Source organism: Glycine max, chromosome 17, assembly GCF_000004515.6.
Source record: "Glycine max cultivar Williams 82 chromosome 17, Glycine_max_v4.0, whole genome shotgun sequence".
NCBI lineage: Eukaryota > Viridiplantae > Streptophyta > Magnoliopsida > Fabales > Fabaceae > Glycine > Glycine max.
In genome coordinates, this window is record NC_038253.2 from 14,717,059 (window position 1) to 14,789,147 (window position 72,089).

General features: G+C 33.0%; 2 protein-coding genes across 2 annotated transcripts; one reads left to right on the plus strand and one right to left on the minus strand.

The window, feature by feature from the left end:
* The first annotated feature begins 18,976 nt into the window (after positions 1-18,976).
* Positions 18,977-32,328, plus strand: LOC100815327 (suppressor of RPS4-RLD 1). The gene is made up of 23 exons (XM_041011248.1): positions 18,977-19,395; positions 19,506-19,615; positions 20,442-21,094; positions 21,199-21,243; positions 21,375-21,476; positions 21,564-21,644; positions 22,136-22,202; positions 23,789-23,889; positions 23,992-24,099; positions 24,735-24,805; positions 24,928-24,984; positions 25,732-25,840; positions 25,921-26,001; positions 26,483-26,569; positions 26,937-27,143; positions 28,077-28,405; positions 29,911-29,997; positions 30,168-30,267; positions 30,989-31,080; positions 31,166-31,204; positions 31,329-31,419; positions 31,736-31,833; positions 31,920-32,328. The coding sequence occupies exons 1-23, from the start codon at positions 19,274-19,276 to the stop codon at positions 32,209-32,211; spliced, it is 3,129 nt and encodes a 1,042-aa protein (XP_040867182.1). The 5' UTR covers positions 18,977-19,273; the 3' UTR covers positions 32,212-32,328.
* Positions 32,329-41,444: 9,116 nt separating this feature from the next.
* Positions 41,445-43,927, minus strand: LOC100816400 (uncharacterized). The gene is made up of 2 exons (XM_026126572.2): positions 42,097-43,927; positions 41,445-41,880 (listed from the first exon to the last, which is right to left on the minus strand). The coding sequence occupies exon 1, from the start codon at positions 42,980-42,982 to the stop codon at positions 42,233-42,235; it is 750 nt and encodes a 249-aa protein (XP_025982357.1). The 5' UTR covers positions 42,983-43,927; the 3' UTR covers positions 41,445-41,880; positions 42,097-42,232.
* Between the last annotated feature and the right edge of the window lie 28,162 nt (positions 43,928-72,089).

The window sequence follows — 72,089 nt, forward strand, 5'->3', positions numbered from 1 at the left end:
ATAAACTAGCATACATCATATTGGATCACGAATTTCAAAGTAAGCTTTCAATGCACAAATTCTAAATAATTATATGAACATTTTGGTCAATTTCAATTATGATATTAATTTTAACCTATATAAAAAAACCTAAAAAGCATGAAAAAGAGAAAATACAAAATCAATATCTCACTCAAAATTTCTCCTTACTTTATTTCATCAATTCATACTAATTAGAAAAATGTTTGATTTATAGGGTTCATACTCAACACAATAGCATATCAATTTTCACAACAATTGGTTTTTCAAACATATATAATTCACGATTATAATTATAAGGATATAATAAAAAAAAATGACGGAAACACCCCAAAACCATTCCAATTGATACTCTAAGGATCTCTACACATGTTCTCACTAATCCCCAATTGTGAATAACTCATCCCTTACCTCTAAGCGGGCTCACGTGTCTTCAAATAGCGATAGCAGCATCTCTAGCTGTTTCCTGAGATTTCTCCCATTTTTTCCTCTGACTGTTTCGATAGAGTTCCTAAACGTCAAAGAGACAGAAAAGGGATTGAAGCCTCCACTTGTACTGTCTTTGTGCGATACATTTTTCTCTCTCCTTGAATATTATCTCACAAATCCCAACGGTGAAAGTGTGCGGAACTGAATCGTGAACAACAAATCAAAATTTCGTGAAAATCCAACGGTTAACAAAACCGGGATCATAGTTTTACTGAGACCGTTCTGGGTTTCTACGGGAAAGGAAAATGCTACGATGCGAAAGGTATTTCTCTCAGTTCAAATATGATATTGAAATTCCCAACGGTGAGAGTTCTCGGAATTGGGTTGCAAACTTGGTGCTTAAATTTTACGACGATCCAATGATGAATGAATCCGATATCATCATTTTTCTGAGACAGGTTTGGTGGTCTGCGAGAAAAAGAAAGAGTTTTAAGAGGAGAAAAGAGAAAAACGAAAATGAGGCGAAGAGGAGACACCTGACTTAACATAGCTATTTATACCTAGGGTACTCAGCCTATTATTTGCTCTATATTTATTTATTTATTTATTTTTACTAAAAATATTTTTAAATTTATTTACGAAAAGAATGGGATATTACACTTATTAGTTGCATAGTTTATGTTATTTATTATTTGTTAGATAGAAATATAAATTGAATTTAAATTTTTTATCAATTATAGTTATATTTACTAATGAAATGCCATGTCACCATTTGATAGATGAACAAGGAAATACCAAAAAGGTTTCGCTAACAAAACCAAGTGTATTTGTGATGCCTCGTGGTGAACGTCTAGTCGTGCCATTTGATAGTCAACTAAGAGTCTATGGAGAAGCAGCTACACTTCTTTCATCAGCTTGTGGACGTATTGCCATGGATTCAAAAAACATCCCAAATAACTTTGATAGTTGGTCAAATGTTCCAAAATCATACAAGGATGGTTGCTTTAATATTGTAAAGGTATATGCATACACCAAAATTGTTTAGCCTTGTTCTCTTTAATTATGATTTGCTAACATTTTTTTTCCTTTTCAAGAATTTGTTTCATTTCCAAGCACCAAAATCAGCTGTTGAGCGTTATTGCTTTCTTTGCATGGCAAGACAAATTTGTGGAATAGTGTTTATGATACTTCATTATCCAGATAACAATTAATTGCTAATGTTTGTAATGGAATTCAAAAGATCAGTGGTCTTCATTCGTTGATTATCATCTAAGACCAGAATATAAGGTAATTTTAACATATAATTGTTACTATTAATTTTTTTAGCTTCTATTTTAATTAATAAATTGTTTATTTCATAGGAATTATGCAGGAAAAATACTGGAGTTAGAAAAAAGCAAAAATTCCTCATACTAGTGGGTCAAAACTTTTGTCTACAAAACAACATGAGATGGTAAATACTTTGTGATTTTCTCTTGAGTCTTAATAAATATTTTTTTTTGTTCTTTTGGACTTACATGTGTCGTGTATTAGGAAGTAAATCTTGGACGTGCTGTGGGTCGAGGAGAACTGTACATTGCGACTCACAAGAAGAAAAATGGATCATATGTCAATGAGGAGGCAAGGTCTATTGGGGTAATTTATGAGATTCCTTTCTATTTCTTAATTCCATATGTTTCTAATTTTTTGTGATTGATTTGGCGTTTAATTTTATCCTCTTATGTTTGTGTGTTAGTGTGTAGTAGTTTTTTCTAATTTATAGGACAAGATGACACAAGAAATGAGTAAAAGTGACAACTTTACAAAAATTTTAGCTAATGATAGTGTGGGTAAAGTGCTAGGAAAGGACCATGATGGGCGTGTGCGTTGCTTAGGACTAGGAGGTCTTCACAGTGTTGCATTTCGGTCCACTACAAGCTTTAGTGGTTCATGGTCTAGTTTTTCAAATTTTGATTCAGTCGAGAGCTCTAGATTGAAAGAGGAGGTTACTTGTTTAAGGGACAAATTGACAACTTCTGAAGAGAATGTCAAGACATTAAAAATGTCATGCTTGCATACATCCAAATGAAGGAAGGGCATATTCATTTTGAGTTGGGTGCTATGTTTGGTCATAACACTAGTAATGTAGTTGTAAGTACTTATCTTATTCTTTTGTTAAATTTAATATATTATTAACACTTGACATGATATGATTTTTATTTTATAGGATGAAGGAAGTGGACAAGATGGGCCAACACCAAGAAGAGGATCATCATTAGATAGTAATTTCCATGCAACTTCACATATGTTGCTTAATTCCTTTTGATATATACTTTTTTGGGTGTAGTACATGTTTCAAACTTTCAATGGTTTGACTAATTAGATTTCCTTACTTGAACACATTATTCATGCACAATGTTTCAACTTGGAGCTTGTTATTACACTGAAGTTTTATGCATGTTAAAATTATGTTTGATATTTTTAATTGCAATTCAAATTCTACCAAATATGTAATTGACTTATTGGTGCAAAGTATAATTATAGGATAGAATGAATCATTTTGAAGATTGTGATGTGAATAAGAATAAACAAGATAATATTAATAATTACAATAATTATGATAGAATTGAAATTTGAGAGAATAGAAATTTAATACATTATCTCAATTTTTATGCTTAATCAAATAGGAACGAAAATAATTATAGAACTAATGGAAATGATTAAAACTAGAGAAAGATTAATATAAATTTGTTTATTAAAAAAATACAGTTTCTAGCGAAAATGCAAAAGCTCACTTTGTGGCGGTGTTTTAACCAGCAGAAAAAGAAAAAAATTAAAAAAAAAACAAAAAATGAACTTTGTGGCAATTTTTAACCACCACAACTTTTTGGCGGATTTACCAGCGTTCATCTAAAAACTGCCACAAATTTTTTTTGACATCATTAATCTTAATAGTTGATCCTAATCGTCAAAAATGCATTTTGTGGCGATTTTTAGCTGCCATAAATGACTTTTTTAACCGCCACAAATTATTGATTTTTTTGTAGTGATTTGGTATGAGCAGGGATGACAGTAGAAGTATATTTTTTCCCTAAATTTAGTATGAATTTCTTTTTTAGTTTCTAAATAAAATTTAGTGTTTTTATTTCTTATACCTTCTTTTTGTTAATCGTTTTAATCTTATCATAACCACATTTTTTTACTACGTAACAATCACTATCACCAAAAACTCTGACAATGATTGTCATGTATAATTTTTTTTTATAAACTGTATTTTTAGTCCATCATTTACTCATATTTATTGATGGATTTAAATTAGTTAATGAAAAATTTAAAATATAATTTACCAAAAATAAATTATATGTGATTATCTTGTTAAACTATTTGATGATATTGCAAGTTAATAGACGGTTAATGTGATCGTTATGTCATAAAAACATTATTAGTGACCACATGAACTAAAACTATTAAAAAATATCAAGTATAGGAAACAAAATTGCTTAAAAAAATCCACCCCTGCATTTATTTGAGAAATAGTGTAAATTCTTATAATACTAAAATGCTAAAACACACGTTGCATATGTATTTGTCCTTGATGCTAGGATTAGCATAGGGTGCCCACAATTAGACATGAAGAATACTTCAACAGAAAAGGTAAGCTAAGTTGTCATCAACGGTATGCCTCATGATAATACATTAAGGAGGATAAGGTCTCTACATTAGTGAACTTTTTCTTCACTTCCATGGAAAATAAAAACATTGTCTGAACTAATAGAACATTACTTTCGATTTTCATGATGTGGGGACGCCCGTCTATATATATAAAAAAGGGAGTGAGGTGAGGTTGTATTCTTCGATGTCACCCCATGAAAGAGTTGAGATTCTCTCTCGCTCCAACACATAATAGACAACAAACAAACATTCATAATAACTACGATATAAGCAAAAAGGTTTTAATTTTCATTGCATACAATTTTCACCAACACCATCTCCACATCCTCATTACTAAAGGGATCCATACTCTCAGTTGATCAACTATTGATCACGATTCAACTTTTAAGAAATAAGAAGGAGTAAGTATACCTCAACCTGTTATAGTCTCAAACATGTGCTTGCAATAAACTTGCCACAGTCTCATACATGTGCATTAATAAACATCTAACTTGGTATGCTGACACCAATATTGACCATCAGATTAATAGTCTCATTGTGCATAACTTTCCAAAATACTTTCAAATGAGGTATATCTTATGTGTCATCATAAGTTGTCTTTGAGCGTATTGAAAAGTACAAGTTGACACTATTAGTCTCGAAATGTAGGGTGCGACCTACCCATTATGACGTGACACACCTGATGTCTTCCATCCTTTAGACCTCTTGCTCGAACCACACATCTCAACTTGCAATGTTTCAAACCATAGCTTCTCGCACCACATCCAAAATGTTCCATCTAACTTAGCTAACCCAAGTCCTATAGGCTCTAAGGATCGTACTCATAGATTAAATATCGAGATCAACACATGAGGATCATTATCACCCTTTAACATAGCAATATATATATATATATATATATATATATATATATATATATATATATATATATATATATATATATATATATATATATATATATGAGAAGAAAAAGTAACTCTTTTAGGGTTATTCCTCATCTTTACCACTCATTTTCTTGAAATCTAATTAATAGTTGTAATAAGTCACTAATTTTATTTGTTAGATTTCAATTAAGCAAATGAATGATGAGGATGAAAAGTTACTCTTGATATAAGTTGATCTTTCATCTCTCTCTCTCTCTCTCTCTCTCTCTCTCTCTCTCTCTCTCTCTCTCTCTCTCTCTATATATATATATATATATATATATATATATAAAATAAAATGGTTCGACAAATATTAGCATTATCAAATAATTAATTTGGTATATCGTCAATTATTTCAGGGCATTACAATCTCATAATGAATATATTTATACATACTCATGACACACTTCAAAATATAGTTACAGACTTTTATTTTTTAAAAGATCTGACACATTATCATTATCAAATTATATAACAATGATCTTAGTAAAGTTGTTATAATTTTAAGGTGCATGAAGTAAAATAATTTCCTTCCATAAAATGGTATTTACAACAAGGTTATTGCTTCTTGATAAAAATTTATTCTTAAATATAATTCACATAAAATATTAGCCTTCTTTATGAATATTGAACATATATAACAATTTATTTTTCAAAATTAGATAATATCAAATCATGGAACTTCTTTTCTAAATAGTTATTTAAATGAGACAATTTATATTATAATAATGATAATTGAGAATCACATAACACTTTTTCACATAAAAAAATATCAGAAATTATATAAGTTATATGATTGAGTTGTTAGATTAAAATTTTTAACCTGTGATGTTACAAACTACAAAACGAAACACATGTCATTAACAAAATGCGAAAAAAAAAAGTGTTACCTTGTTTTGGTTCTTCCAAGCTCTCACTCTCTTTGTAGTTGGTGTATCAAATAAAATACATGTGTTATATGTAGGCATTCTATTATCAAGAACGCATTTAGTAGCCATTACTACTCATTAGTGGTCATTACCACCCATTAGTAGTCATTCAATATTTGGATTCTCAATTCCAAAATGTACAGACCAAATTATTACATTCTCCTACTTGGTTCAAACATTTTGACTCAATGATTAAAATATGTCAATGCTCAATCTTCTTAAGAAATGAATATCACAGTGATAGTTCCTCTTGTAACGAGTAATATCATCCATGTATTACAATATGCTCAATTTCCCAAGTAGTATACTCAAAGTGGTAATAAAACTTAATGAATAAACCCAATGTTTATTCTTGGTCCAAAACATAATTTTTCACAAATAAATCAATGTGCACCTGAATATGAGAAAATATCACAATATAAAAGTTTTTAACTCTAACCTATATGTATACAATCATAGAGTGGAACCAAGTCCCATTTTTTCTACATGATCCTTGAATTTAAATGGTGGCATGCCCTTAGTTAAAGGATCAACGATCATCAACTCAATGCTTATATGCTCAATGACCACTTTCTTGTCTTTTACTCTTTTCTGATGGCTAAGTACTTAATGTCGATGTGCTTACTTTAACTTTCATTTTTTTGTTATTCTTAGCCATAAAGACAACAACTGAGTTATCGTAGAAAATTCTCAAAGGCCTTGAAATAGTATCAACTATCTTCAGCCTAGAAATGAAACTCTTAAGTTATACACCATGTGATGTAGCCTAAAAACAAGAGACAAACTTAACTTCTATGGTAGAAGTAGCAGTCAAAGTTTGCTCTTAACACTCATCCATGAAATAGCTCCACTAGCCATCATGAAAATGTACCCAGATGTTGATTTGCGAGAGTCAACACATCCAGCAAAGTCTAAGTCTGAATAACCAATCACATCTAAATTGTCTGTCTATCTATACATAAGCATGTAATCTTTGGTCCCCTGAAGGTACCTCATCACTTTCTTAGCATCTCTCCAGTGGTCAATACCTGGATTACTCTAATATCTTCCTAACATTCCAATTACAAAAGCAATGCCAAGCCTTATGCACACTTATACATGAGGCTTCCAACAACTGAAGCATAAGGAATGTTTTTCATCTGTTCCCTCTAAAAGTCATTCTTTAGGCATTGGTTCAAATTAAACCTACACCCTTTACAATGGGAGCAACACTTGGTGAACAATCTTTCATCCAAAATCTCTCAAAAATTTTGTTAATATAGGTTTCCTATGATAGATTTAAAATACCTTGAGGTCTATCTCTATGAATCTTAATGCCGATGACGTAAGATGCATCATCCATATCCTTCATGTCAAAATTCTTAGAGAGAAATTGTTTCACCTCATGTAGCAAACCCTGATCATTGGCTGCAAGTAAAATATCACCTACATATAAAACAAGAAAACATATTTCACTCCCACTAACCTTGAGGTATATGCATTGATCCATGGGGTTTTCATCAAAAGCAAATGAAGAAATTATCCCATGAAACTTAAGGTACCACTGACAGGAGGCTTGTTTCAAACCATATATAGATTTATTAAGCTTGCAAACCAAATGCTCACCACTACTAGAGGAGAAGCCTTCAGGTTATTTCATATAAACCTTCTCCTCTAAATCACCATTAAGAAAGGTTGTTTTCACATCCATTTGTTGCAACTCAAGGTCAAAATAAGCAACTAATGCCAAGATAATACAAATAAATTTTTTCTTAGATACAGGAGAAAAAGTCTCTGTGTAGTCGATTCCTTCTTTTTGAGTAAATCCCTTAGCAACGAGTCTTCCCTTGTATCTCTCAATGTTGCCTAATGAATCTCTTTTGGTCTTAAAGACCCTTTTACAGCCAATGGCCTTGCCCCATTAGACAACTCTACAAGATTCCAAACTCCGTTACTTTGCATGGAATTCATCTCATCCTTCATGGCATCATACCATAAATTTGAATCTTTACAACTCATGGCTTGATCAAAAGTTTCGGGATCATTTTCAGCTCCAATATTATAGTCAAATTCTTGCAAATATACAATATAATCACTAAGAATAGTTGATTTTCTTACTCTAGTAGACTTCCTTAATGTTGTATCAACATTTTCTTTGGGATCATGTTGTTCAGCTGGTTGTTCATCATTTTTAGGAATTTCATGATCAACTTGATCTATTGGATTATCAGCAACAGGTTGTGAAATGTCAATCATGTGTTGTTCATCATCCCTTTGAACTTGAGGGGTATGAATTACAACCAATCTTTCACTTGATGTGGAAGGTTGAGAATCTATATAATCAATTTCCAGAACCTAAGTCCCTGCATTGATCACTCCCACTGATCAAGTCATTTTCAAGAAACTTGGCATTTCTTGATTTCACAATCCTAGTAATATGACATGGACAATAAAACCTATAACCTTTAGACCTTTTAGAATATCCAATGAAATACTCACTAATAGTCCTCAGGTCAAGTTTCTTCTCTTGTGGGTTATATATTCTCACCTCAGACAGACAACCCCAAACGCTCATATGTTTCAAACTTGGTTTCCAACCTTTAAACAACTCAAAAGGTGTCTTTGGGACAACCTTGGTTGGAACACGGTTTAATATATATATTGTCACCTTTAGTTCTTTAGCACACAAGGATTTAGGAAGATTGGAGTTGCTAAGCATACTCCGTACCATGTCCAATAATATTTAGTTCCTTTTTTCTGCCACACCATTCTAATTTGGACAACTAGGTATAATGTATTGGGGAACAATCTCATGTTCTTGAAGAAACTTTGCAAAAGGACTAGGTGCTTGTTCATTCTCAGTATATCTGCCATAATATTCTCCTCCTTTATCTGATCTCATTATTTTTATTTGCTTGCCACATTGGTTCTCAACTTTAGCCTTAAAGAATTTGAAGGCATCCAATGCTTCATTTTTGTTATGAAGCAAATAAACATTCATATATCGTGAATAATCATCTATAAAGGTGATAAAAATATTTCTGACCATGTGCATCCATATCTGGACAACAAATATCAGTAAATTATTTCTAATATGCTTGAACTTCTGTTAGCACCTTTCTTAGATATGTTGGTCTGCTTACCCTTAATGCAGTTCACACAAGTCTTAAAGTTAGCAAAATCTAGAGTATTGAGTATGCCATCTTTCACTAACCTTTTAATACTCTCAATGGAGATATGTCTTAATCTCTGGTGCCATAACATAGAGGAATTCTCATTAATATTACACCTTTTAATACTAGTTTGAACATGCATTGAACTATAAGTGGCATAATTTTGTAAACCAAGAAGATAAAGACCATCAGACAAGATACCTTTCCCAACACATTCATAATTATTAAATAACTCAAACGATTGTCTTTAAAATTAAAGGAATATCCAAAAGGTACAAGTCTAGAAACAGAAATCAAGTTTCAAGAAAAACTTGGTACATAAAAGGTCCTTTATAATTTCAAAATAAAGCTATTACTTAAAGTTAAAATCCAAGTTCCAATAGCCTCCACAGGTGAGCCTAGCTTATTGCCTGATAAAATGCTTTGCTCACTTTCCATTGGTTTCCTTAGGTTTTGCATACCCTGTAAAGAATTTGCAATATAGATAGTAGATCCAGAATCAATCCACCAAGTGTTAATATTAACACTAGCCATATTAGATCCATAACATACTAATGAGATTGATTTATCTTTCTTTTCAAACCATTTTTAGAATTTGGGATAATTATTCTTCATGTGTCCCTTCTTCTTGCAAAAGAAACACTTTGTCACCTTCTTAATATCAGCTTAAGGTGGTATTTTACCATTCCCCTTATGATTAGCTTGAGACTTAGTTGCTTTGTTCTTCCCACAAGTAGTTGTCAGCAATGCACTCTCACCCATCTCCATTACAAGCCTTTCTTCTTCCTGAACACACATGGTCATCAATTCATTGATAGACCATTTGTCCTTATGTGTGTTATAGGAAATCTTAAACGATCCATATTCCCGCGGAAGGTTGTTCAAAATGAAGTGCACCAGGAAGGACTCAGACATATCAACCTCCATTTTCTTAAGTTGAGCTGAAATATCTCGCATTTGCATTATGTACTCACGCACACCTTTCACGCTGGTGAGCCGAAGAGTGGAGAACTTCATGATCAGGGTGCTTGCTAAAGCCTTATCTGAAGTGATAAATTGGTCATCAATGACCTTAAGCAAGTCTCGGACCTTTTCATGATGTTTGACAGAACCACGTATCACAATCGAGATTTTGGTCTTAATGAACATCACGTTGAGCCGGTTGGATCGCTCCCACCACTCATATAGTACAACATCAGCTGGGCTACTTTCATTAGTGATTGTAGGTGGTTCATCTTTCCTTATAGCATAGCCTATGTCCATCCATCCAAATTGAAAAAGAATTCTCTCCTTCCATATCTTATAGTTATCTCCTTTGAGTTCGGGAACATCACATTGAATATCAAAAAAACTAATAGTTTGAAAAGCTGCAAAATCCAAAGGCTTATGTCAAAATTTAAGGCATATTAATCTTAATCATATCTTTTACCAATGTAAACATACCAGAAAATTGAATCTTGTGACATAAAAATCGTCTGTGGGCTAAATTTTTAATTCAATAAGAAACAATTAAACCTTATGATAGAATAATCAAATCACATACTCAAATTCATGCTTTACGGGTACAACATGAAAATAATTTAATTTTCTATTGCAAATATTTACTTTATGATAAAATTGATAAATTATACATACCTCATGATCCCTATGGATAAACCATGAAAAATAATGTCATTTTATCCCAATTAATTATACAAATATAATAAAATTCAATATATAAAGTACAATTAATCACAATATTATGTCTAATTCCTTATATGATCTTTAAACAACTTAATATATAATTTTAATCAAATTATAGATATTGTGGCTAATTCATAATTAATCAAAATTATAAAAATCACTCAGACATAAAACTTAATCATATGAGAATAAATCATATAATGCATTTCAAGATTAAGATATAATACAATGATGAATAAAATTCTCATATGTAATTTCATAATTGAAACATAATATTATGCATTTGATTTCATATATATATGCATAAAATAAATTTTTTCTAGAATATATTCATGCATAAAATAAATCAAAACTCCATAAATTGTAAAGGTAAACCGAATAAAGATATAAGATATGAAAAATAAATATATATAAAAAAAACTTTCACCGATCTAGTGGCTTGTGCATATTACAATATATTGTGAGTCATGGGTTCGAAACCTAGCTAGTGCAACTGAAAATCGAAAATGAATAAGGTAAAGGCACAAGTCATTAACAAAATGCGGGAAAAAAAATTAAAATGTACCTCTTTAGATGGTGTATATATAGCCATTATTACTCATTAGTTTTCATATATTAATTATAAAATATTTTATATGCCTAAAAAATAGTTTATATAATAATAACGTGTCGCATAAAATAATAAACCTTCTTAATCATATTTTTAAGGAAATAACTTAGTAATAATAAATACAATTTCTCTCCTATTTTTCCTTAACCAAAACGTGTGATTCTTATAATTCTAAAATATTCCTTACTAAATCTAGAAATATAATTTAGTATAAAAAAGTGCACTCTTTTTAATTATAAAAACATTGTTACATATTATAATTCTTAATTAAAAATTCAACAAGACACTAACACTTGGGTTGTTACTCACGCCCCTATCTAGGATCAAAAGGGTAATTCTCTAACTTCTCTCTAAGAATAATTTAAGTTTGAAGAACTAAGGAATTAGGGATAATATTTATAGGCTAAGTTAGGACACGGGTGATAAATAAGACTAATAATATGGGTGAGAACTGTTCATAAGTCCTGAGGTTACTGAGCCTTTAATTTAATTGTCCATTCTTCTCTCTACTCGCCTCTTCATTTTCTAATTTATTTTGTTTTTATTTTAATAATTTTGTTTAGATTTTAATTAAGGCTTTTGATCTCTACAATTCAGTATTTTTTTTTATTTTCATCCCTATATTTTTTTTATTTTAGTACTTACAATTTTTTTTCATACTTAAAGTATTTTAAATAAAAATTATTTCACTGTTCAAAGTATTTTTTCTGTTTAAAGTATTTTTATCTAAAATAGATATAAAATAAACACATTTTGTAAGGTTTAAAATAATTTTTTGAAAGACAAAAATGAAAAGAACATTAAATTACACATATCAAAATGTGTTTAAGTCTTCAATTAATTAATATAGTAATTCTGCTACTAATTATAGCCCTAAAATACTTTCTGCATCCTTCTTTCGAAACTGGATCATCCTTTTAATCTTAGCCATATACAATCAAATGGCACGCAATTAATTAAATAAGAACAAAGCATAACAATAATTATAATTATAATTTAAGAAATCTGCATAAAATAAAGACAACTATAATTAAAGAGATACAAGCACATAAATAAAATTTTAAGGAGTTAAGCAAAACAAGACATAAGAGAATTATAATCAATATACAAGAGAACTTTAATTCTTTCAAACAACAAAAGAATTACTCACAATTCCTCACGATAATAATTCTTTAAAATCAATCAAGTAATATTTTAAGAAATATTAAATTTCCTAAAACAAATATTCGATTGGAATGTTACAGTATTCATATTTAATAATCTTTTTTTTTGTAGAGACCTAATTTCCTCTAAGTATTTTTCTTTTTTGTTCTCTTTTTGATTTTTCTTCTTCTTTAGATTTAATAATGCTTCCTTTGTTTTCTTGTATAGAGAAAATACAAGTTATTGATTCTGTAGGAAATTTGTATAGAGAAATTACAAACTACTACCTCTGTTACTTTATATTAGAAACATATGATCACTTTTAATTCTATTAATTGTTAATTTTCTTTTATACCTCCAATTGTAAATTCTATTAATGAGTTATTAATAATATAATTCATATTCATTGGTTGAGGAAATTATTCCTAATAGTGTTTGTAAAAATATACATATACTGATCTAAACATGCAAATCAATTTAATGGCATATTCAGATCAAACAGCGGAAATTAAATATTACGAGCGTACCTCCAGCCATTGCAAATTGAACGGGAAGCGGTACACACACGAACCTGAAAGACAGATTTGTTTTGTTCTTCCAGATCCTTACTCACTCTGAATGGTGTAATTTTTTTTCTGGGTGATACAAAACTGAGAGCACCCCATCCTATTTATAGAGTCTGTCCATCACAAAGCTCTCAACTTGTGATCAGAACGTGATATAAGAAAGAAATTATCCGTAAGTGAGATAAGGAGTTATCAGTACGTGAGATAAAGGATAGGTACCTGATTTGTTGAAGGTGGTTGCAAATATATTTGCAAAGATATGGGTTGAATGTGGATGGAAAATGGACCAGATTCAAAATAACTAAATGTTCCAAAAATAATAAAATAAGATATAATAAAGGATTTGGAAGGTGAACGTGGGCGTTTCCAAGAGTGTCATCATATCTAACAACTATTTAGTCATATTATTGGAATAAAATTTAAATTTATGATAATATTAATTAAAATAAACTAATTTGACTATTTTTATTAGTCTTGTTGATTATATTTGTTTCTTATATAGAGAAACGAAAGTAGTATTAATTTTGTTTGCAAAACATTTATATTTTGTTATTCTAGGCTTGACTCTACTCCCTTTGGACCTTGATACAAGGCATTGATAACACATTTACACAAACCAATAAATATAGTTATATTAGTTAATTTTATTATTTTTTCAAAAAATATTACAATGTATCAATTTTATCATGGTTAATCATCACTAATTTGTTGCGGGTGAAGTGAAGATATTAAAGTCTAAGAGCATTTATGCACCACAAAAGGCACATATACGCAACGTCTAAGAGCATTTATGCAATAATGGTATATCAGATATGGAGGGCAGTAAAACATCAAGAGATATTTTATTGTTTTAGTTCTAGGCTATGTAGCAGTGTTTGGAGTTGTTTAAGTTTTTTGTTATTAAATGTAGATTTGTATTCATGCAGTGTGACTTTGTACATTTGTGCACAAATTATCTATTTTTAAGTGTGGGTCTGTACTCATATAGAGAGAGCATAACATTGTGTGGTAGTATTATTTTCTTATGTTTTGAGGGGAGGGAGATCTTTGAAAGTTTAACAGTATGACTTTATGTTTCTTTTATTGTTGGATTTTGGTCGTTCTGGTATAACTTGTATCAGAGTTATGACATCTATTAATAATTTTTTTCCATGTTCAAAAGAATGTTATACAGTTATAGGGCAGGTTAGGAAAATATCAATGCCTCGATTATATTATTTTTCTCCGTTTGAGTAGTAACAAATGAAAGTTGTTCATTGGGGGAGTTATATTGTTAGTTTCTTTCTATGTTATCTTTATTTAATCACCAAACATATTTTTTCTTCTTTTATTTTATTTTTATTTAAGAAAAATACAATTTACAAATGACTAAGTAAATGGTTTTGGCCCCCTTTTCATGGCTTCCTAGATCCGTCACTAATCCTTATGCAACCTATCTTTTGTAAACATGAAGATGTTGTTATAGCCTTTTATGTTGTTGATGATGAGTTGTAATAAGCTAAACGCTAGTCTAAAATAGGATTATTGTTATTGCTTTTATGTTTGATTGTGTGTGTGATCATGCATCCTAGATTAGAAAATGCAATTCAATATGCTTAGTTGATTGTCATAGCATTGATCCATGACAATATATTAGAGAGAAATGAAAACATTTGTAACTTAGCTTTTAAATTCCTAAGATTTTCATTAATGCATCACATTATTGATTATTAGCATGACATAATCGATTACATATCAAGGTCTTGTATCTCAAAATTGAGATTGACTCACATTTAATCAATTATCTTAAGTTCTTAATCAGTTATTTGGGTCTGAAGCTATTTTCGTTGTTGCACTTAATCGATTATTTGGTGAAATAATCGGTTATGTGTTCTTTAGGAAATCCAAGGGATGCGAAGAACAATTTAATAGACTTAGAGGTTATAAAAACAAATTTTTTTAAGGAACTCATGTGTGACATCCACTTTCTCATATTTCACTACGTTTTTCATTGAAAGAAACTTAGAAACTCAAGATGTCAACACCCTATAGGTCGATTGATGCAAAAATTATTTTGGTTTAATTACTCATTTAGTTTCTATAGTTTTCAAACTTATCTCTTTTAATCTCTATAGTTAATAAGTGAATTTTTTGGTCCTTGAAGTTTAATAAGTGAATTTTTTAGTCCTTGAAGTTTACATTTTAATTTCCAAAAAGGTCCTTGTTAATTTTTTTTAACTTCGTTAGTTAAAGAATTTTAACGACAGAGACTTTCTGGGAATTAAAATATAAACTTCAAGGACTAAAAAAATCCACTTATTAACTATAGGGGCTAAAAGAGATAAGTTTGAAAACTATATGGACTAAATATGTAATTAAACCAATTCTTTTTATTCAAAGAATCATTGGATCTTTGTCATGGAATCATGAAGAGATGCTAAATTTGTATACGAAGTGTTTTCAACTTTCGTATCTTTCACTAATAAGGTGAATTGTTTCCATAAACTGTGATTAAATTTGTGTATCTTGAATGAGTTACTCAAGTTTGTTTCATGTATTATGTTTCTACATGTAGTTTTGTTTTTCTTGATAGGTTTTCAAGAGTTTTGTATATGTGATTGCATGTGCATGCGAATTTAGTTGTAAAACTCAAGATAGTGGAAAGATCCAAGCTAAGTTTGCTTTGGATAAAAAATCAAACGAACTAGTATAAATCTCTTGAGCATCTTTTCTCTAACCCTTCATCTCTTATTACTTTTTTCTTTTGGTTATGATATTTGTTTTGTATCATTAATTCAACCTATGATTGTGTTTAGAAGTAAAAAGGTATTGGCAAAACATCTAATCTCTTGTTTCAATTTGGATTAAAGGAAGCAATTGCGTTTTTTTAAATAGGGTCAAAAACATTTTGAAACTAATTCATCCCTCCCTCTTGGTTAAGTTTCCATGTGCCATTATATCTAACATTTTTCTCGTAAATTTGTTTAGAAAAGTGATAAATGCTTCTATTTTGACCTAAGTTTTTGGCTAGTTTTATTTTCTTCTAGCCAAAGTTGTCACTTACTTTAAAGATGTTAATGATGCAAATAGATAAAATGAGTGTTGCACAACAACCTTGAGAATGGATAAAATGAACAACTTGTTTCTTTGTTAGAAGTAGAAGAACTTTTGTTCTCATCATGCTAAGCCTTTTGCTAAGTACATAGATAGAAAAATTACAATGATCACCCTAAGATTTTGTGAAATTACACAAATACCTCCTGCTACTTTAACCATTACAAAAAATCTCCCTTGTAGGGGGTGTTAGAGTAACATATTGGAAGGTGTCAGTATAATGTTTTCAAACATTAAAAAGGTGTTGATGTAACATAAGAAGATGCTACTGTACTTTGATCTTAAGATAATTGAATGCTAGCATGCATGTGTAAAAGTGAAAGAAGGAGAATTGTTCTAGTAAGTTTTCTCTTTATAACTTTCATGATTTTACATGGAACTAAACATTTAAACATAAGGATAATAATGACTATTATATCAATGATATGATTAATTTGGTGTGCCTAAATGAGAAAAAGTTAGAAATAAAATAAATACAAAATTAATGACACCAATTAAATAATAGACTTGTAAGAAATGCAATATATATGCTTTCAAATAGTTTAGGCATCTTGAAAATTGGTTCAAAAGACTTGTAAATTGCCTTTGTGGTTATGAGACAAATAAAGGGGAAGGTTGTAGTGTTTTATAGGCATCTCCAATGCGAGATGTTTAAGATGTTCAAGAAACCCACTCTAGAGAATATAAAATTACTTTTAGTGGTTCCTACAATGTCATATCACTCTTAAGATGCCCATGCCTGAATTTGCTCCAATGATAAGAAATTTTAAAAAACCTTAAGAAACTAAGTTTTTTTTTAATTCTCACTTGATCATTTGTTTTCAAAAGTTTCCCACTGTCTATGTTCCTATTACTCTTTTCCTTTCTTTCACGGTGTAAATCACTACCCCAAAGTTATTTGCTTCTTCAACCCCATCTACCTTTCTCTCTTTGCCTGAAAATCATCATCCCCAAGTCAATCAATAAAAGGTAATCTACCAATTCATCTTGTTTGGCACCACTCTATAGGTCGCGTCCCTCCGCCACATCCTTCGAAGAGGGTTTTGGTTACACACTGATTTGTTGGTTTAGCCTTCACTTGGGATATAAAATTTCTAGTGTTTTGTTTGTTATTTTTTTTTGTTTTTTATCCTCTTCATTGTAAAAAAATCAATTTTGGTTGTGATTAAAATTCAATTTTGGTTCTAAATGGTTCTGGATATTGTTGTGGTTTTTAATACCGTTGTGTTCATGTTTTTCTTCTTCTGCAATGAGATTCGTTTGGTTTCTCTTTTTTTTTTCATTGTTCATTGATGTAGAGACAATGTGTGGGATATTGTATTTTATTGTTAAGGAATGAGTGCTTTTAGACCAAACCCACCTCTTCCTTGAAGAAACCTTGTATGCCACATAGACACTTTCTAATGGTGTTTTCTTCTAAGAAATAGTTTCTTAATACAAGAAACCCTCCAAGGAACTTCCATTGGAGATGAAACAATGTGGAGGTACTTTTGTCTATGTTAGAGTGGAGGAGATTGTTTGCTAGTTTGTAGTTGATATATGAAAAATATATGTTCAATATTGTGTTATGGCTTATGAATTTGGAGCTTGGTCAAATTATGAGGTAAAATACAATGAAATATTCATGACGTGGTTGTTAGAATTTTGTGGTTAGTTTGTAGTTACTCTATATCAATGTTATGGTGACAAAAAAAAAGTCATATATTTAACAAATGTATAATTTAGAAATATAATTTTAGTTAATTATACATTAAATGTAAAAAATGTATAATCTAATGTTAATGTGTAGCCATTTTTTTTTTGGTTTCCCACAAGTCTTCTCCTTCGAAGGTAACCATCCTCCAGACATAATCGGATACTAAATATGGAGATCTCTCAAAGAATATTTGAACCTTAATTCATCTCGTTGTAGGTGACAAGCTTGTTCTACTAGACCTAACCACTTTGGTTGTGTAGCCAATTTTATTTACATGAATATGCATCTAAAATTTGTTATTTTAAAATACTTTCTATAAAATATTTTTTCTAAATAATAATAAAATTGTATGTACTAAAAGTTATACTAATTTCTTATTAATATTTTTCTAATATTTTTTTATTATAAAATGCATATTATTATTATTTTATAAAATAAATATGGAGCAGGATGCATTAACTTTTAGGCTAAAATGTACTTTAAGTTATTTATTTTTTTACAAAAATTTATTTTGGTTCTTAATTTCTTAAACTGAGGTATTGTTGTTCTTTTCAAAGGATGATTTGATTTTATAGCACAATTTTGAACTATATTTTTACTTGATTTAAGACATAAAATATGTTTCATTAGATTCATTTGTATAAAAATTGTGAAATCCAATTAATGTTTGATAATTTTTTTTATAAACATGATGAAAAATTCTATAAAAAGTGAATCCCACAAGTAATTATAAAACTGAAAATTTTAATATCAAAATTTTTTTAGTTGCTCATGAAACTCACTTTTCGCACTATTTATGACCAATTTTTTTTCTTTCAAAAATTAGTTGAAATCCTAATTTCTATTAGTGAATCTTATAGGACAAGTTCTATGTGGATTGGTGAAAAGGAGTTCAAAATTGTATTCTACAATGAAAAAATGATCCTTATTTCATACGAATAATACTGTTTCAAATTTGAAAAATAAAATAAAAATGAATATTTTAAAAAATAAAGAAAACCAAATTTTAGTAGAAAAAAAACCAAAAATATACTTAAGGCAGTAGTTTTTAATATCTCTATCTATATAGAGTGGGGAATAATATTGAAGAGAAAAAAGCTCTGGCCAAGCCTCCTAGGTGCAAGTCACGCGTTGTGCGGTGCACGTGATCGATCGTTCACCGTTACTCTTTAAGCACTCGCCTTCTTTCTCTATCTCTCTCTCTCAACCCAATTTCCCGAGGTCAGCACAGCACAGCACTCTTCAACCATCAATCATCCATCGCCTTCTTCATTTCACCACCGCGCGCACAATTGCAATTACATTTCCACCCCCCAAATTTCCCTTTCAGAAGAAAAAACCACCACCACCTCACCTCTGATCCGTGCACCTCACGTGCCCATGGCTCCTGCTACCTCCGAGCGCGTGGAGTTGGCCAGGCTCTGCGCCTCCAAGGACTGGTCCAAAGCCATTCGAATCCTCGATTCCCTCGTTTCTCATTCCAACGCAATTCAAGACCTATGGTTCCTTTTTCATTTCCCCCTTTTTTTCTTTTCTCTCTCATTGATTCATTCGTTATTGTGAATGCTTTGCATATATACTTTGCTGATCTTGTTTCGATTTTCGCTTTCAGCAACCGCGCGTTCTGTTACAGCAAATTAGAGCTCCACAAGCACGTGATTAAGGATTGCGACAGAGCGCTTCAGCTTGACCCTACGCTTCTTCAAGCTTATATTCTCAAAGGTTCCATTCTCCTATGTCAAATTCGATCTTCTTTTCGTGCCGTCTTTTGCTGTAATTGAATTTACGCTCTTCTTACCTATTTAATTGCGTGCTTTTTTTTTTGGGATTGGTAATTGAACTAGTTTTAGGTTTTAGTTAAACGTAATCTATTCATTAGCCGATTTTCCTTATGTATTTTGCCTTGGAAATTTACTGTGCCGCTTTTTGACTTTTTCTGACTAGTTTTCAGATATGCTATTTCTTGTGATCAATTAAATAGATGGATAGGGTGTTGTTTGTTTCTGCATCAGTCTTGAATTATGCAACGATATACAGCTTCTGTGTAATTGAAGAAAATTGACGTGATTATCTGTGTATCACTGAATGTCATGCGTGTTGTCGCATTGCACAGAAGCGACAGTGTACGACTTCTGCGTAACTGAAGAAAATTGACATGATTGTGTGTGTATTATTGAATGTTTCATGCATTGGCGCGTTGCACAGAAGCGACAATGTACAACTTCTGTGTAATTGAAGAAAATTGGCGTGATTATGTGTGTATTGGATGTGTGTCTGCATAAATGGATTATTTTTAATAAATGATTATACTCTGAAACCAATGTAGCCGAGAGAAAAGGCAATTTTGTCTACAATGAAGATTAGGGTTGGTTGTTGCATGATGATCATGTTGGAATTGTTTTATAGTGTATTTTGTCATGCTGTTTATAGATTAGTATCTCGTCATTCTTTTAGTTTATGTTGAAGAAGGTTTGAATGAAATTTTCTCATGCACTACATATGTCTTATATTTTTTGACTTAGGGATTTTTTTTCTTTCTGTTATCTAGGTTCTGCGCTCTCTGTGTTGGGAAGGAAAGAAAATGCTCTATTGGTATGGGAGCAGGGCTATGAACATGCTCTGCATCAGTCTGCTGACTTGAAACAGCTGCTAGAACTTGAAGAGCTTATAGCGACTGCAAAACAAGGCAACAATACACTGTGTGAAAGTGAAACCCATAGGTCGTTGCCACAAACCAAATCAGTTTCTCTGAGTAATGGGAGCTCTAGTGAAACTTGTAAGATCCAAGATACATTGGGCACTCGGGCTGAATTATGTGGTGATGCTACTGGTGATAAATCAGAGACATGCCTAAAGTCTGCTGATAATTCCAACTTAAAGCATGAATCACATGATGAATATAGAGAGTCTAATAAATCTGATGGCCAAGTGAATGGAAGCCCTGATGTTCTTGATACACTTAGTTACAATTCTGAATCATGTAATGACTCAAGTGATGCCTCAGAATCAAGCGATAAAGTATCTACCAATAGTGGTGACTCAGCTAATGTCCCTAAAATTTTTAGAAACCCAATTAGTAAGTTTATATTTTCTGATGAAAGAAAAGGTGAAGCAAGGAAAAATAAGAAGTTCTGCGTTGCTCGGATTTCAAATACAAATTCCATTAGTGTAGATTTTCGACTCTCAAGGGGTATAGCAGAGGTTTGTTTTCATGCTTTTAATTGAATAAACAAATTACATAACGACTTCCGTGTTGTTGTATTTATTTGATTAAGAGCATATTTGATATTATGGTCCTTTTTCAGGTTAATGAAGGAAAATATGCTCATGCCATATCCATTTTTGACCAGGTGAAAAATTTTCCTCACAAGTGATTCTCTCATTTTCATCTTTTCATGCCTTTTCAATCTTGTTCTGTCTATTTTTTTTCTTCATATTATTAAATTACATACTACAGCCTTGCCCCCTTCATTTTATGTAGATACTGAAAAAGGACCCAGCTTATCCTGAGGCACTAATAGGAAGAGGTACAGCATATGCATTCCAGAGGGAACTTGATGCTGCTATAGCTGATTTTACAAAGGTGGTTGAATGAAAACTGTCGAACAGGTGTATATAGAGATATGGTATTTCTTCTATATGTAAGTGTTTTACATGTTGTATGTATTAGGCTATACAATTTAATCCATTGGCTGGTGAGGCATGGAAAAGGAGAGGTCAGGCCAGGGCAGCCTTGGGAGAGTTTGTTGAGGTGAGCATGGCCATCCCTACTTCTTAGAAACTTAATCTCAGTCTAACATGTTGAAACTCTCGGAACTTCATTCATCGGGCAATCCTCTGGTTATATTTTATAAAAGAATCAGTTCTATTACAGAAAATGAAAATTGCAAGGAATTTTCTTTGTTTTTTTTATGCCAAGTCTGGTTCTGGTACTATTTGAACATTGCCATGTAAAGCTTTAGGCTTTTAGTTGAATGCTTGAACCCTTAATTGTGTTGGTGCTAAACTAATCATGTGGTTATGAAGAATTCTGTGGTCTTTTATCTTGTTAGATTCAATGTTATTGAAGTCTCTATGTATGACCTACAAGATCCTATGTGATATTGTTTAAGATGTTTGAGATATGAAAAGATTGAAATATTTTGTACATTCTGTGGCGCTTCACTTCCTATTTTTTGGCACAAGTATAAACCTGTAAATGTGACAATTGCTGTTTCCCCCCCCTCTCGATATGGATATCAGGCTATTGAAGACTTGACCAAGGCATTAGAGTTTGAACCTGACACAGCAGATATTTTACATGAGAGAGGTAGCTTGTCTTTAACTAATTTGTTATTTGGGCAACCGATTTTTGCTGGACTTGAATAATTAAGCATGCCTCTATTTTGCTCTCTTTGTTACAATGGTGGGTCCATATCTTGTGGTAATTTGTAGAAGTTCAGACAGAGAAATTGGATTAGTTTTTCTGTGGCATGATTGTTGTATTTTACCTTTAGCATATGCAAACATACATTTTCATTTCTTAGAAGCAAATGAAGAATTAACACATTTTGAATTGCTAGATGTATTTACATTTCTGTTACTGGATGCTCATCCATGAGTATGTGGATGACATTATATTATTAACTGGGGATAGGAGAGAACAACAAATCCTATTGATTCATTGCCCACACATAGACAAGATGCAAATATTTTGACTAACAGATTGAAGAGTCCTACATTTTAGAGAATTGTATCCAACCTGACAATGGAGGACACCTATTCACTAACTTGAGGGGGAATGTGAGTATTTGTGCTATTTTAGGAATGTATCTGTTAAGAAGTTATACTATTTTTGTAATCTATAAAATTTATGTTGTCAGTCGTGCTGCTATAGTAGCAAATAGTGGAATAGCGGATAGTGGTTGCGGATTTTAAAGCGGTGCAACGCAAAAGGGTAAGCGTTGGAGGTTTGAAGAAGTGGGAAAAGTGGCCATGATTTCATTTTCAACATCGTGCCTCTTGTGGCAAAACACAGCCGCCCCAGGTGTTTTGGCACAGTCTCTGGGACCTGTGCCATTGCCGGACAGCGTCTGCGACCTTTGCTGTCGATGGACAGCCGCTGCTACTGACCTTCCAGTCATCCATCTTCAATTTCTGCCATTGGGGGGTGGGGTTTCACTTTCAGTCTTTCAATTAGAGGCAGTGACACTTTGCTAATAGCAGGGGCCTGATTGGTTCTAGTGACTTAGAGTTTCAGGGGAACTTGGCTATGATGGCCTAATGTTTCAGTGTTTTTTTTTTCTTGTTTCGGTTTGCTGGGCTTCAATTTGAGTAGTCTAACTTTTTTTTCCTCTTTAAAGCATAACATACAATACAATCAACTAAATAATAATAATAATAATAATAATAAACTAGATAATAAAAGTAATAAAAATTATAAATTATAGTAAACTATTTAAAGCATAATATATAATATAATAAACTAAATAAAGCATAGCATATAATATAATTAATTAATAAATTAAATAATAATAGTATTATAGTAATAACAAATTTCAGAAATATAATACTATGTTTTTAATTGTGTATTTTTCTATTTTTGAGTATTTATATGTGTATGATATAAATTTATATTTTCTAGACTTCGCAATAGATGCCATCCTGCTATCCCACTTTAGCAGCTTTGGGATCAGCCACTACGAGCCGCTGTTTGGGATTAATATAAAATAGGCTATATTTTAGAAAATCACAACAAATCAAGGGATTATAGCTTAGAATAGGGAGATATTTTGTTTCCAAAACTAGTGTTGGAACTTCTGTATACATTCTACCTAAGTGATCTATGAAATCATCTAGTTGAACCCTAAAATTTTGAGACTAACTAATGTATGTCTTGTATAAATTTCAATGCAGGAATTGTCAATTTCAAATTTAAAGAGTTTGATGCAGCTGTTGAAGACCTTTCAGCTTGCGTGAAGCTAGATAAGGATAATACGTCTGCCTACACATATTTGGTGGGCCTTGAGTCTTATTACTTGAATCCTCATTGATTTTGGATCTAGATCTCTTATATGGAAGGTCTCTTCAGTCTTTCACTGAACAAATTGACTTTACAGGGTTTAGCATTATCTTCAATTGGTGAATATAAGGAAGCTGAGGAAGCTCATCTCAAATCACTTCAACTTGACAAAAATTTCCTTGAAGCATGGGCACATCTGACTCAGGTGTCTATTCATCCGTATCCATACTGCACTGATAGTTTGATCATATTAAAGAAATGAATGTATACTTCAAATATGTTAACTTGTATTCTTGAATTCTGTGTTATCTCTACTCATATCTGGTTTCACTACTTTCATCCATGTTGCTTCTGTCTGCCTGTAATCCAATTTACTTTCCACTTGACATGAATTATCTGTTTCATATCAGATCAGTTCACGTGTACGTTTTTCTTTTATTCAATTATAGGCTTATTTATCTGGTAGGCTACATTTTTTATAGCTTTTTATTTATAGGCTTAAAAGCTATTCTGTTAGATGATTTTGCTTGCTAGCTTTGGTTTGAATATGTATTTGACAGTTTATATATATGTGTGTGTGTGTGTGTGTGTGTGTGTGTGTGTGTATCAAAGATCTAGCAGCCATAGGCTAATAATTATTAAGTATGCTTCTTCTTTTCTGCCTAATTTGATTATCAGTTATAGGCTTAAAACTATTCTGTTGTTGAGTATAACAGCGAGTTTTATGGTGGCTGCCAATAGCCTAACACAACCCTCCTCTTTAACTCAGGCTTGGGATTGGCTATTTTGTTGGATGGCTTTAATTGGTAGTGTTGTTTTGAATTTGTGGTTTTTGTGCAGTTCTATCAAGATTTAGCTAAGCCAACAAAGGCTCAGGAATGTATAAATAGGATGCTACATATTGATGGGAGGTAATTGTCATGACTGAACTGTATTATTCATCAGCATTGTTTTCTGCGAGCTTCTTCCACTTGATGTACTTTGTGCCTATTCTCTTTACCTGAGGTTGATTGCTTTTACATTTTGATGTTAGGTTTGCAAGAGCTTATCATTTGCGTGGCCTTCTGTTCCATGCAATGGGTGAACACAGGTATTTGTCCAGCCATACTTGCTAATCCATTGAAGAAGTTGAATATTTATTTGCAGTGACTTTTTTTTCATGAGTCTTGACTCTTGAGGATTTGGTCCATGACACTAGTATAAGTTATAGTGGTACTCTCAATTAACAGTTAAGGAAACATATATGGATGGTAGAACATGCAATAAATTGAAGCCTTTTAGGAACAAAAGATTAGTCGGTAATACTGGTTTTAGGAACTATGGACATGACTGGAACTTATTACTTGTTGTTTTTCATAACAATTATAATTGTTGAAATAGAATCTCATAAGGAGGTTCATTTTGTATTTTCGTAAATTTAGGTTTGTGTTAGAGAACAAGCACTTTGAGGAAGATTTATGTTGTGATTTTTGCTATTCCTAAAGTCGTAAACTCAAATCATATAGTTGTATTATAGCTATTATTCAAGTCCAATTCCTAAAATTTGGGGACTTAAAATGGTCTGCTACTTTTGCTGATAAAAAAAAAATGGTCTGCTACTGGTATTTTGGTCTGTAATCTAGGATTCTAGAGTGATAAATTGTATATGAATTATTGCACAATGGGTATACTGGTAGAAGTGCAACAATTCCTTGAGTTTGAATTCATAATGACACCTAAGGTCCATGTAAATTGCTTTTAAATATTTCATACTAATCATCGGTGCTAAGTTTTCTAGTTTGGTACTCTATTATGCTGTTACTAGATTTTATTTTTAACTTGGGTTTGGATGTAACAGGAAGGCTATCAAGGATTTGACAATGGGGTTGAGCATTGATGGCAGCAACATTGAATGTTTGTATTTACGTGCTTCCTGCTACCATGCTGTTGGACAATACAAAGAAGCGGTATGGATTTTTTTAATTTAATTTTTTGGTGCAATGTTGGTTTACATTTGGCATGCTATAACTTTTTTTAATGGTCTCAGGTCAAGGACTATGATGCTGCATTGGATTTGGAACTGGATTCAATGGACAAGTTCGTGCTTCAGTGCCTTGTCTTTTATCAGGTTTGTTTTATTGAAATAGTATACTTGTTGCATCAGTTTTTATTCTCCCTCTTAATCTTATTCAACTGATAAAAAAGAACATAAATAAATTTCCTTCTACGCTAAAAGATCTACTAACTGGGACACAAAGTTGACAGTATTGAGTAGTGACATGTCATAGCAAAAATTCATTTAGAGCAGGAGAGATTATTGCTACTCTGTTAATTTGAATATGTGAATTTCTGTTGGCATGTTTTGAATTAGGTCTGTTCCCTTCTGCTTTAGTTCCTCATGTTAGTTAGTTATGTCAACATTGAGACATACTTGTAGAACTTGCCCTCCCTTGATTCAGCTACTTATAACTAAATTATTATTTTTGAGAAATAAAATGCTGCTTTTGGACTGATGTGCCATTGGTGCTCTGCGAATTAACATGGTACATATTAAGTTTCATTCATTAAGAGCCTAATTCTATGATATGCTTCAACCCTTTCTTTTGCAGAAAGAGATTGCCCTGTACACAGCCTCAAAATTTAATGGTGATTTTTGCTGGTTTGATATTGACGGGGATATTGATGCTCTTTTTAAGGTAAAATTTATGAAAACAATTCTACTTTCCTTGGTACTAATAATGTTTCTTAATTCAAAGGTGTCTTAATTGGAAAATCCTGTTTACCTGACTTTAGGATTTCTTGGTTGCTATGTGGTGATTGTGGTCATGTGTGTAAAGTAGGCCACTTTCCAGAAAAACAGGAAGAATAAAAGAAAATATAAGATTTGATTTTCACAAGCATGCCTGTGGGGAATTTGATGTGGGTTTAAAAGGATGTATTGCATAGCAAGTAGGTTTTAAATCACAATGTGCTTGGTTATTCACATTTTATAAAGCATGAGTTGAGGTTCCCATTTCTAGGATAGTTATTTGTATCTACAATTCTACATTGTATTATATTCAGGAATACTGGTGCAAGAAATTGCATCCAAAGAATGTATGCGAAAAGGTTTTCAGGCAACCTCCTTTACGCGAGTCTTTAAGAAAGGGAAAGCTTAAAAAGCAAGAGTTTACTATTACCAAGCAGAAGGCTGCTCTTCTACAGGCTTCAGACTCCATTGGCATGAAAATCCAATATGATTGTCCAGGATTCCTACCTAATAGACGCCAGGTAAAGCTATTTCTGGTTTCTTGCTCTTCTATATCTCATGGCTTATTGATTATTATCATTTTTCTTTCTTTTTCATCAAATCCCTTTTCTGCTGAGGGCCCCACTTTTATTCTCAATAGTCTTTGGTGTGCCATATTATACTTGCACATTTTCTTTGCTCTAATGGAACTAGAAAAGGATTTGGTTGCATCCAAAAATTCTGATGATCCTTGTTCATATCATGTAAAATCAAATTGCAAAAGTAGGAAACATGTTATATTATTTCCATTTACTTCCAAGTGAGGGATGCTATTTTATTTTATTGAATGACAGAAATAATAGTGCATAATGATTGGATAATATTATAAAATTGGTACACAGTTGAGGGATTTCAGTTTTCTGATTTTAACAATATAACTTCTAAACAAGTCAAACTTCCATTCTCAATAAATCTCTATCAAAGGAAATTTATTTTAACTGTATTTCCCAAAGTAAAAACATGCAGTTTTCATAGAATCATATCATTTATGAGGGTGAGTCCTGGCGTAACGGAAAAGTTACATCTTGGTGACCAGTTGGTCACGGGCCTGAATCCAGAAACAACCTCTTTGCATATGCAAGGAGAAGGCTGCATACAATGACCCTCTCCCATATCTTCACATAGCGAAGAGCCTTTTGGCACCGAGGTGCGCTAGGTTTTGTTTTTCAATTAGTTTTAAAATCCTGGGTATGTGTGTGTGCGCGCGCACGAGTGTGTAGTTTATTTAGTAGCTACAGTATATTCTGGACACTTTATTCTAGATATATGCAAGTTGTGATATATTTTTCCTTTATAAATTTCATGCGTTCACTTAAAAGTGACATGCATCCAACGGACAATTGTTTTTTCTCATCGTTGTTGATAATATCCTCTAACCTATCTATATCTGTATGTTAATACTTCCTTATTATCAGCATCGAATGGCTGGACTTGCTGCTATTGAAATTGCACAAAAAGTCTCAAAGGCTTGGCGTTCCCTGCATGCTGAATGGAAATATTCGAATAAAGGAAATTCAAAGAATGGGAGAAGGGCCAGGAGAAGGGAAAGAATTAACATGCCCAGTCAAAATAGAGGAGGTGCTGGTTGTAGTACAAGCAGTACCTCAGTAACATCTTCAAATGGAACTGTAGATGATAGATTATCCAGCCGTACATTTTCGTGGCACAATGTTTACTCATTAGCTGTTAGATGGAGACAGATTTCTGAGCCTTGTGATCCTGTTGTATGGGTGAACAAGCTAAGGTATCCCTTCTATGGGCTAAGTATTTTATCAGAGCACATTAAGAGTACGCATGATTTATTGTTCAGAAATTTTATAATGTTTCAGATATAATATTTATACTTAGGATGTACGTAGATTTTCATTATCTCCACCTTTTTATGTGTCTCTCCTATCTAATTGATATAATTGCTGCTGAATGCTGACTCTGCTATAAAATCCTATAGTCCTAGAGGCATGACTGAACTATCCTCTTTTGTGGTCAACTAAGTTTACAGAAATTCTATATGTATTCAAACTCCCACTTATTTTCAGTTAATACTGGTAAATTTTTGTAAGGTCATGTTCATATCTTCAAACACGATCCCATAGACTTGAGGTAGTATGCTTACATCAAATATGTTTTCAGTGCAGATAAAGGTCTCCTTCCTATAATAAATTAATTACAAATAATTGTTTAAAAAATCTATAACAAGACTGAGGAGAGGACAAGGATGGTGTAAATTTACGGTAAAGGGAAAATTTCCAAATTAATGTCAAAGATACGTTGACAAACTTGTATTGAATACTAAGTTGCTGATTATACTTGACCTTTGCTCATTTACATCAGTTGAGTCTGAAATGAGTAAAGTGAAAGTGTGCAGCTTTTTCTACATCCAGGATAACCAACCACAACCTCTTTGGTACAAAGTAATGAACAAATTAGATTCTTTGTGTATTCAGTCCTCTCCCTCCAAACTCCCTCAAAGTGAGGATGATTTTTATAAAAGAATTTGGTTATTCATAATTTCTTTTAATATTATATATTCCATTTTCATCTCGTTTTGATAAAAACTCATTTGGATTCTTTACTTGTTACTATCTATTCCTCTAAATTTTGCATGAATTGTTTGTCCCTTTTCTTCTCATTGTTACATTTTAGTCCTTCAGCATTTTTTGTGCACGTGTTAACTTTTATCCTTTTGCAAATGCTTTTTGTTTTTGTTGTTATTTACTGAGATTTTAGATTTGTTTAAGAGATGGCTGAGTTTTTGTTGGCTCTAAGTTGATATCTTTTGTTTAGGCTTTCAACAAAAGCTGCAGTATTTATTATTCCATAAGGACCATAAAAAAGGGATAGAACTTCCCTTACTTTTAAAACTTAGATAACCTAAGTTTTACAGTTGAAAGGAGGAAATGAATTCTCAGTGGAACTAGAGTGACTAAGTATATTCAGCCTTCATATTAACTTTCAGTGCTTTCATTTCTATGTGGATTGTTTTGCTAAGATTGATTTTTACATTTATTAAAATTATGCAATTAAAGAGGTCATGTTCTTTACTTTCATTATGAAGTATATACTTTCCATTATTTGTGACAATAAGCTCAGAATTATATTGGTCATGATTGGATAAGTTTTTTCTTTTATTGGTTGCCAGCCTTTTAGCAATATTGATTAATGTGCCTGGTTTATTGTTATTTCAAGCTGGACTTAAAGACTAGTTCTGGATTTTGATTTTCTTGTTTTTTTTTTTGTTTTGCTCTGCAGTGATGAGTTTAATGCTGGATTTGGTTCTCACACACCTATGATTCTTGGGCAAGCCAGAGTTGTTCGTTACTTTCCTAATTATGAAAGGTGAAGAGCCTGTTTCCTGATTTTATTGATTTATTATATATTAGTAGAGTGGCTATGAAAGGAACATTATGACATCGTTGATACATGTAACTGACCCTAAAGTTGGAATAGGCTTGGTTGTTGTTGTAATAGTCTAGCTTTGAAAATGATTGTTATTTTAAATGTCACAGAACGTTAGAAATTGCAAAGACTGTAATGAAAGAGAGATCATTTGTCCGCAGCAAAACAGACAAGATCATTCATCTTTCCGAAGATGGGAAATTAGAAGAGGTCAGTTGTTGATTGTTGATTTAGATATGTTGTGCCTCTTTCCTTTAACATTGCTTGATTTACTATGCAAAAGGCCTCCTCCGTGACTTCTAACCCCTCAAAAGGTCTAGCCTTGGAAAAGTTATGGTTTTCCTGATGTCAGTAAGTAAACCTCTTAAGCCCCCTTGTTTGGCTTGGGTGATACACTACAGTTGTAATTGCAAGATAGACATATTTTATTCCGTGTTTTAAATTTTCATTAGACATGGTTTCTACATGCACGCACAGCATGTCTGGACAATCAAAGTACTATTATTATTACTGTAGCACACGGTTATCATCGTTATCATTAGATAGGTTGAATTTGTACCCAAGAAAGTAGAAATTCATAAGTTGTATGATAGACTATGTTTCTTATGCATCAAGTCAGATGGACTGTGAAACATGTAATCTGTAGTTTCTAATTAATTGGTTTTGGTGTTTTAAATTAGCTCGTAGGCATAGGAGATTCCTTATAAATATAATTGATGCTCAAGGATTTCATTTTTGTCTGTTAACTTTTTGACGAAGAAATGCTTCCAGATTCTTTTCTCTTGCTTTCGAATGATATCAAATTAATGTAATGATAGTCCCTTGCTGATGATGTTACATGTTTTTCTGTTTTGTATTACCTAGCTTGAAGAACAATAGTTTTATAGTCTATCATTTTCTGAAAATAGAAACTTTAATATTTGATATGCAGATTATGCATGCAAAATCATGTTCTGATCTTTATAAAGTTATTGGTGAGGATTTTTGGTTGGCTACCTGGTGCAACAGTACTGCATTTGAAGGGTAAGCGTTCACAGTGCTAACAGTGTCTGGAAACATGTAATTTCTTTAACATATATTTACTCTCTGGATGTTATTGTTTCCTCAGGAAGCAGCTTGAAGGAACTAGGATAAACCTTGTAAAAATGTAAGCTAGATACTAGCCTTGTGAAAATTTCAAGTTATTGTCTTCCACATTTTCTTGTCATTGCTGTAAAATTTTAGTTTTCACGCTTGAAATTTAATTGGGGAACTGAAACATGTTTTTTCAGGGGAGAGCATGGTTTTGACTTTGCAATCAAAACACCTTGTACCCCTGCTAGATGGGAAGATTTTGACGAAGAAATGACAGTGGCATGGGAAGTATGTTTCTCATACTAAACAACTTTTAGTGTATTAATTAGCTAATAGTGACATATATGGCTCTCTATATAGCCATTTTTGGTTTATTTCTTAAGTAAGAATGTTTCTTTTAACATCCCTACCAATGATCTCATTCCATCTGTACCATTCAATCATCGTTAATATTTCATGATAATTTTCAGCTTTAGAAATTTGCTAACAGATATTTTACTATTCTTAAAGTTTCATTTAAAAACACGTTTTTGTTATTTATAGCTCAAGTCATTAGATGAATTGTAATATTTATCTTGTATCCATCTTGAAACTGTTGTGTCAGACTCTCTGCAATGCTTACTGTGGTGAAAACTATGGGTCTACTGACTTCGACACGCTTGAAAACGTGCGAGATGCAATTTTAAGGATGACATATTACTGGTATGACATTTTAAAAATGGTTAAATTATCTTTGATTTTGTGCATCTGAAAATCATTTCTGCAAATCTGATTGAACTGCTTTTCAGGTATAACTTTATGCCACTGTCTAGGGGATCGGCAGGGGTTGGATTTATAGTTATGCTGGGTTTGTTACTTGCTGCCAACATGGAGTTCACAGGAAGCATCCCACAGGGTTTGCAGGTTGATTGGGAAGCCATTTTGAACTTGGATCCAAACTCGTTTGTGGATTCGGTTAAAACGTGGCTGTATCCATCTCTGAAGGTCACAACCTCATGGAAAGACTACCCTGATATTGCTTCAACATTTGCAACAACAGGGTCGGCCATTGCTGCTTTGAACTTTTCTTTTGATGATTGAACTCCTGTCTGTAATTATGACCGTGAGTTAGTTGCATATTAACTGTGACAAGTTTGTTACATTGTAACCATATGTTAACGATTATACAATAAAGTTTTTATGGCATTGGATGACAAATTACCATTTCTATTATCACCATTTTTTTTCAACTATCACTAGTTGCCTTGCCTAGCTGGTGGTCCCTGCCCATAAAAGACGCGCATGCTTTCTGTTTGTATTTTACTTGTTAAACTGGTCGCAGCGACAATCGGTTTTATCATAATTCTTTACATCCTTGTATTAATCTTCTCCGCTCTTCCATTTATTTCCTGTTTTTTTCTATACTATTCTCGTAATGCCTCAAAGTTAGGTATACGTCCATGATTGAGATGTTCAGTTTTTCGTAGTATTTTATTAATCAGTGCGCAGAAAAAACCAAAGCAGTTTGGTCGGGTAAGGCGCATAAATCTAACTTTAATGCAAAAGAGCAGTGGATTTTGCAAGAGGTCATAAAATAAAACAGTATATTTATAGGGGAGTATCTTATGATTAAACATCCCCAACTTGTAATGTAAAAATAAAAAATCACGAATTTGTTTTTATCCTTTTTATGACCTGGTAAATCGTGCTCTGCATGTTTTTCAAGTATCATGGGCTCTAATAATACTAATTGATTTATGCCGTCCATTTCACCTAACAGAGAGAAGATTTGTGTAGAACAAACGATATTAAATAGTTAAATAGCATGAACATCATTCAAATCTATCATTTTTTTTTAGGAATTAAAATCTATCATTTTAAAGCTAAAATAAGTTTTTATTTATTTATTTATTTTAATTCATTTCTTTAATAAATCATGAATCATCCATATTCGATATATTTAAGCCAATTTATATTGATAGGCATACATTGTAATCAACAAATTAAAAGTAAGAAACAGTAGAAAAGAAAAAGAAAATTAAGAAGTAGGATTAAAATAAATTTACCAATATCTATTGGTTCAAGTGACAAGGAACTTAATTTCCTTTAAATAAAATTTGTGAGTTGAATTTTGTGAATGCAAAGATGAGCATTAAAAGAATTCGAGACGAAACAAATAAAATTTAGAATTCCTCAGATTCAGTTTTTATATTCGAGTCTAATGTGAATTGTAGATAACTAGAATTCGAGACGGAACAAATAAAATTTATTATAAAGAAGCTTAATTCTTATTAGGCTAGTTCTCTCTTGTTAAAGTGTTTGCATATGAAATATCAAACCAAACAAGAAAGTCACATTTATAATTGAAATAATTAATTAATCTGACCGTAAGCATCTTTTCACTTTTTGGTTGGCATCTACCTTTAAAAATATATTCTCAATCATTCTAAAAAATATTGATTTGTTTTCTTTTCTGCATCACATGAATTTGTTATGCTATACAATATATATTTCTCACCCTCATTGCTGATGCGAAACAGGTAACAACGGGCCTTAAATTTCTTTATATTTATTATTGTCTTATTTACAGCATATTTAATTCTCCACTATAGCCACTTAACATCAGTTGTGGTGTTATGAATACCTAATAAAGTTTATCAACTCATGAATCGATTGATATAATCTCGACAATGCTCCACAAATGTAAAGTGGGAATTTGAGATTGAAATTTTAAAGTAGAATTTGGGATTTATTGGTTTTAGTATAAAAAAATTGTGGATTGTTTGGGTATTACTAAAAAATGTCTTTTAAAGATGATTATTTAATACTTTTTACGATGATTTTTAAACGTTTTTTGAATTTGTCATAGTAGAAAATCAACATTTTTCACAATGAATTTTAAATCGTTTTAGAATCTTGACTTCTACATCATTTTTTTTAAACCTTCTTAGAATGTGTTATTTTTGTTTAAAAGATATTAAAAAAACACAAGGATATAAAGACGTTTTTTCAAAAAACCGTCTTAAAAAATAGGCATTTTAAGACCGTTTTCAGAAAACCGTCTTAAAAAATAGGCATTCTAAGATGATTTTTAGAGAACCATCTTAGAATGTACACTTTCTAAGACGATTTTCTAAAGAACTGTCTTAGAATGTGTTATTTTTTGGTTAAAAAATGTTTTGCACACCTTTTATCATAATAATCAGTAGATTCTTAGACAAGTTTAAATTGACAAATTTGTACATATATAAAACAGAAGACCAAGGAGACGTTCAAACTAACAAATACTTTTCTACGTATTCATGGTCTCAATTAGTCACTATGTGTGTAACTATATTTTTCAATTTAAAAATAAAGCATAAATAAAATTTAGAAAAATATCATGTACAAAAGCTTGAACATCTCAGGATTTGCAATAAAGAGAGGACCAAGGACAATGTTAGATACAAAAAGGAATTATAGATAGTGGAAAAGTATATTTGCTCCAATTTTCAATTTTATTTGCTCCTACTTAGGTGCTTTGTGTTTTTTGAGATTACATCAAACTAATTATCCTTTTGTGTTTGCCTCACTTGAGATTGCATCAAGTACCCACCATAAAGGATTTCATCATGGATGACCCGAAGGTTTCATGACATTGTGTCATTGATTTAATGATTTGACAATAATGTTGAAATCCTTTAAATCACCTAATGGCATCCAAGTTGCACGAACATAATCTTTGTGCTTCCTGTTACTAAAAGTTGTAATGATCCATATAACCATGAAATATGTTTTCCCTGCAGTTGATTCAATTGTCTTTGACTTCCCTAATACAACACAATCATTTAGCATAAATTAAGTAGTGAAGCAAATTTGAGATTCAACTCCAAAGTAGATATTGCCTTACTCGATTTCCTGCAATTCATGTAACAAATGAACTTAGCATTATAGTTATTTGATAAGCACATAAGTAAATCTAGTGCAAACAACCTCCTTGGCTTGGCTTAATTGACAACATTTTGTGTATTTGAAACTTCCACTTGACTATAATTGGAGTTAGGCCTTACAACCTTTGGACAAAGGTAAAACATCAAACAAAACATGTATAATTTTTTTAATGAACAAAACCCAAAAGAGAAAACTTTTATAGAAACTAATTAGAGGAGTTTCTTCTTATACAAATATTACCTTAGGCATGCACTTGGCAACTTAATTCTAAAGGCACATTCACCATTAATGAATATAGTTACCGAAAACAATGGTCTATTAGTGACATTTTCCCCACTCCATTATAACTGTATACAAATAATGAACTAACCAGTAGTAGTTCCTGATCATTCTCCAAGACAGAATCATAGCAAAAATACAACATAAGTAAAATTGTAACCGATATACTTACTAGATTTAGATTACAACCCTTGGAGTTTAATTTTATTCTTTCAATCTGAGTAGAAGCCATTGAAATTTCTTTATATTTAGCCATTGACCATATCCTGATATACAGTTGGGGTTAACATTCATCGTATATGATAATGATTATCTCATTCAAGACATATTTTAATAAATACTAATAGAGTAAAAATTGGACAAAAAAAAGGACCTATAGCTTCAAATTTTGATAATAAAAGCAAAGATTGTGAACATTTAATTTATAAACCTAGCTTCATAAGTGGATATTTGTTCTCAAACAAGCAGGTCCGGGATCATGGGAGATGAACAAATGTCAATAAATTAAGGATTACAGGTCATGCATATGAAAAGAAGCATTCATTTAATTAAGCTCACCCCAATGTCTTCACTCAATTAAAACTTCATGATTTTCAGCAACTACATATAAAGAGCTAGTAGGGGGAATAAAATATAGATACCCACCTATCTCTTTTTTGATTTAGCGGAACATAAGGGAAAACGAGAAGCGGATAAGAGAAAAGAATAAAATGAGTCTCAATAGCTTTGGGCATTTAATGAAACCAATCAAAAATCATATGGGAAATTGAACAGAAATATTTATACAAGATTACAAGTATAAAACAAACAATAGGAAGGATGGATTAAATGCTCTATGACAGAAGGCACAGGCAATGAAATCCTTAGAGCATAACTCCCTTTGCAGCCTAAAAACTCAATCACTAAAAAAAACAACTAAAAAATGAAACTTGATGCTAGAATATAGAGACCCAGAAGCACAAGTACATATTGGTGAAGAACATTCCAACACAAAAGCTTGCCACACAAAGCAGAAGAACCCATTTCCTATATAAGGCATTCCTTCCACTCAGTTCTACACCTCATCCCCTGCTCTTCATTCTCCTCTTCTTCCTCACCTCACTATAATAACCAGAAATAGAAATAGATAATAATGCACACAATATAAAAAATACAATGAGAAACAAAAATAAAAAAAATGAGAAGCACACCACTATTCATAATCAGAAATGTCCATCAATCGGGTCCTAAGCCCTACTGCTCGCTCTCCTCTCTGGCCCAAACCTACAACCCAATCATGTCCCTCCAATTGGGCTCAGTGACTGTAGCCATGGCCTTCTCCCCCATCGTGGCCCAAGAAATCCTCCAAAAGAATGACCAATCCACGGTGGGCGACACCCTGGCCTGGGCCTTCGTCGAGCCATGGTGGCACAAATGTCGACACGTCTACACCACCCAACTCCTCTACTTGATCCAACACCTTTGTCACCACATAGTTCAATAACTCCTTGAACATCTTCGCAAGCAAGCTTGGAATAGAAAACTTGTTGGCATTAGAGACTCACACACATCTAGTCATGACCAAGGGATTTGTTGTTCTAACCCCTGATCTAGTGTTTCCAACACCAGATCTGGTTTTTTCAACCCTGGATCTGCCATGAACTAGCATTGATACCTCAAAGAGACTTCACAACAAAATCAAGGAGTTATCTACATGTAGCTACAAGAGGGTAGGGTTCGTGAGAGGGAGGGAAACAATGAAGAGGGTGAAGGAAGAAAGCTCCATGAGAGGGAAGAACTAGGGCATTTGCACGAGGGAGAGCTTCGACAGCAACAACCCTGAGCTTTGACAGCAACAACCCTGAGCTTCGACGATGACAACTTTGAGTGAGAACACGAGGCTGAAAACATATTGAGCTAGGCTAAAAAGATGAAAGCCTAGTTATACTCCTATCAACGACAGTTTTCATAAAAATGATGTTGGAAGTTACAATCAAAGATGGTTTTGTAAAATCGATGTTGAAAAGTTACCTTCAAAGATGGTTTACAAAGAACTGATATCGAGATTTTGCACTTATTTGCAAAAATGCCACCATATTTACTTCAACGACAATTTTTATGAACCGGTGTTGTTGCACCATTATAGAAAGTCTTTTTTCTAGTAATGGGTGAGATTGTTTTATATGTATGTTCTACTAAAAAAGTCTCATGAAATCTGAAACTTTCTACCCCGACATACATATTTATATAATATCATACATGAAAATGCAGAATTAATTAAATAGATTTTATTCAATGAATATAAAAGAGTTCACGTGGGTAAAAGGTCCACATCCACGTTAATCATCAAATTAAAAACATATCAAATAAGGTACGAATACATCTTTGGTCCAAAACAAGGCCATCCAATTTTTACAAAAGAAAACAAGTTAAGAAGCAGAATAACATAAAGTAACATGTTGAGAACATTATGCAAATAATATAAAAACTCATGTCTCAATGTTACATTCTATCAGAGCATTGTATTCCAGCTTCCTCTAGCACAAGGTTCTTTAAAGTCATCACCTAACCATTTGCTCCCACAAACACAAGGTTCGAGATCATCACAAGATCCAAACACAAACAACACACATGGAGTGAGTTATCATATTCCTAAATAGGTAGAGTGATAATTGTTGTGCATAAGTATAATTTGTAATTAAGTCAATAAAAATTGTCGAATTTTCCCTCTTTTATTGTTTCTTTTTTGTGTGAATAATTGAGATTTTGGTACCATCTGAATTTGCATCTAGTAGGTACTTAAATTGGTAAAGTTATATTGTTTTGGTGGTGTATTTGTTGCAGAAACACAAAATAAAGCTTGGAAGAAAATTTGAAGATTTGGAGACTCTTGCTCAGCGGGCAGCACTTGCTTAGCACGCCTTCACGTGATATCAGGCTTCTCCATGTGACTTCTTCGCGCTAGACGAGTGTTGCCCGCTGAGCGAGAGTCTCCAGATCTTCAACTTCTCTTTTAAGCTTTATTATGTGTTTCTACAACAAATACACCACCAAAACAGTATAACTTTACCGGTTTAAGCACCTATTGGACATAAATTCAGATGGTACCAAAATCTTAATTATTCACACCAAAAAGAAGTAATAAAAGAGGGAAAATTCGAAAATTTTTATTGACTTAATTACAAATTATACTTATGCACAACAATTATCAGAGATAAACGAAAGCACATATATATAATATAAGTATAATAAGCTCAACTTAGCACAATTCGCTTTATGTTACCACTCATTTCTTAACATCACTTGTCCCAATGATTTAATAACAAAATCACATCTCACACCTTCACATTGATCACATGTTCAGAATAAGACAGGTTTAAAGGAGCACTCAAATCGGGTGTATTTACCCCAAGAGCTAGACTCCGAAGAATCCGTTAGGGCCTCTCCTTCTTGATTCAAGTTCAACCCAGAAAACATTTTAACTATACAAAACACACGACTCCTCAATTATTCTCAAAATAATTTTAACTCATTGGGTTCCCATAGTGGAACCCATCACAATACTCGTTGCGCATTAACTCGTCACCTTTAAAGGGTCTTACAATCATGTGACTATACGGTTCATAGCTCATAACTCAATGCACATAACATCTTAATACACATATGATCTCACAATTTAACACATACTCAACTTATCGCATACACCCAATCTCAATCACAATGTTATAATCCCAAAGCAACATGTTATCACACCTTATGAATCATATACACATCACACAATATTAATATATACATGACACAAACACAGACTTTACTTATGAACTATGCAATACGCACAACTACTCAATTGTTTTCAAAATCATTTTAACTTGTTGCCCCTCAAAGTGATTCAACTCATCGGGTTCCCACAGTGGATCCTATCACAATACTCATCGTGTAAAAACTCATCACCCTTAAAGGGTCTTATAGTTGTGTGATTGTACAGTTCATAGCTCACAACTTAATGTTACCACTTTACACTTCATAATAACATGTATAATCACATCGAGAAACGTATTAATCTCACACTTGTTCACAACACATGTCTCATCACACCTTCTCACTAACACATTATCACCTCTCATACATCATATATATAAAAACATTTAAGGCATATAACCATTCACTTATTCATTCAATTAATAACATAGAACATGTGCTCACATCATAGGGAACAAAAACCCTACATCAATTTCAAGAAAACATGCAAGAATTAAGAATTCCCAAATTTCTAGGATTCTAACATTTAAAGCGAAACACTCAATTAAACCATCAAATTTACATTAGGACATCAATTGACCTGTCAAACATGAGCAATTCATAGTTATCATTGTACTTACAGAATTAAAATGCATAAAACACCCCAAAATTAATCCTAATTTGATTTTCTAAGGATCCTTACACATGTTCACTCTAACCCTAATTGCGATAAACTCATCTCTTACCTCTAAGCGGGTTCACGTGTGTAATCCGACAGCGATAACGACATCTTTAGTGGTTTCCTAAGATTCTTCAAGCTTTTCTTCTGATTGCTTTGACAGGGTTTTCAAGTGTTAGAGGAAAGGAGAAAAGATTGGAGCCTCAATTTCGTTTTCTTTGTTCAAGGGGTATTTTTCTCTCTACAGACATTATTTCATAAATCCCAACGGTGGGAATATGTAGAAATGAGTTTTGAAGGTGTCTTCCGAATTTCATGATGATCCAACGGTTAATAAGTTTGATATCATAATTTTACTGAGATAAATTTTGGTATATGCGAGAGAGAAAAAAGGTTTTGGGAGAATAAGAAGAAAAAACGAATTTGAGAGAAAGAAAAAGTGTAGACAAGTATCATACATGTAAAAACTGACCTAATATGTCTCTATTTATAACTAGAGAACTCTCAACGTATTATTTACTTACTCTTTCATTGAATAAATAACCAATTAAAACATCACTTTATTTTCTAAAACATTATTTTACTCTATTTCTTTTATAATACTATGAAACTCTTATTTTAATTAACAAAAACTATTTTCTCTCATTTATTTAATTTCTAAAAACTCTATCAATTTTTAAATAAAACTTTTTTTTATTTGACAAAAAATGGAGTGTTACAAAATTCATTAAAATCCATTTAAAAAAGAATTCATCGAAATCTATATACTTTTGAATATTAGAAGATTCTTTTTAAGTTGTAAAAAATCCTAATTGAATACCAAGAGATTTTATTGACTTCCTTAAAAGAATCCTAATAATCTTGATTGAACACCACAAGACTTATTTCTATATTATTTAAAAATCTTAATTAAATGCCTCAAGACTTTTTACAAAAAAATACTTTTAAAATTCTTTAAAATTCTAATTGAATACACTCCTTAAATATATTTTTAGTCCTCATAATTTAGTATTTTTTTCTTGTTTTGTCCTTATAAAATTATTATTTTATTTTTAGTCTTTACAAATTATGTTTATTTTGTTTTTCGTTCTTATAATGATTTTGATAATATATTTTTTTCACTGTTTAAAATTCTTTAAGACTAAAAACAAAAAAATAATTTTACAAGATGAAATAAAAAAATAATAAATTATAAAAACTAAAAAGATATTTAAACAGTAATATCGACATCCGCTCCGGTGTAGCCATTGTAGTATCGGAAGGCAAGAAGACGGACACCAAACTTTTCAAATGCAATTTACGTGTACGAACTCTAAAATAAAATGAAATAGATTGCCTAATGAAAGATTTCTTTTGAAAATAACCAATATGGCTATATATGCCAACGAGGTTTATAGAATATTAACTAACGTTTGTCAGGATTTTTTTAGAGGAATTTGGCATGATTGTTCTTTATAAAATATGAGGCATTATGTGATTAAAAGCTCTAATATTTTTGTAAGAACAATGTTATAAAGAAAAAAGAAATTGTATATTTGTACCAGTTTTTTAATACGATAAAAAAGAGATGAAAATAAAAGAAAAGAAAAATGTTAGAGCAAGAGTGCTCTCAAATGCTGTCTAGCTGTGAAAAATTTAGGACTTTAGAAACTAAAAAGATTAATGGGATGGAAACAAGTAAAATAGAAAATAAAGTAATGCATGTATAAATAATTGTTAAGATTCTTGGTTTGTTAGAAATAAATTCTATAAATAAAGTATTTGCACAAGATGAGTTTCATCTTCTCTTATACTTTGAATTCTATGATGTTTGGCCTCATCGAGTAAGAGTACTATTAATTAATCTGAAACAATTAATTCATTCAGCTCTTGGGATCACTCCCTCTTTTTAATTTCTATGGTCAAAAGCAGTTACCATAGAATAGAAACTAATAGAAGAATATTTTCCCCCTTTCTTGTGAATGAAGGCAACAAACATACTAGGCGTGCCAGTGTAAAATCCCATGCTAGCAGCGTCATATAACTCATTTCATGCCTTACCCTTTTTGTTTTTGACACTGCCAGTTTTCTTCCAACATTTGCAGTCACTAGACTCATCCTTCCACACTTTCTTCTCTCCCATGCTCTTCTCCCAGTGAAAGGTTCTTCTACAATGTAACTCGTGCCTATATAATATAATCCAAACACGAAAATAGTTAATTAATTAAGATCCTCCATTCACCACTTCAATGTGTGGTTGTCTCTAATGATTGATATTTGACAACTAACATAAATGTACCAATGCATTGCACAATTAAACCTTAACCTCCCATATGGAACTAAATTAAAATGAGACAAAAGAAAGAGGAAAAACAAGATATTAACTTCAGTGAGGAACTCACTTTTCATTCTCCTCGTTTTCTGACTCAAACTCACAACATCAATTCGATTTCGACCCATCACAAATTCATTTATTTCTTGGCATTTGCCATACCACCTTGCCTGAGTTGAGGTAAATAGCCACGTGGAATTCATTTGCTAGTTAAAAAACCCTGCTGCATAGCATGGTATCTTGAACCCCTCTGTGTCAATGAACGCTAAACAATCCATCAAGCTCTCCTTGGTGAGCCCTTTCATGTCAAAAGCCTGTGATCTTCTCCACAAACTCTTTCCGTGAGGACGCGCCGCACCCGATAGGCACAGTGCTCTTGTGGCATCACTGATGGCACATTCTGAATCTCTAAGAAGCAAATAGCTCTGAGCTCTATTGCTATGAAGCACAATCCTCTCTTTTCTTAGTTTTAAAGGACACAAATTTAAAGCCTCTGAGTACTTCACCACAGCATTCTCAATCTCCCCAGCAAAAAAACTCTTACGTCCTTCCTTTTTCAGAACACATGATAAGGCTTCTTTTTCTCTCAATTCTTGCACACTCAATAGTTTCTCTTTCTTCACTCTCTCCACCTTCAAATTCCACAACTCTTCCAACCTTCTTGTCCTTTCACTATACAAACTCACCTTGCAAATCTTGATTCTGTGGAAATAATGTAAGAGAACCTTCATGATTGCTTTTCCAATTACTTTGTGTTTCCCTTTGATGTCTCTTAGTTCAACCAAATCAGCAAGCACAGGAGCAACTTTGTCCATCACTTTATACCTTGTAACTGGGTCTATGAGAAGCTGCACAAGACTTTCAATAACCATGCGTTGCCTTTCATCTGAGGATCTTGAAACATTACACAAACTCTCTACCACTTCTTGCAAATTTGCTATGCTTTCTCTTCCCATTTGGGTGTGACAGAGTTTTCAAAAGTCCTCCACAAGGTGAAGATGGGTTTTTTAGTCCCCCCCCGCCCCCCCACATTCCACACAAGTCCTTCAAGAATTTCTTCTTGCATATTAACCTGAGAGATCTTTCTCTGCATGCAAAAGAATTAAGAAGATAGAGAGACCAACATTGAAGCTGGCTAGCCCATTCTTCTGCCTTTATGTTCTCCAATTCAAACCCTCCAAGCCCTCTTGTTAGAAGGTTCCTATGGTACTTCAATCTCTCTGACTTTTTCAGCCCAACAAACTCATCATATACCTTGTTTAGGCACGTGGAAGCTATGTTCATGGCTGCTTCTATGATTTCTACTTCATGCGCTTCAACAGATTCAAAAGTTGCTTCATGGCTAGCTATATGAGCCAGTGCTCTAAGTGCAACCCTTTGTTCAACCCAACTTATCTTACCCTTAAGAAGTTCAAGTAAAGGCTGAACCACTAAGCACTTAACAGCTCTTTTGGCAAACTTGGCTTTCTTTATGGTATAGGAACCAATGATATGTGCAACATAATAGGGTATGCATATGTTTTGGTGCCTAAGAAGCCAACTTCTATTAGTGACACCTTTGCTAATAAGTTTGGTCATGCATGTGAAGATGCCAAGGGAAGGGAATTCTGGGTCTTTTGGTTTAGTCATGGAGATTTTCCAAAGCCCACTTAAGACCAAGACATGTTCTTGGTCGTCTCTGAGAGGCATTTGTTTGAAGTATTTGGATATTTTGGCTCTTCTCGGAGAAGGGAGGGTTTCAGACAAGATGCAGAAGAAACAGGAACAGTTCAAATTGTGACTAGTCTTGCTGATTGAAATTTCTGGGATTCGGGATTTCATGGCTTACGGAAATGGATTTGAGATTGAAGTTTTGAATGGTTTTTGTCTTGTAGGAAACTCACTAATTATATTTGATAAAATTGATGTCTTTCACTATTCAATGTATCTATGTCTTGTTACTCAATAATTAGGAAGGATATAATTTTTTAATACTATGTAGTGTATACACTGGCCGACGACCTACATTAAGGTTAGGTTGCACTCACTCAATTTTAAAAACTCACAAGTAAATTTTGTCTTTACAATTTTTTTTTGAGTAAAATCTTGTATTTAGTATTCTACACCACTAAGTGTATAGGTTGTTGATTAGTGACCGATTGATCCTGGGATTAAATTCAGAAACAGTCTTTTTACATATATAAGAGTAAAACTGCATACAATGATTTTATATTCACATAGAGAGAAGCCATAAGTTTTTATGTGAAGTATAGGTTAAGCACTATGTAACACTAAATATATTAATTTTAAATATTTTAAGTAGAATTAGTTGAAGGATTTATGTGATCTCTACAAAAAGAGTTGGATTATATATTGATAGTTTAATTGGGCAGAGTGGAGGCTTAGGGGCTCGTGATAGTGAGTTGAGTAACACATGCATATGTTAGTATGTTACACAGTGCAGAAAGTAAGTTTCATAAGCGCCACCTTCCCCACCAAGTGACTCTGTTCAATCCGTGGGAGGCAAGTTGCTTCTTCAAAAGGCGGATCCAAAGTTGAAGAAAATTCTAAGGGCAGCTGTTTCTCTCTCAGAAGTATAAGTATATACTCTGACACGGACACTGATGGTATGAACACATACACAACTAAAGTTTAAAACGTAGAACTTAGAGACACATTCTTAAGCTTTATATATTCATCTTAAAACAAGTTAAGCTTTATAATTTTCATATCATAATAAGTCGCACTGAGAGTCATTATATTTCACAATGAAAAACTTTATCTCTTTACAAAAAATTCTAAGAAAACAATTTGACAGGTTCTTTTATAAAATGTCTCACAAAACTAAATTATCAAGAGATACCATCATCAAAAAGAAAAAAAAAACTTGGTAATATTAATTTAATATTTAAGTTGATTTGTTTTAAAAAAAATATATATAAAAAAAATGTGTTTAAGGTATGCGTTTGGCTCATACATCACTATGTCAAAGTCTAAAAAAATCAAGAAAAAAAATCGAACATTACAAAACACGTCTAACATGTGTCAACTTGTGTTAGCGTTAGAAACGTGTTAAACACACCGACATGTCAACATATTCGTTTGCCAAGTAGCTAACTTTCTAGATAACTTTCTAGATATTTTCTCTACAATCGGTTGCCAAGTAGCTACCCTCCCAAAATATGCATCTACAAGTATCCCCAAATACAAAATGGAATTTTCATCACTTAACAGTTCAACATAGACGCAAAACTTTGTATATACAACTTTGTCACCCCAATCCCCACCAGTTTACTTTTGTAAAAATTAACTTTTAGACCCACCACTAGCTCAAAACATCTTAAAATGGCTTTCAAGGTAATAACATTCTGAGTGTTTGGTTGGCACATAAAAAGCGCATCATCCGCAAACTGTAGAGAAGAAAGATGTACCTCTCTGTTCCCAATTTTGCATCCCGCAATTAATGATTTCTCCAGTGTCGCTCTCATCATACCTCCTAGTCCTTCCACCACCAAAAGGAATAAAAAAGGGCCTACTGAATCCCCTTGCCTCAAACCTTTTTGCATTGTGGATTCTTAAGTAGGACTCCCGTTTATCAGAACCAACATAGAGACTGACTCAACACACCCTTTCATCCAAGGAATCCATTTAGCACAAAAGCCACATCTATCTAACATGTAATAAAAAAAAAAGACCATCTCACATAATCATAAGCTTTTTCGAAACCTTCAATATGAAACATGGTTTTTTCTTTTCTTTGGCTTCTTGGATAACCTCATTAGTGATAACCACTCCATCCATCATATTCTGTCCTCCTAGAAATGTTGATTGAGATTCATCTATCACCTTATGTAGAACCCTTCTCAGCCTGGGTGTTAGCAACAAGGTTCAAGAACCTCAGATACCACCAAAGGTCTAAGAAGGAAGGCCCAAAAGGACTATTAAGTGCCCTGGCCATTTGGACGATTACATCTAGCTAGTTATTAGAATTAGTTAAAATAGTTTCTAGATGTTTGTTTCTAGAATTTTGTTATTAGAGTAACAAGGGAAAATTTGTTTCAATTAGTAGTGTCATTTTGTTAGTAATGTTATTGCAGGGTAGTGGAGTAGTGGAATTTTGTTATCGCAAATCCACTCAGAATGTGTATAAATATCATAAGTAATGAAAGAATAAGGGAGATGAATTTTCCAAAATTACTATTAAACTTAGTTATAGGAGGTTACCTTGTCCTCAAATACAAGGAAGGGTTCCCAGCCCTTAACAACTGGTCTGACCTACCACGGCCGAACACACAATCCGCAAAACCACTACTGACTGTTTGAAAGAAGCCCTCACCTGTTTAACCCTCCACCACGACTCCCTCGCAGACCGCCACTCTGTTTTTGTCAACAAGGTTGACTCATTGCTCAACCGCCTCAACCAGATTACCACCATACCTCCTCTACCTTCTCCCTTTCCCCCACACAATGTCACCACGTCAAATTAGACGTTCCACGCTTTGACGGTCATGACCCCATGGGATGAATCTTCAAGATCTCCCAATTTTTTTATTACCAGGGAACGCATGATGAGGAGCACATCATAATCACGTCCTTCTACATGGACGGACCCGCCCTTAGTTGGTACCAGTGGATGTACTGCAATGGGTTTATCACCTCCTGGACTCGTTTTCTCTAGGCCCTGGAATTGGGTTTTGCCCCTTCGTTCTACAACGATCCCAAGGGTGCACTCTTCAAGCTGTCTCAACACGACTCCATGAATGACTACTTGACCGAGTTTGAGAGACTTACAAATCGCATCATCGGCCTAAGTTGTTTTATTTTTGGTCTCTTTCCGAAAATACGTTGGGAGGGGTTGGCTCTATAACCCATCTCCTTACCCCAAGCAACTGCTCTAGCTAAATTGCAAAAGGATAAGCTCATTAACTGTTGGCCTAGGCCTAAACTTTTTCCCCCAAACACCACGATGCCCATTTTAGTTCCTCCCAAACCCAAACCACCCTTCATTCAACGAACCCCTGATGAAATGACATTCCGCCGTGAGATGGGCCTATGTTATGATTGCGACGATAAGTGGAATTCTACCCACTGTTGCAAAGGTCGTGTTCTTCTCTTCATCGCAGACCCCGAAAAACCCAATGCCTTCCACGAATTCCCCAACTTAGATACCACACACTTCAGCCCTGATCACCAAGCCCATTCATACCTTACCCCTTCTATACCTCACATCAGTTTAAATGCCCTTTACGGCCTCCCTACACCCGAAACCCTTTCGCATATATGGCTTCATCAATCAGGCACGTCTTACTATCTTAATCGATAGTGGCAACACCCACAATTTTATTCAACCCAAAGTCACAAAATTCCTCAACCTTCTCACTCAGGACACCTCCCCTCTGCGAGTCATGGTGGGCAATGGTTCAGTGCTGGATTGCCCAACGACGACACTACAAATCCAACACCATACTTTTACGGTGATCGTCCATGTATTGCCCATAAGTGAAGCCGACGTTGTTTTAGGAATTGAGTGGTTGAAGCAATTGGGCATAGTCACCATTTATTACACTTCCTTTATTATGAGATTCACCCACTTAGGCTAACTTGCTGAACTTCACGCAGAAGTTATTGGTGGGTCGTCTCCCATTTCAACCTCATAGGTCAAACGTTTGATTCAAGCCTGCTCCACCACGCCCCTATTTCATTTATCCGTAGTACCCTTTACACCACCCGACCCGCCCGGAAATCTGATTCACCCCATCCCCACCATCGAGGCCCTTGTCACCAAATTCGACTGCATCTTCCAAACACCACTTCACCTCCCACCACCTCGTCAGATTATACACCACATTAACCTTGCTCCCACGGCCCAACCAGTAAATGTACGCCCGTACCGCTATCCGTATTTTCAAAAGGCCGAAATCGAAAAGCAGGTGTTCGAATTACTTAATGTTGGATTGATTCAATTGAGCAGGAGCCCCTTTTCCTCTCCAGTGTTGTTTGTGAAGAAAAAGGATGGAAGTTGTGCATGGATTACTGCGCTCTCAACTCCATCACCATTTGTTGATTAATAACTGCTAAATATGAGTTGTCTTTTATAATAGAAATATAATGGAAATATCTTTTAAAATATTTATTCAATAAATATTTCTGGCTTAAATGTTAGGAATTGATATTTTTCTTATTTACGCCTTGCAGATATGAAAAGGAAGGATAAAATCCAAAAAGATGCAGAAAATATCAAAAATATGAATAAGGAAGATTTTTGGCATCAAGTCCAAGTCCACTCCAACAATTATAAAAAGGGAGTCAAACCAAGGAGAAAAGACATACCGAGTCTCAGAGCACTCTAATACACACCTAAAGTCTTAGAACTCTCCCTTAGGGAATTCTTTCTTCTCTCTCGTCATTTTTTATTCCCTTTTTTCCATCCATTCTATTCCATTAGTTCCTATACTATTTTTTAAGTGTAAGGTCCCTTGGCCCCTTATGGTTATGAGAGGCTAAATTCTTAGTTAAGGTCCGACAGGCCTAAAAAGCCAAAAGATGTATTGTACACTTCATATCTATCAATGCAAACATGTGTTTTCTTTCATATTATTCTTTCTTATTTTAATTTCTTGTATCATTCATTCTTGCATCATCTTTAGGGGTTAGGTGTTCACTAGAGGGTAATCCTTAATAGAAATACAAGGAAGGTCTTGCATGCATCTGTTTTAGGAATTAGTCGCTCGATAGAGGGTAATTTCTAATAGAACTAAAAGGAAGGGGTATCTTAATAAAATCATTGCTAGACATAGAGTGGTTGCATTATGCCCATGCATCAAAGCAAGCATTTAGAATTAGAATTTCATGCATTTTATCTATTGAATCTTTGCAAGGACATTTGGGAGATAGGTAGGTAAAATAGGCTTGTCATCGTGAGACAACAGGGACAAGTATTGTAATAGATGTGGGTAGAAAAAATTCACCTGATTGGTAGAGAAAAATATCAAATAATGCATCTTAGGCAAATAAGGCATGCTAGGTCCTAACATTCCCATCTCATTGAATTCCCTATTATTTTTTTTGTTTTCTACTAATATCTATTATTTAGTTACTATTTTTTTACTCATCTTTTACCTCATCTTATCTTTTCCTCTTATAAATTGAATATTATCCAACACAAGTACAAAACAAAGTCCATGTGAAAATCGACAATCGGACTTCTGAGTCTTTACTACTTGTGATAAATAGGTGCACTTGTCAACGAGTTAACAAGTTTTTGACTTTGTTTGTCCTCAAGCAAAAACAAAAATGAGAGCAGACTCCAAATGCTCCAACACTTTCAATAGCTGAAATTTTTTAAATTCCCTTCATGTTATGCTCCCCTTCATGTTATGCTTTCTCTCTCTATTTCCTCTTCTCACTCCCTGATTGTTTGGATCAGTAGCCACCTGTCCCCTTCCTTTAACTAAATCTGTTAGGCCAGGTGTCATTTAACATGTGGCATTCTCTGTCATAACAAGCATTTGTTGCTTTTGCACTCCCAAACTGCATTTTTAATTTCTACATTTGAAAATTTTGCAACCAGCCAAGTGTTGTCCTCTTGATTGATAGATTCAAATCTGACCCCATCTAGAGACATGAAGGGCTCCCCACTCTCCTCGTATCTTATTGCAAAAAAAAAAAATTGACTTCCTCCTTCACCTTCGTCAGTTCCTCTAACACACCCCATTTACATGAAGCCCCTTTAGAGAATTAGTTCTTAGGTGCCAATTAATAGAAGAATCTTGTATTATCATCTCCCTCCTTGAACCACATAGCCCTTGACTTTTGAAACAGAAAACATTCGTTCCTCTTTGAAGGGGTCCAAAATTTATCCATAATTTGTCTTCTTTGCTCAAAATCCTGCATAGAAAAATTGCCTTGGTCTTCAAGTAAATCCAAGTCACCAATCTCTCACACCAAATTTGTCTTTTTCACTTCGAGATCCCCAAAGACCTCCACATTCCACTATCACAATGCTACCTTCAATTTTTTCAGCTTCTCTTTAAAAGCATAAGCTGCCCACCAAGTTTAGTTTGCAAAAGTATTCAAAGTCTTACTTTTACAAAATTAAATTTTTAGACAAAATTTTATTCTCAAATATATGCATGGAGGTAACCAAACATGATTTCAAACTGCTTATAAAAAAATCATAATCCTAAATTAATTTTATTCTCAAAGATACTTTTAGAACACTTCCGTGCGTAGTCTTCATTGGTGAGATGACGAAATGCAAAATCTTATTGTGACTCTTCTTTGTCTACATTCCTTTTATTTGTTGCTAACGAAGGAACTTAGATGAACCTATAAATGCGCATCAGATTTTCCTTCTACCAAAAGTATGGAATGTCAGTCTCACCGATATATACAATCAATATAGGAAAAAATAATCATTAACTTGGAGTTAAAGAAACTGATGCGTACGTGTATATCGCTTACTCGCTATTTGATCGTCTTCTTTATGCATATTGGTATGCCTTAATAGCCAAGAAATCAAAAGTAGACTCGATGTAAGAAAGTGAATAATACAGTGATTAAAAGCTTTTGACATTTGATAATTGATAGCTTGTCACTAATACAAGGCTGTAAAGCATGTATATATCATGGCATTGCCACTTTTATATCTTTTCTCCCTGGCCCTTTTCTTAATTATTACTCTTACTATTTATATTTGCTTTTCATTCCGTTACTTTGATTGCAAGGACACGTTTTACCTTTAAGAATAAGCGTTAAGTTACAATGAAGTAACAAGGGAAAAAAAATATAGTAATGATTTTGAAGATTTAAACTTATAAGATTAAAGTAAATACACTACTAAAAAAGCTATGTTCTACGACTATAGTACAACATTGGTGCTTGGGTCACCGTTGTTGAATATAGCACGGTGGCGTTTTTGTAAATACCACGAGATGAACGACAACGTTTTCAGCCAAAAGCGAAGTGGTATTTGAGGCTGTTCATTAACGACCACGTTTTAGTACAAAATGTCATTGTATTTAACTACAAGCATTCAATAGAACCTCATCTTCTAATACATCACCGTGGTTGTTGCATTTTTAAAATTAATTTTTCATTAAGGAAAAAATTGTGCCGTCATTATCTATGAAATGGCCTTTCTTTTTACCCTTGATCCCTAGCCTCAGAAAAACAATACCTAGCCTCTTCCATTACCTTATTTTGGAAGTGAGCATCGAGGGATCAGCGATGATCCAGCTGGCGATGGTTCCAATCGGAACGGTGCCGTCAAACGTGTTGCGGGACTACTACTCTATGCTGCTCTCGCTGCACACGATCTCGTTCTCCGCAATCAGCTCCTTCTACACCGAGCACCAAAAATCTCCCTTCGTCGTCTAGCCCTGGGACTCCGGCTTCCTCCTCTTTAAGTTCATCCTCAGCGGCGAGCCACCGAGTCCATGGGAGGACTCCCAGTCGCATCGCAAAACCCTCGTCGGTGAAGGCGCCGGCACCAGAGTGATTGAGGCTACGGAGGCTATGACGGTTAGAGCGTAGGGTTTTAATATTAAATATTATGTTGAAGTTGCATTGGAAATCTCAGGAGAATTCACTGCTACACTTCCAATAGAAAACTTTCCATTTTTAATTCATCAAGGCACTGATTAGCATTTTCCTTAATGAAATCATCCCAAAAATATTATTTATTTAGTTCAGATTTTATTTCCAATGATTCTTTTGATTCCCATGATATTAGTTTATTTTTTCTTATATTCAAATTTGGAGGAGTTACATTTTATTCATTGAGTAAATCTATTTTCCAACATCCTTGTTCCGTTAATTTTATCTTGTTACCAGCTCTACTTTCATTTTTCATGCGAGTTCTTTCGTTCAGTTTGTTGCAACTTTGTACTGAATGTGAAAGCAATGACTTCCAAGATTATTTTGATGATGCCAAAGAATCAAGAGTTAAGCAAGTTTTAAAGAATCAAGAGTCAAAAAGCTTCAAGAATCAAGTCTCAAAGAATCAAGATTCAAGAACAATCAAGTTTCAAGAATCAAGATTCAAGAACAATCAAGATCAAGATTCAAGAATCAAGAGAAGACTCAATCAAGATAAATACTAAAAAAGTTTTTCAAAACATTGAGTAGCAAAAGAATTTTTCACAAAATCTTTTACCAAAGAGTTTTACTCTCTGGTAATCAATTACCATGAGGTAGTAATCAATTACCAATAGCCAGCATTGTTTTCAAAACTGATTTACAAAGCTGTAATCGATTACCATGAGCATGTAATCGATTACCAATGTTTTAAAACGTTAGAATTCAAATTTCAAGAGTCACAACTAGTGATAAAACATTTTCAAATCATTTTTAACTTGTGTAATCGATTACACAATACTTGTAATCGATTACCAGAGTTTCTAAATATTTTGATTTTCAAATTTAAACATGAAGAGTTACATCTATTGATGTGTAATCGATTACACTATGATGGTAATCGATTACCAGTGACTGATTTCGAAAAATAAATTACCAAAAGTCACAATTCTTAAAGTGACTTGTTTCTGAAGAGTTTTTCAAAAGTCACAATCTTTAAGTGACTAGTTTTCAAAAGAGTCGCAATCTTTTAAATTGATTAGTTTTAAAGAAATTGCCAAGAGTTACAAACTTTAACTTGAGTCATCAAATGACTATAAATATGTGACCATGACATGAATTTTAAGAACAAGTTTTTTTATAGAACTTTCTGATTCATTTCTCAACATCTTTCTAAGAGTTTTTGTTCAATACTTTCTCTTCCAAGAAAAGTTCATTGTTCAAAAACTTGTGCTACTCTTCTTCTTCATTCTCTTCTCCCTTTGCCAAAAGAATAGAAGGACTAACCGCCTGAATTCTTTTGTGTCTCCCTTCTCTCTTTCCAAGAGAATTCAAAGGACTAACCGCCTGAGAATTCTTTTGATTTTTCCCTTCCCCTTAAACAAAAGATTTCAAAGGACTAACCGTTTGAGATATCTTTTGTTTCCCCTTACAAAGATTCAAAGGACTAACCGCCTGAGAATCCTTTCTCTCAACACATTGAAGGGTACATCCTTTGTGGTACAAGTAGAGGGTATATCTACTTGGGTTGTTGTACTGAGAACAAGAGAGGGTACATCTCTTGTGGATCAGTTCAAGTGGAGGGTACATCCACTTGGCTGTTCAAAGAGAATAAGGGAGGATACATCCCTTGTGGATCTTTGGTTTGTAAAGGATTTTATAAGGTTGAAAGAAATCTCAAGAACCGGTGGTTGCTTGGGGACTGGATGTAGGCACGGGTTGTTGCCGAACCAGTATAAATCTTGTGTTTGTCTTCTTCTTCCCTACACTCTTTAATTTTCGTTGTGTACTTTTAATTGCGGCTTTTACTTTTGGTTTAGTCATTGGTTTTGTTCTTTACTTTCTTAACTTAGTAGTAAAAGCCTAGTTGAATCTAGTAGCATTAAGAAGGATAAATTTTTTAAATAGTCAAGACACGGTCATAATTAATTCAACCCCCCTTCTTAATTATTCTAAGGCCATTTGATCCAACACTGAAAAGAAATCTTTGGTACGAATGGGTCAATACTAAAAAGATTAACAGGGAACTGAAAAGGCATGATTTGGTATGCCTTTTTGTTATTCGTGCAAATAACTTTAAGCAATTTATCAGGAATGCCCATATATATCCTTCAGTTCCTCTGAAAATTAGTCCTTGACTCCTTGGTATGTGTTTGAGCAAACTTCTTGAGGTTGCTTATTTATTAGGAAATAATATAACTTTGTCCAATAAATTATTGACTAAAAGGAAGAATAAAGAAAAGAAAATTTCCTAATATTCCTTTGAATGTGTTGAAATCTGATCTTGACTTTATTGAGGAACAGGAGGAAGGTACACATGGATTGACTTTATCTTATTATCCTTTTTATTTGTATTTTGCAGGCAAATGGTAATTGTTGTTGTGATATATCAACTTTGTGACTCAAGTACCATTATGCCTAAGAAAAAGGGACAGGGACAACCAAAAGGATCACAGGCGAAGAATTGTTAAGAGAGTGCCTATGGCAACTTGAATAGTTGCACTAATCCATCAAATATTGTTGAAGTTGATCCTGGCTGTGAAGAACCAGAAGATGAAGGTATGTTTAGTGGTTTTTATTTTCTCAGGTTAAATAGGATCTTTTAATACAATGAAAAAAATGGTCTTTCATTTCATACAAATGAAAAGCATTATCTTAAGATACCTTTACTGATAGTCTGATATTGTTTACCTTCCTATATGTTTATTCATTATATCATATTCTGCTCCTCACCCCCAACAAAAAGGTACAATTGTTAGTGTTATACCATAAAATTTTCCACTCTATACCAATCTTACCTTTTTCCGAATTTCCCCTTCCAATGATCACTACTAGCAAATAAATCCATTATTCTGTTCTGATATAATTTATTTTAATTGAAATGTCTATTTACCTTTGAGATAAAAGCCTCTCCATAGACAGATAGATCTTATTGTCAAGATTTAATATTTTCATTTTTATTTATGGCCCTTATTCGCTTCAAGTGACTTAGACACTTCAGTCTTGTAACTTGTTCCTTTAATTATCACTGACCAACAAATACATAAAAATTGAAATGTACAACAATATTTCAGATATTCATGTGCTGCTAGATTAAACTTTATGGATCATTTTACTTCTTAAGTTGTAACTTTTTTACTTTTTTCCACTAAGAAGTGAGCTTTTTCTAACATAATTATTATTTTCACCTGTCTGAAATTTTTACTGATAATGATAAATTCTAGTTGTTCAATCAATTTTTTATCTACTATTTTACTCATTAATGCATTTTTTGTGACTGTTTCATAAATTTAATATTATTTTTTATAAATATTGCTACTACTTTTAAAAGTGGTAATGTCATCCTTCATAATATCGTTTATTTGTCTACACAGATTTTCATTTATATTGACTAATGGGTTTCTATAGTTGATTGTCACTGTCAGTAAGGATTGTACATGTCGTCTATGGGAAGTTGATGGTAAACAACTACAAGTTATTAAGGAGCACATGTAAGTTATAAACACGAATTCTTGATTGTTGAGAGTTAAAATTTTAATTTTTAATATTTGGAATTTTTTGTGGCTCTAATTTAATAAGCATTGAAGATTATCTAGACTTTTGACATTCTGTGAACTGAGTATCTACAGGAAATTTCCATTGGTAGTTTGTTATCTTGAGTTCCTTGAATCCGTAATAAAAGTCATTGATTTATGTTAAGTTGTTAAGCCTTGAAAGACCTAACTCAAATATCATTTGTTAAGTTGTATAAGCCAGTTCTATTTGCCTTATATCTTGCAATTCCAACGTTCTAGTGCTTCACAAAAGTCATAACCTGAGTACTACCTAAACTGTTTTAAGGTCAAAGGAGTGAGTAATGGTTACATATTAACAATTTTTTGCCATTGATTAAAGAAGAGGTTAGATGAGAAACATAAATGTTATACTCTTTCTTTACACACTTTTTTAAATATAATGTTTTATTAATTGAAATTTATTAAAAATAATAAAATTATATATCTCACAAATTTTAGTTTTATGGATTAGTTGAAAAATTCATGTGTCAATCTTTATTTTTTTAAAAAAATAGTAACAGTTCTTTTTAGAGAAAAAAAAATTGTATATGTCACTTCTTATCGTAGTAGCTAGCCCATTTAATTTTGATGTATATCTCACCCGCAACTTGTATATCTCACTTCTTATCCCAACTTTGTCAAACCAGCCTACTTCCATGTGAACAATTTTCTTGTAACACATCAGCCCAATCCTTTTTATCAACTTAGAGCCAACTACATCAAAAAAGTATGACCTTATTGGATGATATATGGTGCCAGCCACACCAAGGGCAATAAACATTAATGCCCAAAACTTTGAGTCTTTACGGAGTTCATCTGCAGGCTCAAGGAAAGCATTTATCATGTTGGAGATAAGAAACCCCATAAGGGGCAGTATTGCCCCAGTTACTATGGCTGCTAGAGTCCCTAGGACTAACTCTGGGATTTCAGGCTTGTTAAGATAAACAAGGAGAAGGAATGAGACTTCGGGAGGTGAATGTGATACTACTAGAGGAAGAACTTCAGGTCCTTGTAAGATATGATTGATGAATCCCAAAAATAGTTGTTAAAGCATAAACTAACTTACATGGAGGCATAAAATATTGACAGAAATATACTCATGACTTGAGCTGGTGTATAGCCTTTCTCTAGTACCATTTTTGCTCCAAACCTCTGTTGGTTACAACTTATATACCCCACTTGAAAGCAGCTGCTGAAAAAGGATCACTTGTTTGAGTTAGCAACTTATATTTTTAGTATTTCCATCAAAAGTCACCCCCTAAAGTGACTTATGACTGTTTAGACGTAAAAAACTACAAAAAAACAACTTAAATTGGAAATTGCATGACTTAAACAAATTCAACAATAGATAGGAATGAAGATCCAAAAGTGAAAGAGAATAAAAAAACTTAGCAACTAGTGAACCAAAATAGGAAAAAAGAGGAAACTAAGATGCAAGGTCCACCTGTAAAACCAACATGAGTGATCAATACAAGAATAAGTAGTAGAAATAAGGTTTCCAATTACACTAATTTTTAATTTAATTGCTATTATGTATGACGCAGTTTAAATGTAATTTACTGTTTACTTGATGATTGCGAAATAATGCAAGTTATATTTAATTTAATTGCTTATTTAATGTCAAAATTCCTAATATTTTTTAGAGGCATTTGGGGAAGCTTTCCTTGAACACAAGGGCTGTTCTACGGAGTCCAAAGTGACCAAGTTTTTGGTTTGGCTGTGGCTGGAGGCTTCTTTGCTCTGTTCTTTCTGAGACAACTACATATTAGTGAGCACCATGACTGGTGATATTGGCTATTTGTACTATTAGTTTTTGGGCTGGTCTGCGTATTAGCATTACTGGAGGTATGAATCTTAGACGCCTCATTATTCTATTGTATCTACTTGCTACATTATGTGTTTGAATCCAATATTCACAATCCATTTTTTATGTGATAAAAGTCTTTTAAAATCTCAATCCAATATATCCCCTTAAGATAGAGGCCAACTTTGATTTCTAAGGTGTAGGGACGAATTGTTGCTTAGCGACCCCATTTAAATTTCATTGAATGTCTGTATTTCGTACTTTCAGTTATACTTGGAAAATGTTGCTTTGCCTTCTGATAATTTCATCTAGGCAGTTACAAAAGTATTAATTACTGCATAAATTAGATTTTGTTAATTTCACTTTGAAACATTTTTTAATTTGTTGATATTTCATGAGATGATGATGGGGGTGTCTGGTTAGGATGATACATTTGAGAAAGTTATGACTTTTCAGGGAAATTTTAGCAGTTGATCCATAATTTAGGGTCCCTCACTCACTGGCTCACTCCCTGACCTCACACAATACCCTTTTCTTTCCTATTGTGAATTCAATAGACAATAGTAGTGTTAGGTTAGGAATGGAAGGTTGGTATGCTCATATGAGTGGACACATGGGGAAAATTGCCCTAAAGGGGGCACTTTTGCAAACTTATTCCTTAAATAGGGTTGTTTTTAAACTAATTCCACAATGGTGTTGTTTTCTACGTAAATGACATGCAAAAACAATGCAAACTGCCAGCCCCATTGGCGAGTTTGTTGTGGTTGTGACACGTGGTATGTCATCACTGCCACTAGCAACACAGCCAGTGGTTGTCGCCACTTCTATTGGCGAGTCCAGCGTGGAGAGAACCCGCTGGTTTGACTGGCGACTTGAAGGCAGCAGCGTAGGTGCACAGACACACAGGGGTAGGGGTGTAGGTGCAGGGAGCTGTAGCCTTTGACGGAGAAGTCACCATTGTTGCTGGCGACTTGGGCTACGAGGATATCGCCATCCCTGCTGGCGATTTAAGCTTGGTGGATTATAAAATCCCCTTCAATGAGAGTGAAAGTGAGCTTTGACGGAGAAAACCTTGGCGAGAACGAGAGCTTCATCTTTTTTTCCTTCGTGTTCTTCCATTTTGTCAAAACCTTAGTAAGTTATTTATTTAATATTTTGTGTGCTTTATTTATTTAGATGTTTGTGTTCTGATAATTAAATTAGTTATTTTAGATATTATAAAGTTTATATATAATGAAATAGTTTTAGATACCATAACTTATTAATTTTGTATAGTTTAGTTTTAGTTCTTAATTTTATATGGTAGATTAGGTTTAGTTTAAATTTTATATATTATGTTAGTTTTAGTTATTATAAGTTATTAGTTTCATATACTATGTTAATTAGTTAGAATGTTAATATTATTTAGTTTACTTATTTTAAGTTTTTTATTGAAATATATGATAGGTTATTATGGGTCTAGTACTTATTTAGTTTGTATGGTATTATTTAAGTTATATATATTGTTTAAATTTTTGTTTCCATAGTAATTTTTCGATTTATTTTAATTTATTTGCATAAGATATGTTATTTAATTTAAATTTTGTTAATTGAAAAAAAAAATTGGTAATTTATTTAAATTTATGTATGTATTATTTGAAAATTAAAATTTTGTTATTTGTAGAGTATTTTAATTTATTGCATGTATTTTAATTTATTTGGAGAGTATATTTAAATTTTATTATTTATATCATATATTTTGTTATTCAAATATATGTATTCTGTTATTTATTCAAATTTTAATTATTTGGTATGTATACTTAATTAATTTTTTGTAATGTATAATTTTTTTTGTCAATTTATTGTATTATATTTACTTTGCAGTATCAATGACATCTTCCTCGTCATGTTCATCAAATATACAAATTAAGTCTAGTCCAATTGATGGTGACGTATTATGAATGCAAGCTAAGCATGTTTCAGAACATGTTTGGAATGAGGAAGAAGACAGAAAATTACACATCAGACGAGTTGTCCCCACATATCAAGGGCAAGAAGAAATACCAGAGGAAATTATTCCTGTACTTCGACAATTTGGTTTCTATTGGATAATGAAGATGAGATACCTAAAAATAAATGCAGCATTAATTACTGCCTTGATTGAAAGATGGAGGTCCGAAACACATACGTTTCACATGAGATGCGGAGAGTGTACGATTACTCTTCAAGATGTCTCTATATTATTAGGTCTCCGTGTTGATAGGGCACCATTAATTGGTCCAACAAATCTTGATTGGGCTGATTTATGTGAAGAATTGTTAGGAGTCAAACCACAGGAAGGTGAACTTCAAGGCAGTGTGGTTAAATTAAGTTGGTTGGCTCACCATTTTTCACAATTAAATAACCATGACGGTAACATACAACAACTAGAAAGGTTTACCCGTGCATGGATCCTTAGATTTATAAGAGGTGTCCTATTTGTTGACAAAAGAAGTAGCAAAGTTTCCCTAAGGTACCTGTAATTTGTGTGACTTTGGACACTGCAGCATGTATGCATGGAGACCTGCCGTGCTTGCTTTTTTATATAGAGAGATGTGCAACGCCACCGATTACAAAACTAAATCAATCGGAGGTATGTGCATCTTAATCCAAATGTGGGCATGGGAACGATGCACGACTTTAGCTCCAAAGAGGACTCCCCCATAATAGAAAATAAACCACTCGGACACAGGTTAGTCATTTAAAAAATTAGATTTCATTTGAAAATAATTAATAATGTAACGTGTGGGCAACGATGATTTCATATTTTTTTGTAAGTGGTTGTGATGCGGAAATCAGCATATTAGCAATGATGATCTGATAGTTTTTCGTCGCAAATTGGATATCATGAAACGACATGAGGTAAGAAGATCGTAATATATTGGTTAAATAATAAATATTATGTCATGTTTCAGTGAAAATTAATAACTGTATTGTTGTATGTAGTTTCTGTGGGAGCCTTACAAAGCAACTGTTATGTCAGCGTTGCCTCCAATTTGTTTGGTTGGAAGTGTAGCATGGTGTGCAGTGGTGCCACTCATTTGTTTCCATGTTGTTGAGTGGCACCTCAACAACCCGATAGAGATTTGCGACAATTTGAAATGCAACAACCTATTCCCGAGTGTCCTTCGCAACCACTCAATATCCATGGCATAACGCTGAAAGACAAACAAGATGAAAATTGGGGACAATTGTTCGCCCCAATGATCAGTCAATGAAAATTAAGGACAATTGTTCGCCCCAATAAATTATACCTTCTGTTGGGTGAACAATTCATACTGGTTGAATCATGTCGGTGGCTTCATCGTCTGTATCAGATATATCATCAACACTATTATCTTCGTCTAAAGACTCTTCAACGTATGAGTTAGACACAAGATAATCATCATCATCATTATCATCTTCATCACCATGTAAGTTGCTCACATCTCTTGGCAGTTGCGCCTCATTATTAGATAAATTATTTCTACATGATGTAAGAGAATTTGCAGAATGATACATAAAACCACCAGCCACATCCTTTTCTATGTACAATTCCAAAATTGACATTTGATTTTGTTGTTGAAAACTTTCGAGCATGGTTTCAACATCTTCGTCATCACAAATTTGCAAAGCAACATATTTTCCAAAAACTAAAAATCTACAACTGATAGCAGAAATAATTTCCTTATTTTCTAACTTTACCTTATCTCCAATTTTTTTTTCAAAGCATTGAAACTAATTCTACGTTTAATTTGAATCGCTTTTTTATTGTCTTCAAATATTACATCATCATTCTCTTTATATACCCTTCCATTGAAATACAATACTGTTATAATTGAATTCATCATGTACCTACAAAAACACTATTGTAAATAATTAATCATAATAATAATAATAAATTCAAAATAAAAAAATATAATCACAAAAAACCTCTTTACTGAAACTTCACATTAAAACTTTATTCTAAATAAAAATTATTAACTTCAACTAAATATGATGAAAGAGACTTAAAACAGTTGAACGATTTGAAGGTACTAATTTTAAAGGCAAAATAATCTATCAACGAAGCAAAAGGTAGTAATTAATCTTAACAATAATAATTTAAAAATAAATAAAGGTCATTAATTAAATATGATGCCACAAACTTAAAAGTAAAAAGTAAAAATTAAAAAAGGTAGAACAAAGGAACGCTTTCAAAGTAGACATTTTAATTACATTACAAAGCATCAACCAAGTTATTATTATAAAGTCACACGAACAAAACATCAACAGCAAGCTAATCTAATTAAAAAAAATACTACACACTTCATATTGAAAAAAATTTCCGCAATCAAAATACTTACTTCAAATAAATATGATGCCAAATAAATTTTTGATTTTAAACAGGGTTGAAGTTCAAGGCTCATAAATTTTTAACACACACGAACAAACCATGAACACCAACCTAATCTAATTTAAAAAATACTACAACTTCATATTTAAAAAATTTTCCGCACTCAAAATACTTACTTCAAATAAATATGATGCCACAAAAATTTTGGATTTTAAACACACTTCAAAAAAGGCTCATAAATTTTCAAGACAGTAACACAACATCAACACCAACCTAATGTAATTATAAAATAACTACAAACTTCATATTCAAAAAAAAATTTCGATTCTAAATATTTTCTTCAAATAAATATGATGAGACAAATTTTTTTTTTAAACAAACTTTTACTTTAACCCTCACAAATTTTTAACACCAACAAAACATCAAATACAAAGCTAACTTAATTAAAAAAAATTATAATAAAAACTTCACATTCAAACTTTATTCCGGTGTCAAAAAAATTACTTTCAAAAAATTTAATTTCATGCCACACACATTTGATTGTGAACTTCAAACCTTGAAGGCTGACTTGAAGAAGAAAAGGTTCAGCAATTATCAAAAAACTGAGAGCAAACAATTTTAAAAACTGAGCAATTTTTAAAATGCACAGCAAATGTGGAAGGAGCGCCTATTTAAACCTGATGATCTCGCCAGTGCCACTGGCTATATCAGTGATCTCGCCAGTAGCACTGGCTATTTCCTTGTCATCTCGCCAGTACCACTGGCTATATGCCCTGAAAAAGCTATGCCTCTGAAAAGTTGCATCTAAACCCTAAAAAAACATTGCCAAAAGCTGATGCCTAGCTGTGCAAATCACCAATATGAGCAGCTACTCCCCTCATGGTCAAATCGCCAATATGACTGGCGAGACCATTGCCACATGTCGACGCCAGCCCAAACTCGCCAATGGGGCTGGCGATTTCCTTCTTCCTTGCATACATTCACGCACAAAACAGACTCATGCAGGAATAAGTTTAAAAATAACACCATTTGAGGAAAAAGTTTGGAAAAGTAGCCCCTTTAGGGCAATTCACCAACACATGGCACAGTGAATGATGGGAACTCCTTAGCAAGCAAAAGCTTCGAACCTTTTGATGGGGCCATGAATGGATGTGCGTGTATCAATCAAAGGTTGACACTTGTCGGCCAATAATTAATATTTACACTAAGTTTAGGTGAGGAGGCTAGTGGTGTGGGGTAACAAGAGAGAGAATATATGTGTTTGGAGTGGAGTGGGAGAAGAGAGGGAGGGAGGCTGGAAAATGAGGTAAATTGGTGAAGAGATCTTTTGATCTTTCAATTTCCCAGAGCAAGATCATGTGGGATGTGGTTTTCATTGGAAAGTGAAGTGTGATGGACCTGCACACTTTATCTCTAATGGGTTTTGGGTTTAGGTTAACTCAAGTGGTTTGACTAAGGCAAAGGTGCTTGTCTACTAGCCAAATCACCAAAACCAACTCTCCTTCACTTCACTTCACATGCACTTCCGAATCCCTTTCACTTTTTTTTTCTTTCTTTTTATCCAAGGGATTAATTTATTATTTTGTCATATTTCCTACGCCATACATATATATTTGGTTCAAATATGCTTATTCTTCTTCTATCCATTACCACAATAATATGGTAGAAGTGTTGGTAACACATTTTTTAGATTAAATTAATCTAGAGGTCCTATAATTTCTATAATTTTAATTAGCTTTCTATAATTTAAATATTTTATGAAAAATATTTAAATTATAGAAAGCCTAAAAAATCTTTAAATTAATCTAGAGGTCCTACCAAGCCTCTTATAGGATCACCTCGCACAGAAACATCAGTCATTAATGGAATTTATAAGGGATTTATGGAAATTATACCGCAGAACAATGATACTAAGATGCATACTCATCACATGAGTGGATATGCATTTTTTGTAGTCGGGTAGTGGCTAATTCCTTCTCTTTTATGTGTCATTCCATGTTTTTGGAACCAATAACACAACTTGATCTTGTTGGCCGCAGGATGGATTTTGGTGATTAGTCTGAGAATAGCAGGGGTACATATAACAAGTGGGATGGAATAGCTCGCACTACAGCATAGGTATATATATATTTATCTTAGATATGCTATATATTCACATCACAGGTCAATTATTTAATGTTAATAATTTCACCTTCTCACTCATGTTCTTGATGAAGTCTTTGTTTAAGGCATTTAAAAAGTTGAAACTTTTTGTTGCAACTCTAAACCTAATAAACTCCTGCTTATCATGTTGCTGACTGGCATACTAGTTTCGGGTTAGGTGTTTTAAGGTTTACATGTTTTGTTGAGGTGCAGAGGAATTGATGATGTGGTGGTGAAAATATATTGAGCCTGAAAAGGCAGTATTTCTTTATTAGTACTAATGTAGATAATATTGTAATATTGTTATTATAAATTGATTTTCATATTATATAATAATATTTATTCATTATTAGCAATATTGATAATATTGTAATTATAAATATTGATTTTCATATTATATAATAATATTTATTAATTATTAGCAATATTGATAATATTGAAAATATAAAAATTGATAATTAATTAACCTAAATTTTAATTGCAGGTTATTTAATATTTAACATCGGTGGTGACATAAGCACCGATGTAGAAATCTCTTATTTCTAAGACGGTGTTGACGATGCTTAAGTGAGCACCAATGTGGAAAACCCCCTTTTTTACATCGTTCACGAATATAACACCGATGTAAAAGGTCTAATTTCTACATCGATGGTTAGTATAACACCGTTATAATAATTACTTATCAAAGACGGTTGGTACGTTAGGTGCGATGTAGAAAACGTTGTCTTTCTACAATGATCGTTTTAGGACCGATGTTGAAACTTTTAACTTTCAACGACATCTCATTCTACATCGGTCAATCATCGATGTAGAATGTCATTTTCCACCGATGTAGAAACTGTGTTTTGTAGTAGTGATAGAAATAGGGTTTTGCTCGGGAGGCTTTTTGAAACTTTACCAATCAAATCATTCCCCGTTCCATTGGTTTCACCGCCAATGTGTAACATATAGTTAAGACTCACTAATTGACAAAATGCATGCAAAGTCAATGGTTCCTTTTTTTATATATAAATAGTCAATGGTTCCTTTGTGTAGTACTCCTAGGAATATGATTTAGCATTCTTTTAAAAATCATTTGTTGACATAAATATTTACTGTATTTTTAATAAGAAGTTTAGAAAGGAATGTTATACTTTCGATAAATAATGATCATAAATAAAAGGTGAACTCAAGATTTTGGAGTCAATGTTATTTAATCCTATCAATTGTTAATACTAGTTTTTTTTTTCTGACGTCTGGTTAATGCTCGTTGGTAGGTCATTTGATATAATGTTAACTAATTTATTATTGTATTATACATATTAATTAAACTAATCCTTCATTAATGTCAATATAAATAAATATATAAACATTTAAATAACATAATTATAAGTCATTAAGCAAAATATATTCCGGAATAACTTCTGGATTATGAGATTAAACTCATTAAAAGATAGATAATTCTGTTCCAATATTATAAAAATATATATTTAATTTTTGCACGACATTAGAATATTATACTATATATATATATATATATATATATATATATATATATATATATATATATATATATATATATATATAGGTAATTTTATGGAATCAATATAATATTTTTTCTAATGTGATAACTTACATGATTCAATCTTTTTGTTTTATTTTTTGGTTACGTCAGATATCACATGTTTCCTTCAATTCATTGGATTAAAGATTAATTTCGCTCATAGTATGTGATTGCTGCTAGTCAAGGGAATTTTGCACATGATTTGAATCAAACACAATTTTCTTGCTTAATAAATCGTTCTTACTCATGTGAACGCAACGAGACGTTACACCGGGCAATGAGAATTCATCAATCAAATTACATCCTAAAATACCTGAATTATGGTTAACTCATCACCTCTGTCGGTATGACCGTTGTTATTGTCACCACCACCTCTTCCGCCATGACCGTCATCCCCATTGTTGCCGCAAGGTGCGAGGCGGTAGCGACGACCACAGTAATGGTGGTAGTTGATGATGATGGGGAAAAAAAATCAACATAATAACAAAATCTATAATAAAGCAATAGGCAACGAAAATAAATTCCCCAAAAACTTGCAAGAACATATGAGGAGCACCAATAAAAATAGAACACAAAATAGAAATTAAGAAAAAACACATGAGACATAATTTGTTTAACGTGAAAAATCCCTCAATGCAAGAATAAAATCACGGGTCGTCCAAAACAAAGAAATAACTCCACTATAATCAATAAAGATACAAGAGAGTCTCTAACAAGTGCACTAAAACATGCTACAAACAGTCAAATCAAAACAGACCTCCAAGGCTTACAATAGAGACAAGAAGATCAAATCCCAAAATGTAGAGCAGAGAATGAGAAACATTTATCTCTCTCTCTCTTCGGATATCTTTTTGAAGATCCAACCAGATAATTTAAAGTATCACATGTGTAAAACATGCTGTCCAAAAATCAGCACAATCCAACGGTAAACAAATCCGCAGTTGTAATGTGAAAAACGCTCTCTAGTGGGTGTGCAAAAATCACAATGATTTTCCCTCTCCTTTCTCTATCAATGTTTTGTAACTATTTTTCCCTCTCAAATGAGTCTCTCTTACTCTCCCTAATCTGACCCCTCTCCACTTAAATAAGTGAGATAAAATGGACCTTATCAATTGGGCCTTTACTCTAGAGAGGAAGAGAACCCAAAAAACCCAACAAATCTCCCCCTCACAACTATGTGGAGGTGACCGCCAAACCGACGATCTCACAACAAGCTTCAAACTTCATTGCATCCAGCCACTTTCTCTTTTCTTCAATCTCCATGGCCTCTCTAAAGCACTCAAGTTCTCCATCATCTGTTAGGATCGTATACTGATTAGTAGAATACCTCTTAGAAGGTTGTCTCTCCCTATTGGACCTCCTGAGTTGAACATGAGGTGGTTTGATAGAATCACCAAGATTTTTATCTTGTGACATGTCATGGTCCTCTTCATCATCAGAAGCAAGAATATCTACCTCATCTTCAGGCTTTTGGACACCAACATCACTCTAAACATCAGTATTCCGATTTTGAATAGGCAGCTGGACTGGTTCAAAATCAGAAAAATCAACAACATCATTGTCTTCCTTGGGTGTAGACTTCTCCACCTCATCAATGTCTTCAATGGTTTGGTCTTCCATTAATTTCACATCATGACTTCTAACAAGCTTCTTCTCAACATGATCATAAAACCTGTAACCAAATTCCTTCTCACCATAGCTAATGAAGATACACTCCTTGGACTTTGCATCCAACTTAGACCTCTCATCCTTTGGAACATGCACAAAAGCCTTGCAGCCAAAAACTCTTAAGTGATCATACTTCACATTCTTGCCAAACCAAATTTTTTTCGGCACCTCATTATTGAAAGCAACAACATGCCTAAGATTGATAACATGCACCGCCGTGTATAGTGCCTCACCTCAAAAGTGCTTAGGTAACTTTGCTTTAGAGAGCATACATCTCACTCTCTCAATCAATGTCCTGTTCATTCTCTTCGCCAAACCATTCAGTGGAGGAGTTTTAGGAGGATTTTTCTCATGAGCAATACAATGCTGCTTGCAATAGACATCAAATGGTCCACAATACTCACCACCATTGCCAGTACGAATGTGTTTCTGCTTCTTGCCTAATTGCCTCTCAACTAAGACATGAAATTCCTTGAACTTCTCAAGAACTTGGTCTTTTGTCTTTAAAGCATAGACCCAAAGTTTACTGGAATAATCATCAATGAAGGTAACAAAATAAAGTGCACTACTAAAGGATTTCATCTTCAAAGGGTCACAGACATCTAAATGCATTAATTTAAGCAACTCAGATTTTTTGGAGAGAGGATACTTCTTGAAGGATACTCTGGTTTGCTTACCATCCATGCAATGAGAACTTTTCTCTAAATCTGCATTCTTCAATCCTGGAAGCATATCCTTCTTGGCTAAACAATTCAACCCCTTATCACTGATATGACTAAGCCTTCGATGTGACAAAGATGCCTCTATATCCATAGCATTTACACTGTCTCTAGCAACCAAAGCTTTTGTCCAATACAACTTTGAAATTTTCTCCCCCTTGGCCACAACCAAGTTACCCTTGGTGAGTTTCCACTTTCCAGAACCAAAGTGGTTGTCATAACCAACATCATTAAGTACCTGCACAGAGATCAAATTGAATCGAACATCTGGAGCATGTTTCACTTCTCTAAGTAGCAATTGCATTCCCTTGTTGCTTTGCAAACAAAAATCACCAACACCAATCACCTTGGACACGCCATCATTACCTATCTTCAAGACTCCAAATTCACTTGGAGTGTAAGATGTGAAGAAATCCTTCTTGGTTGTAACATGCAGTGTAGCACCATTATCAATTATCCACATGCTTTCATCATATACAAGATTAAGTGAATCAGGGTCATGGAGAATAACAAGATCATCACTAGTTGCAGTAATCACATGATCATCACCATGATCCTTCTTGTCTTTACTCTCCTTATTCCATAGAAAACAATTCCTCTGGATATGCCTTGTTTTGTGACAATAATGACACTCAACATTCTTGTACCGAGACCTAGACTTTCTCTTGCTCTTATCTCTATCACCATTCATCTTCTTCTCTGGTTTCTCCCCCTGTTTTCAGTAACAAGCACCTTTGACTGAGAAGAAGTACCGTGCGCCTTCCTTCTCATTTCTTCATTAAGAGCACTAGTCTTTGTCATTTGCAAAGGAACGATACCATTGGGGGCAGCACTAATCATGGAAACCCAAAATGTCTCCCACGAATCAGGTAGAGTTATTAATAGGAACAATCCCAACACATCATCATCAAAGCTGATACTTGCAGCTAACAACTGATCACAACATCCTTGAAATTCACTCAAGTGCTCAGTAAATGGAGTTTCATTCTTTTACTTCAATTCAACAAAGTTCTTCAACAAGTACAATTTTTTGCTCCTTGATTTAGAAGCATACAAGGACTCAAGAGTTTGCCACATAGTTCCCGCATGTGTCTATGAGAAATAAGATTATAAATGGGTTCATCTACAAAGTGTCTAATAAAACCACATACAAGTTCATGTTCAAAACCCCACTCTTCATCAGACATAGAATCTAGCTTTTGTGCGCCAAAGACTGGAAGATGCATATTCTTCACAAATAGCAAGTCATTCATCTTGCCCTTCCAAAAGTGATAGTTTGCTCCACTCAAGGATACCATCTTCATATGTGCCTCCATCATTCAAGCAAGTAGAAAAACAACCCCTTAACCAAAGAGCTCTGATACCACTCTGATGGGGAAAACAGGATAACACAATAACAAACTCTATAATAGAGCAATAGGCAACAGAAATAAATTCCTCAAAAACTTGCAAGAACCTGTGAGGAGAACCAATAAAAATAGAACGCAAAATAGAAATTAAGAAAAAACACACAAGAGACATAATTTGTTTAACGTGGAAAACCCCTCAATGCAAGGGTAAAAATCACAAGTCGTCCAGACCAAAGAAATAACTCAACTATAATCAATAAAAATACAAGAGAGTCTCCAAAAAGTGCACTGAAATATGCTATAAACAACCAAATCAAAACAAACCTCCAAGGCTTACAATGGAGACAAGAAGATGAAACCTCAAAATGTAGAGTAGAGAATGCAAAACACTTATCTCTCTCTCCAGATATTTTTTTGACGATCCAACCAAACAATTTGAAATATCATGTGTGTAGAACCTGCTGTCCAAAAATCAGTCCAATCCAACGATGAATGAATTCGTAGTTGTAATTTGAAAAACGTTCTCTGTAGGTGTTCAAAAATCACAATGATTTTCCTCTCTTTTCTCTCAATGTTTTATAATTGTTTTTCCCTCTCAGTCTCTCTCACTCTTCCTAATCTGACCCCTCTCCATTTAAATAAATGAGACAAAATTGACATTTTCAATTAAGTCTTTACTCCATATAGAAAGGGAGTCTAAAAAATCTAACAAATAACCGTGGTAACAGTCATGATGATCATGGTAGTAACTACAAAGGTAATCATAATAGCGAGAGGTGGTGACAATTAATAATTGATGATGTCTAGTGATCATGATAGTGACTCTAATAGCAAGTGTTTTAAGTTATTCTTGATCTTATTTCTTTATTTTATTTAGATTTGATGGTGCAGGATATTTTATTAAAGTGGGTCACGTGATCACTTACTTGTCTTTCCTGCTTTCCGGTGTTTTCTTATTTCTCCTTCATCTGCAAAAGGTAAAATACAGGCTCAGATGCACTCAAAATTCGAAAGAAGCCAAAGTTCCTTACAACGGGACCTGAACATGATAATAAACATAATAAATGAAACTAATTAATCAATGTCATATATGACAGCAGCTTTGAATTAATACTGCGCCAATGCCATATGTGTTCTAGTTGAATGCATTGCACAGGAAAAAACAAGCATTCTTAACATTGTCTTCTTGGCAAGGAGATATCTTTTTTATTTTTCTAACAGCATGGTCATCAAATGCAATACTTTCTTTTCAATAATACAAGCCAATTCATATTCTTCCAAATTTAGTGTGCAATTACAACTTGGAAACTCCTTCGTGTTCAACTTGCATCGGGAGACAGATTTCAGAGAAAAATCCCAACTTGCATACTGTATTGCAACCATTGCAGCTTCAAAGTGAAATTCTGTGTACAACTTGCTTTGAGAGAAAAGATTAAGAGGAAAGGTGCAAATTGTTTTCCAAATTCTTGCCTTCTTTAGCCTTCTATCTGCTGCTCCTGCTTAATGTGAGCCAGTATTTATCTCTTTCGCAAATGGCGTGTTAAGGAATAAGGGGAAACTGGAAAGACGTGTATCACTGAGCAGTAAGCACCATCACGTGACCCACTTTAATAAAATATCCTAGACCGTCAGATTTAAATAAAATAAAGGAACAAGATTAAGAGTAACTTATATATATATATATATATATATATATATATATATATATACACAAGTCTATGTGTGTGCAAAAAAAAAGTTCCAGGAGAAGTAAAGTTTAATTGCTTTCCTTTCATAACTTTTATTCGTCAACGAATTAAATCAAAATAGAAATATATTTATTATACAAAAATAAATAATATAAGTGTTCAATTAATTAAGTTGATCTAATGAATCTAAAAACTTAAATCAAACTAATGAAGGCCTTATTATTTAGATAAGTTTTAATAGAGGAAAATGAAATTAACTTCTCCCAAAAGTTACTTTAGTTTATAGGGGAAGCTTATTTTATTCTTTAAAAATTTACTTTATGTCAAACTTAATATAATCTAACCCATGATAACTCTATCAAACAATACCCATGACCAGTTGTTAATATCTTGGTTACCCAGTTTCTTTTAAATTCTTTTAGAACTATGACAAAATGGAAATTCTCTTCACCGTTGTAAATAATTTTGGGACAAAAGGGGCAGTAATTTTGTGTTATTTCTTTACATATGGGTAGAGTTGTCAAACGTCAAAATAAAAAACCACAACAAAAGTTATTCGGAAAATAAATCACACAAAAGTTATAAATGGATAAAGTTAAAATGTTAAGTGTATGAATAGAAGGAAAAGTGAGAGGAAAAAAATAAAGGAAGAATGAAAACTTGATAAATGTGACATGAATCGATGAAAGTTACATGAAATCAACTTTTATTTTTTTTGCTTAGTTTTGAAAAATGTCAAATGAAAAACATAGGAAAGATAAATTGAGTTTTTTTTTTTCATTTTTAAAAACCTCTTTGAAAGAGTACGTTTTAATAAACAAGCTTTAAATGGAAAGGTAGGATTTTAAAATTTTGAAGATATGTTAGTTATAAAACTTAAGTTAGCTTTTAGATGGAAAAAAACATCAAAATTTCTAGATATATTCTAACAAGTTTGTTTATTAATTATTTTTTTAGATAACTCAAAAAATCTTTTTAATCTTATAGTTAAGTCCAATATGCTTAAGAGCAAAGACCATTTCTTAAACGATTGAGTTACATTATTTTCATAATATTTGTTACGATCTATTTAAAAAATAACTGTTTATAATGTATCATTCATATTTTCTAAATATAAAAAAAAACTACAAAATTTTAAAATCAACGAAAAAAAATCTAATCTTAGTACTTATGGATACCGTTGTGCCATAACTCCTACGACCCTGTCCTAGATTGCCATCATGTGTTGCAACATCATGATATTTTCAGGCTTTCGATGTCGTAACATAATATCGTAGTAACCCTAATTAACCCATTTTGCGATTTCGACATATATAAGAGCCTGAAGGCTGAAGCTGAAGTCATGTCCTTTTTTTATCAGCATTTGTTGTCAGTCAAGTGGTCCTCACTAGATGTTTCCAGTGTCTCGTCCGTAGTTATCAATCTCCAAATTTGTGGCTTCGGCTCCTTCCTTTGTTGTTGTTAACCTCTATATATATTCTTTTAATTTTTGGTGCAAATAAAGAAACTTTTTTTTGTGATAATAATATTTATTTTTAATAATTTTAAAAATCAACAATGGAAGAATTTTATGATAATATTTAATTCATCACCAATTATCACTTATACTTAACTGATTATTGTATTAGTGATATTATTTTTAAATGTTAGTACTAAGAATGATGTTTAACGTGATAAACACATTGTCACTTACATTTGTACCTAATCA

What these genes read in the sequence shown, in the direction of transcription:
- LOC100815327 (XM_041011248.1), top strand. Translation starts at nt 19,274, where the DNA reads ATGGCTCCTGCTACCTCCGAGCGCGTGGAGTTGGCCAGGCTCTGCGCC. An exon ending in AACGCAATTCAAGACCTATG is followed by an intron (nt 19,396 to 19,505) that starts GTTCCTTTTTCA and finishes TTTCGCTTTCAG; the next exon opens with CAACCGCGCGTTCTGTTACA. An exon ending in TCAAGCTTATATTCTCAAAG is followed by an intron (nt 19,616 to 20,441) that starts GTTCCATTCTCC and finishes TCTGTTATCTAG; the next exon opens with GTTCTGCGCTCTCTGTGTTG.
- LOC100816400 (XM_026126572.2), bottom strand. Translation starts at nt 42,982, where the DNA reads ATGGGAAGAGAAAGCATAGCAAATTTGCAAGAAGTGGTAGAGAGTTTG.